Source organism: Aedes albopictus, chromosome 2 (assembly GCF_035046485.1).
Source record: "Aedes albopictus strain Foshan chromosome 2, AalbF5, whole genome shotgun sequence".
NCBI lineage: Eukaryota > Metazoa > Arthropoda > Insecta > Diptera > Culicidae > Aedes > Aedes albopictus.
The window spans coordinates 134,237,052-134,309,140 of record NC_085137.1 but is presented as its reverse complement, the minus strand read 5'-3'; the positions used below and the strand labels follow the sequence as shown (position 1 = coordinate 134,309,140).

Sequence of the window (72,089 nt, the reverse complement as noted above, 5' to 3'; positions counted from 1 at the left end):
GCAAAATGTACATATTATCTCTAAGAGTGATGGAATAAGTGAGAAAATTCGATTAAAGTTGAAAAAAAAATGTTGTTTTATCTGAATTTGGCGGAAGACTACTAATTTTTGGTGTAGTAAATTTAACCCTGATTTGGGTAATATCCAGATCGAATTTTAAAGTGTATTCCAGTTCTAACATCAAATATTAGGTGGTTTCATGTTTTCCTATTGCCAAAGTGTCAAAAAAGTGTGCTACGGTTAGCGAAATTCCACAAACGCTAGATTCGAACTTTTGCCCCAGTGGTGGGGCACACACACATACAAAAAGTGTTGTGACTCAAAATTGAATAGACATTTGGCGTAGCTTTGTTCAGCAAAATTTTAGCTCATGGATGGTAGAATCACCACACGGTATTCATTTATTTGAAGCTGCTTAGATTTTTTGATATAGGTTGAATTTTTAACTAAGGTTGAACTTTTGCCCCACTTTACTCTAATGCTACATAAATGAATGATGAGATAGTTCAAATCACTTGAGCTATTCCACGTATATTTGCAAGCAAAACGAATGTTTTGCTATGAGAGATCCCTTCTCCTGCTTGTCAAGATTACATTAGCGACGACATTTAGCAAGGTTCATCGCGCTATCATGCGTCAATCATATAGGCACACGCGAGCGAGCCAAGGCAAGACCCCTACTGCGGCCAACATCGACTTGGTTGACATTTCCCGTGGTGAATCTAGTACCTGGTAATCGCCATCATTAGCCTCGTCATCGTCGTCGTCGTCGTCGTCATCGGATGATGTTGCAGTAAAAACGGCACAAAACCGTTGTTATTTGGTTACCAGCACAACGTCCCGCCCTCACTCACGCGGTACTCGGTAGACACACAGATGTTTGCCATTTGACGGCAACTCGATACGAACCATACGGTTCACCGGCATTTGTCAAATCACCAATTCTGCTGGCTGGTCGTCGTCATCGCCGCGCCGCCCGCCGCACCGATGATGTATGATGATCGCTTCTGCTTGCATTCGGAATGACTCGCGGAGAAAGATCCTACACACATGGGCACCGCGCCTGGAACTGTGCGACACAGCACAAGATTCCTTTCTCGGGAACCGGTTTCCATAAATACCTGGTTCTTGGGCACACAGTGTCCAAGATGACGAAAAACAATGCAGCAGAACCAGCCAGCAAAAAACGAGACAAACGAGTGTCCTCATCCTCTCCCTATTGCCCAAAAGTTGACGGAGACTGTGTGCGGGAGTCAGGGGCCAGGGCCAGAGGGGAACTCCGGCCGCCTTGGGTACTTGCCCCAGCTCACGGAATGGATAAAGTGATACACCGAGAGTGCAAGAGAAAGAGGGGTATCGCGCGCGACTTAACATTATATGTTTAATTGTTGAAATTGACTCTTTACGACCGGTCCCGACTCTTCTCGGTACTTGTCGTATGTCTCTATACGTGAGCTGAGCAGTAACAGTGCTGGAAATGGCTTATTTTTTTTCCTTTCTTGAAGTGGATATTATCCGGTACAAGTAGTTTAGCCGGTACGGTCAGTCTCGGGCGGAGGCAAGGTTCCCGATGTCACTCTCTTGGAAGCAGTTCGACAGATGAACATGGAAAGTTAAGTTGGAAGCTGGCTTCGGTGGCAGATGAATGCAACCCGGACTGATATAGTGATACATATCGCAACCTGTTGTTGATGACTGCGCTGACCCGTAGGTGGTAGTTGTGGTTAACTTTTTAAATTTTATTTATATCGTAGTTTTTTATGAGAATATCTGCACCAATTTTCTGTTTTACAGAACCTAAGCGCCAACTTAAGGTTTTGTCCTCACAAAGTAGCGTTTTTTGCATTTCCTGGTTAAAAAAAATCGTTCGCTGTGAACGATGAAGTGCCAACAACAAGGAGTTTTCGTATTGCATAAAGTGAAAGATCACATATCAACGCTTCTCACCACACAGCTAGATACAGTACAATAAGTATCCGAGCACTCCACAGCACCAGCTCTGTTATCTATGCCGCCACAAACGAAATACAGTTGTTACAGGGAATTTACGAGCTTCCAACAACAAAAACCACATTCACGCACCAACACGAAACCGCATGGCTGACTGTTGTAGCAACCAACGACGTTGTTGTTGCTTTGCCCCGTGTTCCACAGGTTGCACGATAAAAATCGCTTTGCTGGTTGCTGCTGCTGCTGCTAAATTATTCATCGACACGAAATTATGCAAATTCCGTAGAATAAAAGTGTTTCAACTACGGCCGATGCCAATGTGGTTTGTTGGTTAGTCGATTGCCCGAATGCGTGCAAACGCAATGAGAGAAATGGAATTGCGCCAGTATCGGTTGGCCGGATATTATTGTCGCGCTTATCTTAGATTCTCAGCAAGCTGCGTTCGAAACGCGCAGCCTCAGAACGCGCCAGACCGCGCACGTATGAATCGTACACGGTGCACGGAGAGACGAAACTACCCAAAAGTAAGTTCTTTCCACTCAACTTCGGGGTTGCGTGCGTCAAGCCAATTTTGAGTTGATGGAATCGATGTTTTTGTTGGGTTGTTCCCGCTTGCTTCCATGTGAAAAAAAATACCTAATTTTAAGTTTTTTTCACCCAACCGAAATTTCGACTAGGTTGTATTTACTCAAATTTGAGTACTGTGCTAGAAACTCAGTTTTGGCTTGACGCACGGAACTGCAAAAGTTGGGCTGTTTCTCTCTTCACTCTCTGACAACAATAGAAAGAGCGCATGAAAAGGGAAATGAAAAAGAACTCAAAATTGAGTTTAAAAGTACCTAATTTTGAGTTTTTCAGTTTCTCCGTGTGTGTACCTTGGCTAAAACTGTTTTGCAGCCGCCGGGTGGAGCTGTCAGCCGCCGTGTACAAATCAAACGGGCGCAATCTTATGGCGGCTGACTCAGATCAGCAGGATCTGAGTGATTAAGCTAGGATGCACAATAATTACTGGGATATATGTACCGACCCACGTTCTCATGCTAGTGAACTATCAACTCCACTCTAATTGTTTTCGTCAAAAATATAAAGCTCTTCTAGTTTTGCAATGGGAAAGCTCTTTGTACAACAGCGCGAACACCTATCCATAACCGTGAGACCCGAAGTTCACAAGTCCATCAATCTATTGTGTGCCAATTTACACCCGATCGAGGGCACGTCCACGAGCAGGAATCATCCTGCTGATGGCATCCTTGCCTTGTTTCTCCCTTTAGGTTCATCAATCTCAGCCTGCACGATGGGGCTTTGTTTTTATAGACACTCAACTCTCATAAGAGTCATTCCATGTAAAATTGAAAAAAAAATGTTTAAAGCGCAGTGCTTTAGTCTATTTTAGACGCCATCACAACCAGTACTATCATTATTGCTGGCGTTTCTGGTGGTGATCTGGGATAGCGCTTTGAAGGAGACATTCAAAGCGATTATCATTTGGACTTTCTTATATTTCAAACGGGCACTTTATTTGAATGGGAAAAATTAAGTAGTCTGCATCCTGTTCGGCATTAGCTTAACTCTCCTGGGTGTTATTCAGTTTCCCAGATCCTGACCGGGACAAACAAAATATCATCCTTTTCAGCTACCCTTTTTTGTTTGGGTAGAAGGATGGCTTCCCCAACTTTCCTCAGTGTAAGAGTTGATTCACTTTCATCCTCTCATGTTTCCTCCGCTGCATCGGTCCATCGTGTCAGCACGTTTTCTTCGCTTTTGAGAGGTACTCATTGAAGTACATATCCCTTATCCCACACTTCAAACTTTCAAGAGCACAAATCTGAAGAACCAAATATCGGTTCGCGCTGAAAAGTTGATCGTTTGGTCATCACCAGTGGGTAACCTATCGATCAAGTTTTCAGCGCAAATCAACATTGGATTTTTCAGATTTGTGCTCTTGAAAATTCGAGCTGTGGCTGCGTCATATCTTCACAAAGGCTCCCGTTTTTATCTGCTGCTGATTTTTGCTCGCAGCTCGCAGCTTTTGCGAGATGCGTAGAAATTCGTGCTTCTTGGGATCGGCATAGCAGTCCCATTCCCTCACACTTGACTTCTTGCAGATGGCTTTTTTTATCTCTCGAAAGAAGCGGATCTGCAGCCATCGCTTCAGTTTATGACGTTCCACGCACTGCGATCTTCTCAAAAACCATGATGTCGTTACGATGTTGACATACCGAAGTCTTCAAGTCGTCTTTCGATCCCTTGGATCATCTTTTGGACCCCATAAGTCACAGCTTGCCGGGCCCGTGGCGCATTTGGTCACACGTTTGCTGCATAAGAAAATGGTCATGGATTCGATCCCAGCCCCGGCACTTTCGCACTGACCCTCTTCTAAGCCCATGGCTCAAATGGACCCGGATACTTGGACTTCGGCAAACGGTAACTCAAAACACAAGTAACAATTCCACCGCTGATTGGTTTTGTTTGATTTTTATTAGGGTTTAATTGCAGCAATAATTGAAACTCATAGTTTTATGACTACTTTCATGAAAACCATTGATAAAATGTTTTATAGTACATATATTTACTTGAAGATATCCATAAAGCCAGATCTTAAGAGTAAACAAAACTTTCCGATATGTAATCCTTCTGGCATTCATTACACTAGTTTACAGCATTTTTGAACTCGGTAAGCTGATGATCATTTTTAGTGTAGAACCATGCCCTGACTTCGAAAACACGAAAGAAAAAAAATACAGTAGAGCGGAAATTTTTTCGACTTTCCATACAAGGTTGATGATTTGAAATCGATTTTGTTCTATTTTTAAGCAAAGTCGCTCAATTTAAACATCTCATTCTCCGTAATTATTGCTCCGATTGAGCTGAAATTTTTACTGTAACTCGCCTACATATGATATGTCAAATAAACGTCGAGAAAGAATTTTTAAATTGTTTTTTTCTTATTGAAAAAAATACATTTCTTCAAGAATTTTGGGGAATTTTGCTAAAATTTAAGAAGGTCGTCCCTAAAACTCGTCAATATCTTGAATTTCATCAATCTGACGCAAAACCTGTATTCAGATGATCGGATGGTATTGTATTCAGCTTTTAATTTATGGAAAAAGATTTAAAATTGGTTGAACAAAACGCAGTATATTTGAATTTAAGTTAATTGCATATTTTGAAAAGTTGTAAAGCTCGATATTGAGCTAAAACTCAAAAACTGTTCTACTTAAAATTTTTTGAAGGTCGGTTTCGAAATCAGTGCTAAATTGTGCTTCAAAAATTTTGGTCGTTGCCAGAGGTTCACGACTTTCGTTTTATTTTGTAAACTTGTGTTATTACCACAATAAAACTGTCCAAACTCTCAACAGATGACGATCCGTTCGATTAGTAACGACATCTGTAGGCAGAAAAGCAGAAACTATGACACTGCTAGGTGTTTATTGCGGCCTTCATAAAAGTTAACTTGCTTTCATTTTATTTTCGCTAATTATGGTCGTCGCAATATTGAAGAATCAGATACATGAATGGAAAATAGTTAATTTTGCTCAAATTAGCAACGGATTGAAAGTTTGCCGTCATTTCCATAGTATACTCATATAAATAAATTCTCTCAGCTGGGTTTTCTATAGTTTCGAGATAAGGTACACCGGGGCAAGTTGAAACAGGTGAGGCAAAATGAAGCACGAAGTTTTGAAATAGTTTTCAATACAATTTTGAAACTTTGCTTTCGCCGAAAAATTGTTTGAATCAAAAACTACCGTAAACTGGGGTGTAGTTGATCAGTGGGGTGAACCTGATCACTCAATTATCCGGGGGTATAGACTTTCAAGGAAGCAACAATTATATTTTAACCATTCGCATGCCAATGACGTAACATTAGAATGGAATGGTAACTTCCTTGAAAGTCGATATCCGTGGGTAATAGAGTGATCTGGTTCGGCCCACTGATCAACTACACCCCAGTTTACGGTATATGTTATGGCATTCAAGCTGTTTACCATCATTAGATAACATCACGTTAACCTTCTGTTTCATCTTGCCCCATCCGTTTCAACTTGCCCCGGTGTACCTTAGTTTTACTAAAGTACCGTAAACTGGGGTGTAGTTGAGCAGTGGGGTGAACCTGATCACTCAATTACCCACGTATATCGACTTTCTCGGAAGTTACCATACCATTCTAATGTTACGCCATTGGATTACGAATGGTTAAAATATAATTATTGCATCCTTGAAAGTCGATGTCCGCGGGTAAATGTGTGATCAGGTTCACCCCACTGATCAACTACACCCCAGTTTACGGTAACAAATTGATTTATTTCGTTCCAAGATGAAAATATTCACCATTTTCGAAGCGCATTAATTTTATGTTTCTGCAACTCCAACATTCACGGTAAAATTGAATGGGCATAATCCAAGCAATAATATATATAACTACTAAATTATTACTTTGAATTGATCGCTTTTAACTTGCGAGTGATATCTCTTCCTAAACTTTACATTGTAACCACCAAACGATTACAGCGCCACTACTAGTGAAGCGGTGAAAATTGAACTAAATGCGTAAAAACATATACGGCAGAGATTCGAGCTCCCGTAGATTGGGTTTCAATCGAACTAGTTTTTTGATGGTTAGAGTCTTCGATTAGCTTCATGTCGCACACTTTTGAAATGCGTTGCACAACATCGTATGATGTTGGTATGTCCAATCCGCGCAGGACATGTTGAAACTAACTTCGGGTTTAAATAATACGAACTGGACAAGAAATGGTCCATAAAACCGATCTGATGATTACGAGATTTATTTCTGTGAGATCAGTGCAAGCGAAAAGCTCGTAGATCGTTAGTGGTGGCATATAGAAAAGAGAGTACCAAACTGAACAAATAAAATCCAACATTATAATTTTGAGAGTGTAGATATTACAAAAATCCAGTGAGTACAATTTTAAAAAATACAGCATTTACTACAAAGCAATTAAACACGATAATTCCATTTAGTTTTTGGTGAAATTATTCCGTCGAAGGATTGATTTTTTTAATCACGTGGAAGCAAACTTTGTGCAATAAAAGTGAGTCCAGCGATTGTATATAAAGTTCTAGAACTAAAATAAATCCCTTATTATAGTATGATATTGCCACACAATTAACAGTGCTAAATAAGCGGAATTAAGCCCTCTTTGGCTTACAAAAAAGTAAAATTATAGCTTGTGGAATCCAGACGTGTTCACTTGAAGTGTCTGTTCTCGCCTGAAGAACCTTCAGGCGAAAGTTTTTTTTTCCACTCTAAACAGGCATCGTGATTGGTCGACTCGTGGCCACGTAGTGCTGTGAGTAGCTCCTTGAGCCCAAGTCGTAGCTCGGCCCACGTGTGTTTCCTAGCACAAGACCATCAGCAGTGACACTAGCATCTACCGAACATCGTGATAGCATCAGGAGTGAGTAGCTGAATGAACAGGTCAGAAATCTTTGTAAAACAACGTGCACGTTTAGGGACCATGAAACGAATGGGAATAAACTACTCGCTAAAGTTTAGTTCTCGTAAGTGATTCTTTCAATCGTACCTTTTGATCAGTGAGAGATTTTCGTTTTTATCAGATCGAACGAGTTGGTTTTTTTTTTTCGTTTTGGGTTTTTGGTGTTATATTGGTAGTTCCTACCTGACCTGCCTTGAGAGGACTAGCCGGTACGGTTTATGAACATGCCCTTTCGCAGTACAACCCGTTGTACTGGCGCTTAAGCGAGGGGGTTTCAAAAGGGTAGTTCGCTGAGGAGCTGGCCGATTTTGCGGACATAGTTTGAAACCGTAGGTATTTTTACAGCTGAGTACCTACGGTTTAGGGACATTACCCGCTGTTTTTGCTATTTCCGCCTTCACAATCTACCAACTGTTACAACATGTCATTGATGAAGTTTCTCTGTTTCTTGAGCTGTCATAATTTTTGTTAAAAAAAAAACAAAAACAGTCATCATAACCTCTTTCAGAGTATGGAAAAATTTTCAACTAGGTTTTAAAACAGTTTTATTGCTACTCTTAATACGGTTTGCAAAACCTCTCCGAGAGTGGTCCACTTAGCCGGATGATGCTCTTAAAGAGGTTATCAAGAGGTTTTGATGTATAAATCAGTTTTCTAGCAAGTTTTGTTAAATTGGTTAAGGAAACTTCTTATCGAGCCGAACAAAATCTAAAATATTACTTGGAAATGGACCTCCAATCGGACTGGAAAAAGGAACAACCAACACATCAACATCCTCGTGTTCATCATTCTACCATGAAAGTGAAAGCAGTGCAACGGCAATCAGCTCGATATAGTAGAATTAGAATAGAATACATTTAGGCGCTGTACAAAGTGTAAGTACAGCTTCCAATTGGAATCGCTCACGCAAAGCCTAAGTCACAGCTGAAAAGGTGTTAGTATTCAGCGTGCTGAGTGTGACGGGTTAGATTCCCGGTCAGTCCAAGAACTTTTTGTTAAGAAAATTTCTTTGACTCTCTTGGGAATATAGTATTTTTGTGCCTACCACACGCTATACACACATGTATACTAAAAACTTATTCTCTCTTTTCCTTACCTTCGCAGTACGCCAGTTAGGGATGACATCGAGAAGGGGAGGGGACATACATGAGTACTCTCTATTGGTTAGCATTCCACCTGCTACCGTTTAAGTTATCCTCTGTCCCCTGGAAGCTTGGGTCCTAGTTAGTACCTACTATAGACTACCCGTTGGACTCAAGCTCTCGGATGGGGAGTGGGCCAACTCAACGTGTTGCTGGTCGGCCCACCATTTTCTCTTTAATTGAAGTACGATTCGGGAGACCGTGGAAGTAACGGAATTCTACTTGTCCACCCCCGTACACATCCTTTCAACAATGTTGCCCGGAGTCTGCGCAGTTTGCGCTTTCTGGACATGCTGCTCATTTACCCATGCTGCAGGAATCCCATTTCCTCTGCCACTTCAACATAGACGATATTCTGGCGATCCGTCTCGCACCTTTTATGCCACGTCACTCGAAGCACTCTTTGTGCTATGCCGCCACTAAATAGTACTATGGGCCTATGGGGGTCATGCCCGCTAAACAGTCCCTTTGAGAACATACGGTATGCGCTGACCACCCTAAGGCACATCAACCTGTGGGTACTCTTTTGTCGCTTCACTTTTGAGCTATTTGACAATATCTTTGACAGTGCCATTATCGCCATGCTTGCCCTTTTGCAGGCACATTCCACGTGGCTTCCAATTTTTGCTTATTGTAGACTATGATTCCCAATTGATTCAGTGAGCGTTTAGAGTTGATCGTGCACCAGCCTGTGGTTACCATCACCTGTTGTTCAAACTTGCGGCTGTTTACCACTACCACCACCTCCGGTTTTTAGTGCGCGAGTGTCAACTGTCTCCAGTCCTCCACTATGCTAATTGCGTAATGTCAGTTCCACTATCGACTCGCCGTATACCCCGAATATCGTCGGCAAAGCCGACAAGCTTTACGCCCGGTGGAAGTTTGAGCCTCAATACGCCATCATATGCCGCGTTCCATATTACCGGACCCAGAATGGAGCCCCGAGATACTCCGGTGATGTTGTATAGCGCCTTCCTCGGTGTCATAGATAAGCATCCTATTCTGGAAGTAGTTCTTCAGCATTCGGAATAAACCTACCGGGACTCTTAGGTGCTGTATGGCGCACTTGATGGTGGCTAAGCTGAAGCTGTTGAACGTATTCTTTACTTACGTCCAGTGTGACGACCGCGCAATAGCAGATTCCCGTTCGCTTCTTTATAGGAACGTTATCTCGGCCGTTTTGGTTATAGCCCTAAGAGCGTCCACCGTCGATCGGCCCTTCTAGAAGCCGAACTGGTTATTCGAGAGGCCAGAGTCATCGGGTTTCTCGGTATAGACCATCAGCCTCGACAGAATGATCCTTTCCAACAGTTTCCCGGCGGTGTCCAGAAGGCAGACAGGTCTGTATGCCGACGGGTAACCAGGTGGCTTCCCGGGTTTGGGTAATAGAACCAATCTTTGCCTTTTCCACCTCTCCGGAAATTTGCCTCTGTCTAGGTACATCTGCATAGCCATTCTGAACATTTCAGGACTAGCCTCGATGGCCGTCTTGATGGCCATTGTCGGGATACCGTCTGGGCCCGGAGCCTTGTTCAACTTAATCTACTTCGCTATTGCGATGAGTTCGTCGATCGTTACCGGGTGACCTCACTTCGGCCGGTTTGGCCATATGGGAAGGAGCCCATGGTCTTGAATCGTGGCGCGTGAACAAAGTTTCCACGATCTTCTGCAGCATCTCGGGGGATCGTTCTGAGGGTTTGGTTTGGCCATGACTTCTTGAGCCGCCCTGTAGCCCTCAATTCGCTCCATTTTACCCTCAACGGTGCGGTGCTTCCTCCATCTAGCTCTTAAGCAGGATGCGTGGAGTTCTGCGATTTCTGGACACCACCAGTATTCCGGTTTGCGTCCATTCCTGGATAGGGATCGCCTTGGCATTGCAGCATCACATGCACGGCTTAGGGTTCCGTCTAGATTATCGCTGGATAGATAGTCGGTGTTACCTTCTAAGCAATCGCTCCACAAATGCCGGCTCATCGAAGTGCGAGGTTAGCCATCTCCGATGGCTGTGGCCGTCTTCCTCCGTGTTCCACCTTATATCAGTTAACAACTGTGGAAGTGCTCATAGAATACAAAGCTGAGAAGCAGGCTTTGTACCAGTGGGGACGTCATCCCAAGAAACCACGCCTAGCCTAGCCACGTGTCGAGTCTATGCGCCATCTCCTCTGTAATATCGAGACGATGTGGTTGATCACAATAACAGGAAGGAGTAGTTCGCTACCCGCTTTTATCGATTCACCGTAGACCTTCAGCATAACATTTTCTGCAAAGCAGACGATGTCCACTCCCAGTGAGAGCTTCAAACTCAACACCTCGTTGTACATGAACTCCTGAGAGCAGCACTTCTGACCCACTTTTGTGTCGTATACCATTAATCGATGCGGAAAGTAGCTTCCTAGAATCTTGTGCCAAAACTCGAGTATACCCCGGCTCTAGCAATAGCTTCCCAACTGCGCTATTGAACGCACTCCTAACGTCGAGGGCCACTAGTAGTGGCCCACTACTGTGCAGCAGCAACTTTCGCCTTCTCTTACGCTCTTCTATTTGAATAGTTTTAGTAACCGTTAAGATAGCGTCTATGGTCGACCTCCCCTTCTGGAAGCCGAACTAGTTACTCGAGAGACCATCTACTTCTTTGGTGTACCTCAACAACCTGTTGAGATGACCCTCCCGAATACGTTCCCATATCAAGCAAGAATATTGGTCAATATATCGACGGGTACCGCTCCGTGACCCCGGCTTTGGCAAAAGCACCAGACTCTGCCACTTCCAAACCTCTGAGAGAAGTCTCACGTCTAGACATTTCCGCATAGCAGATCTGAACATCATGACAGGAGCCTCTCAAAGTTATTTAATATGACAAAATGCGTGTTTGTTCTGACAACGACAACATATAGCTTTAATAGTTTTTTGAGATATTTAAAAATTGATGTTAAAAATAGTCTTTTTCACGGCTTTAAGACGAAACTGGAAGCATTTCCTCATTTTTTTGGTTTTTGATTTTGTTTATAAAATAACAAAGCAATATTTTCAAAATCAGTTTTTGTAGACATGTAGAGATTGGATCAAGGTATCTCCTCATTTTTTTCCTGGTGGAAAATGTTTTTCGTTTTTGCAAAATATTTTTTTTGTGAAATTTTGTTCAAAAATGGTTTCTTCTATTTTAAAAAAATATTACTGGTTTTCGGCTACGCAGTCTTTATTTAAATAACGACGTTCTATATTTTCCCAACGTTTTGACACACACCAAGTATCGAAAAGTTGGGAAAATATAGAACGTTGATAATTAAATAAATACTGCGTAGCCGAAAACCAGTAATCAAACCATACTGCCGATCATTTATCAGTTCTAAAAAAAATATAAATAACCAAAATCCAAAAAATGAGGAAATGGATTTAGTTTCGCCTTATTTGTAACATTTACAGAGGCAAAATGGGCAAGATTTTTCAATTTAATATGAAACATGTTTACAATAGGGGTTAGTTATGTTGCAATTCATGCTGGGCACTAGTTTCCTTGACATTGAAATCAAGCTGTGAAATATGTACTAACAAATCGTACTAACAAAAATTTTCAAAAAAGTCAACGAGTAATGAAGGTACGACTTTGCTGCTTTTCAAGAAAACACGTACTTAATCATATACAATAACTCTGTAGAACATTTGAAAATACCCAAAAATATCTAGAAAAAGTTACAGAATTTTAAGGGGTAGTTTACAAATAATGGTCTGTATCTCTAGAAACTGAGCAGATATAACAAACATGACATTTTCTACAACTTTGCTTAATGCATAAACATGCTATCTTCACTTATGGAAAAATCAAATTTCTATCGCACTTCTAGGTGGATGAATCACATTAGGAAGGCGTAGCAGTTTTGACCGATTTTTTACTTTCCCTCTCCCCTCGTAGCAAATTTTTTCATACCTAATACATGGTTCGTCACACAATCCAAGACTCCCCTCCCCCTAAAAACTACGCCTTTTCAGTCAATTAGTGATACTACCAAAAGAAGGGCTCTGATATACCAAATAACTTCAAGAAAAACACTTAACCCCTAAAACAACTTTTCAGGTCGAAAAGGATTATGATCACGAGTGTGGAATGGTGTCATCGCATATATGCGAGAGGCATTGCAGTTACTCGCTATTACTATCGGCCTTCGTCCTGACAGCTCTGCCGTCACAAAGTCCAGAATCTACGAGAATTGTTGTATCGACCACCAAGGAGGCACATAACAGCTAAAGGAAACCCTGTTGTCTTTGGCGATCACGAAGTTCTCCCTGAATGTTGGCACCAATTCATAGACTGGTCCTCCTGAATTTATTCAACGTTCATATCGCCACCATTTTCCATCTATCCCCTAGTTACCGTTTCCAGCGGGTACGCGGTATGGATTCACCATGATAGCAATATACAGGCCCGGATTAAGGTTTGTGGGGGCCCGGTGACGGGCCGGCCCCCCTTAGATCCGGCCCTGGCAATATCAGTCCCCCTTAGGGTGGGGCTAATTTTGAAAAAATCTCTCCGGGGTATGATTTTTCAAGTGGAAAGGGATCCACTGGTCGAAATAAGTGAGCTGGGCAAAAATAAGCGATTTCGGTTGATATTTAGGGGTGGCGCAAAGGGTTTAAGTGGAATTTATGCTAGAGCAAAAAATGACAAAAATATTTCAAATTCAATTTTCAAACATGACTTTCCTATACTAAATTGATGATTCTAGAACTCATCGATGAGTCTAGAACCAACAAAAACTGGGCCAAATTTGACCTTAAAATTGCGATATCTCTACTGCTTTCCAAGATATTTGAAAAAAATGTGTCATATTTTAGGATATCGCAATTTTAAGGGCAAATTGGGTTCTAGAATCACCGATTTAGTCTAGAGAAGTAATGTTCGAAAATAAAATTTGAAATCTTTTTTTCCCCTTTTTTGCTCTTGTATAAACCACTTAAAATCTTTGCGCCACCCCTAAATATCAACCGAATTCGCTCATTTTTATACAGCTCACTTATTGTGACCAGAAGATCACTTTCCACTTGGGAAATCATATCCCGGAGAGATTTTTTTTTTAATTAGCCCCACCCCGCATGATGACAATTACACATAGAGATAGTATGATTACCTCTAAACATAAACATGATCCAGGTGTCTCCAGTGAGCCTCCAGTTAGTTCTCCAGTTAGCCTAGTGGTTAAGGTTATGGATCGCCAATTCGGAGACGGCGGGTTTGATTACCGTTCCGGTCGGGAAAATTTTCTCGATTCCCTGGGCATAGAGTCACCGACGAACCGACGTGACTGTGGTGTTTCAAACCTGTCTCCCCCCCCAATTTAATGGTCGACCAGCGAAGCGAGCGAACGCTTCTGTCAAATTAGGGCAGGCGCGAGCCTTCTCCTATATGAATACACGGGGGTTGTTTAGAGTCAAGCTATCAAAACAACGCGAACCGTTATAGAGGAGGCGGTAGTGTTCGGCTATTTTTCATCATGGCGTCGGGGACAACAAATTTGAATTTATTTGTTCTAGCTGTCACGTCGGTTCGTCGGTGATAGAGTATCATTGTACTTGCCCCACAATGTACAAATTCATGCAATGGCAGGCAAAGAAAGCCCTTCAATTAATAACTGTGGAAGTGCTCAAATAACACTAAGTTTGAAGCGAGGAAGGCCAAGTCCCAGTGCGGACGTAGAGCCACAAAGAAGAAGAAGAAGATACACACCAAGATCCTGTCTCAAACACATCATGCAGCACTACGATTCTGAACCCGCAGTCCTTTAGCGGATAGGCGAATGTGCGGGTGCTTCCAGTGAAGTTGAGAGATCGTCAATACAACGTACCAAGCTTTCAATCGCAAGTGTTTATTCGCTGATAGGATCGTTGCCATTAGTCTTCGATCGGTCTCAGTAGTCTGTTGTTAACTTTGCTGTTGTTGTTTTGCGACTAGCTCGTTGGTCCTGACACCAACTCTCAAATTTCCTGAAGGACCATGCTGCACAGTTGAACCTTAAGTGGCACTCGGACGTTATTCAGTATCGTGGAGAGCAGAACGTGCTATTTGTTTGATAAGACTGCGCCGCCATAATCCTCGGGGTATGCCTCTGCTGAGATGTCCTTCTGGATTCTAAATTAGCGATTGTTGTTAGATTTCGTTCCTGCCTGAGTACGGTGACCGACCCAATTCCTCTATTGTTTCCGAATTTTTGTTGCTATGGGCTTTTGATTACATCGACAGTGGAGCTACGCGTTGCAGATCCAATTATGTGGCCAACATACACGAATTACATAGGCAGCATCCATTTATTACGTAACGCTGAAATCGAGATTTTTAGACCCCCCCCCTTCCGTAACGCTTTTTTGTATGAAAGAAAACCCTTTTTTTTGTATGGACCGTAACGCTTGGCCATACTCTCACCTTCCCCTAGAGCGTTACGTTATTGGTGGACCGCCATACTGCAGGCATCTATTGATGAAAACCTGCAACCGTTTAGTGTTTTCCACTGATACACACCAAAGCTGTGTTGGTAAAATCACCAAACGTCTTTGACGAGTAGTTTTGATGAGTTGAGCTGTCAGTTTTTTGTTGCGCATGATTCATTCGAGTATTGCATGCTTAGTTGTGTTTCTTGGATGACTGATTTTGGTGGGACTTCTAATGGTTTCGGCTTGTAGTCACAGAAATAAGCGTTGGTTCTGTTATTCCATCGCCGACGTTTCGATCCTCGGGTTTGGATCTTCTTCTGCATGCTTAGTATTCTTGAATTTCATACACTGACAAATGGGAAAAACAACATCAAGATTTGGATGATTCCCGGATTCTTTCTGGTAATCCGGCTAGGAATCTTTTCGGGGGATTTTGATAGGAATTCTCTCTCGGGTTTCGGCCGCATATTTCCTTCTCGGGATTCCGCCGGGAGTTCCGGCGTCTGGGGATCCTGTCGGTAATTCCACCTAGGGATTCCGCCCGTCTATGGATCCCATCGGAAATTCCCTCTAGAGATTTTGTCAGAAATTTCTTCTAGAGATCCCGCCTAGAATTCCCTCTAGAGATTCCACTAAGAATTTTCTCGTGGATTCCCCCGGGAAATCTGTCTGGGGATTCTGTCGGTAATTCCATCTGGGGATTCCGTCCGAATCCGCCTGGTATACTTGGTACCTTGGGATTCAACCGGGAATCTCGTTTGTGGACTCCGGCCAAATCCTTCTGGGGACTCCACCGGGAATTCTGTTTGGGACTTTCGCGAGGAATTACCTCTAGAGATACAGGCAGAAATTCCGTCTGCGAATTCCGCCAACAATTCTTTTTGGAGACTCCACCAGAAATTCGCACTCGTAGTGAGTTTCTTTTGGAGATTCCGTCAGGAGTTCTTTTTGGAGTTAATCTAGGGAATCTTCTAGGAATGTTCCAGAGTTTCCTCCGGAGATTTCACCAGGGTAGACTCCAGGAATTCCTCAAGGAATTCCTGCAGGAAATCCTGCAGAGATGCCTTCAGATATTCTTTCATGGATTCCTCCAGAAATTCCTTCAGAGATTATTCCAGGAATTCCTTCAGAGATTCCCCCAGGAATCCCTTCAGGGATTCGTCCAGGTTTTCTTTAGATATTACTCCAGGAATTCATCCAGAATTCCTCTAGAAAATCTAGGAATTCCTTTAAGGGTTCAGGGATTCCTCCAGGTATTTTTTAAGGGATTGCTTCAGGAATTTCTTCAGGGAATCCTCCAGAAATTCCTTACGGGATTACTCTAGGGAATCCTCTAGGAATGCTTGGCTGCAGAGATTCCTCAAGGAATTCCTTCAGGGACGTGCCTCTGGAGCCGACCTACTGATACCTGAATCATTCAATGATTCCTGCAGGAATTCCTCCAGATTTCCTCCAGAAAATCCTCCAGGGATTTCTTTAGGAGTTCCTTCAGAGACTCTTCGAAGGATTCCGTCAGGGATTTCTTCAAGAATTCCTCCAGGTATTCCTTCAGGGATTTAGCCTGGAATTCTTTCCAATACCTCTAGAAATTTCTTCAGTGGCTCCTTCTGGAATTCCTGCAGGAAATATTTTAGAGATACTTCCAGGAACTCCGATGGGGTTACCTCCAGGAATTTATTGAGGGATTCCTCTAGGAATTCCTCCAGTAATTTCTCTAGAATTTCTCCACATGCAACACTACATATTTCATGTCTGAGTTTAAAACTCGGATTTTGATGCGTAAACTAATCAGGATTGAGGGAAAATGTTTCAACAAACAAATTGCAGCACAAGTGAACCCAAATCAGGTTGGAATTGCAACAGTGCAGTTTAGAACTGGAATCACAAAAGAAAAAGGACATGAGTAGCGGTTTTCATAGCGGAATTTGCAAGTGTTATAATTTATAGTCAAAATTTTAAGAAAAATTGACCAATGTTGCATGGATTGACCAACTTCCAACAAAATGTGGCCTGTGTTCATCCGGAGCGTTGTTTGTTTGCGCGCGATCCATAGTCTAAAAACAAAAAAAGCCAAAGAATCATGTCACGAATTTAAACTTTCCTCCTCGCTCGGTTGTGGACCGAGAAGACCCAGCCAACAGATCGTCTTTCGCTTCTTCTCCCATCTAAATCATGTTGCTTTCTTTCATCCCCCATATATCCCATCGAGCGAGCGCGCGTGTTGGTCCAAGGGACGAGACAGGCTGTCAGCGCAATTGATTGAAACATAATACCCGGCCCACGTTTTGCGCGGGGTGTTCTGCGAAATGGCCCTAACTGCACTCCCTACTCCAAGGCGGCGCGGCGGGCGAGGACCATCACCGTGCTGGAGAATGTCGAGGCCTATAAAACCTGGGATGTTGAAGGTCACGTGCGGAGTGGGTGCGGGGATCTGCCGAACGGCATAAGCTGTATGTATGGTTCCATCTTCGAAGGATCATATTTCAAACAAAAAAGTTCACTCGCATCGCGCGACCCCTTTCGATTGATGGTGTGGTATGTTTTTTTCGCGATGATTTAAGGTGAAGCATTACCGGGGGTTCTGACCCCCGGTTAGTGACTGACTGCGATGCACACGATGAATTGGCCGGGTCGCACGATGAGATGTGAGGGCTGGTATAGCATCTGGAGATGTAGTAGTCAGACTAACTCGATATTGAATATAATTTCAGCGTTTACCGTTTCAGATATCTGGACTCTCTCCTTTCTCCTTGAGTAGCGTCCCAACTGGAACAAAGCCTGCATCTACGCTGAAATATTAAAACAATTCAGAAAATGAAAAATAAACAAAGATTTAAAAAATATATATATATATATATATATATATATATATATATATATATATATATATATATATATTTAGAGTTTTGTGAATACCGGTAATTTTTTTTTAATTTACCCTGGAGGAACCCTTAACTAGGTGATTTTATAGAAAATCAAAATGTTCTACAAAAGTGCTTAAAATGTGTATATCTATCTTTTTATGGTTGAGTATCTTGACCTTCTGAACATTGTTTTTTTTTGTGGATAGCCTATGCCTCAATTGTTACTTCTCATAAGCTCATATCAATCTAATGCGCCTTTTAGCCTCGACAACAGGATTCTTTAAACTCTGTTGACACACAATAATAAATAATATCACCTCATTCAAAATCTAGCAAATGATAGCATCCAGCTTATTCAACTCATCCAGAGAGCCAGCCCGTAAATACCGGCAACAAAGTGCGACGACTCCAGCAAATGTAGGAATTTATTTAAATTTCAAAATATGTGGCTGTTTTATTGCTGACTCAAATGTAAGATCCAGTTTAGCGAAGCGTGATGTGTGGCGGCAGCCAGTCAGTCAGTGGCTGGTGTAAGGTTCAGGTGTATTTACGATGAACTACTATTAACGGGTTGTGCGGTGTTGGTCGTGCTTCGGTAGGTATGTACCTGCCTGCACCGCGCTCTCGGTAGAGTCATTCAACTATACCTACACTTAGCGTCTCCTCCCGAGGGAGACCCCAGCAGAAGAAGAGGGTGAAATTAAATTTCTGTCACTTTGGAGCCTACGCCACCGCACATCACGAAAACCACTTCACATGCTGTAGGGGAAATATGGGTGAGATGCCCCAAACATTTTACATTTTACATTTTTGGAGATCCTTAACCCGTAGGCTACGGGGCTTACAACAAAATTTCAAACCGCTGCCAAAGACGCAAACATCAATATTTTTCAATGAAATTGTGAGGTTCACTTCATTATTAGTTGTAGTTTCAATTATGCTGGGAGCTTCATAAATTGGAGTCCCGAGGACAGTTTTATTCCGGTGGAGGGTCAGGAGAGGCAAAAATTGCATAACCTTCCTTTCAGCAAGCCCCCATTAGTTGGAATTCAAATGAATTCATCTGAAAAGTTGTGAGTTCCATCCATTATTGTATATTACGTCAGACCAGGGGGTTAAAAAGTATATAAGTGGTGTAAAACTTTTCCAAGGCCTCCAAAACATATTCAAGTTTGAGTCTAATTTCTATGCGCTTGTAAAAGTTTTTAAGGCACGCAAGGAGTAGATTTTTTTGTCCTAAGCTAGGTCTTGAGCATAATGAACTCAACTATAAGTAAAACTTGATGATAACATACTGTTTTTGTATGAAAAATAATGTTTTTCACGAAAGTACGACGATTTTAGAAGAAATTGCCTATTTTTAGGCGTTTAATGCGGGTACTTTTGTGATACATTGAACGCCTAAAAATAGGCAATTTCTTCTAAAATCGTCTTACTTTCGTAAAAAAAAAACATTAGTTTTCATACAAAAACAGTATGTTATCATAGAGTTTTACTTATAATTAAGTTCAATACACTGAAACCTCCATTTAAGTCGATGCATGGCTGATCGAAAATAATTTTTACCGTACAGGCAATAACTAAACTATACAGTTTTATATTTTTTGACAAATCTCCTTTGTCATGCGAAGTGTTAAAAAATATAAAAGTCTATAGTTTTGTCATTGCCTGCATGCTAAAAATTATTTTCGATCAGCCATGCATCGACTTAAATGGAGGTTCCAGTGTATGCTTAAGACCTAGCTTAGGACAAAAAAATCTACTCCATGCGTGCCTTAAAAACTTTTACAATCGCATAGAAATTATACTCAAACTTGAAAATGTTTTTGAGGCCTTTAAAAAGTTCTACACCACTTATATACTTCTTAACTCCCTGGCCTGACGTAATATACAATAATGCATGGAACTAACCACTTTTCAAATGAATTCATTTGAATTCCAACTAATGGGGACTTGCTAAAAGGAAGGTTATGCAATTTTTACCCCTCCAGACCCAGACGTTCACCGGAATAAAACTGTCCTCGGGTCTCCAATTTTCGAGGATCCCAGCATAAAACTACAACCAATAATGAAGTGAATCTCAAAATTTCATTGAAAAATATTGATGTTTGCTTCTTTGGCAGCGGTTTGAAATTTTGTTGTAAGCCCCGAAGCCTACGGGTTGAACAGTACCATTAGGCCTCCTCCAACCTAAACACGTTTTGAAAGTACCTCAAGTTTACCCTACTTCGTTTCCCACCATTTCATTCTTTTTCGTGTATTCAGTATCACATCAAGGTCTCCAATTAGCCTAGTGGTTAAGGATATGGATCGCCAATCCGGAGACGGCGAGTTCGATTTTCGTTCCGGTCGGGAAAATTTTCTCGACTCCCGGGACATAGTGTATCATTGTACTTGCCTCACAATATACAAATTCATGCAATGGCAGACAAAGAAAGCCCTTCAATTAATAACTGTGGAAGTGCTCAAAGAACACTAAGTTGAAGCGAGACAGGCCAAGTCCCAGTGGGGACGTCGAGCCAAAAAGAATAAGAAGAATCAAATTAAAGATAAAAATAAATCAACAATATTTCTCCATCCATGATACACGGTTCGTGGCTGCCGTTCTCCATCCTCGGCCACGCTCAATGCAACCCCAAGTCACGCTCCACCTGATCCGCCCATCGTGCTCTCTGCGCTCCACTCCTTCTTGTGCCAACCGGATCAGTTGCAAACATCAGCTTTGCAGCGTTGTTGTCCGGCAATCTTGCTACATGCCCTGCCCATCGTATCCTTCTGGCATTGATCACCTTCTGGATGCTGGGTTCGCCGTAAAGTGCAGCGAGCTCGTGGTTCATCCTTCTCCGCCACACACCGTTATCCGGCACACCGCCGAAGATCGTCCTTAGCGCGTGTCGCTCGAAAACTCCGAGTGCTTGCAGGTCCTCCTCGAACATGGTCCATGTCTCGTGCCCGTAGAGGACCACCGGTCTTATTATCGTTTTGTAGATGGTGCATTTGGTGCGTGGGTGAATCTTTTTAGACCGTAGCTTCTTCTGGGGCCCGTAGTAGGCCTGACTTCCGCTGATGATGCGCCTTCGAATTTCACGACTCACGTTGTTGTCAGCCGTAAGTAAGGATCCGAGGTAGACGCATTCCTCCACCACCTTGAAGGTATCCCCGTCTATCGTAACAATACTACCTAGACGGATCCGGTCGTGTTCGGTTCCGCCTACCAGCATGTACTTTGTTTTTGAGGCACTCACCACCAGTCCGACCTTTGCTGCTTCGCGTTTCAGGCGGGTGTACAGCTCTGCCACTATTCCAAATGTTCTGGCGATAAAGTCCAAGTCGTCCGCAAAGCACACAAATTGACCGGATTTTGTGAAAATCGTTCCTCAACTGTTGAGCCCGGCTCGTCGCATCACACCTTCCAGAGCGATGTTGAAGAGTAGGCATGAGAGTCCGTCACCTTGTCGCAGTCCCCGGCGAGATTCGAATGAACTGGATAGCTCACCCGAAACCCTTACGCAGTTTTGCACACCGTCCATCGTTGCTTTAATCAGTCTAGCCAATCTTAATGAGTTCAGCTGCGATACCATCCTTATCAGCTGCTTTGTTAGTTTTGAGCTGATGAATAGCATCCGTGCCCACGTTCTCCACGCCATTCAGGTGTTACTTCCACCTTTCGATCACTTCACGTCCGTCGGTCACGAGACCTTCATCCATACCCCTGCACATTTCGGCTCGCGGCACGAAACCGTTGCGGGATGTTTCTGGTAGAACTTCCGTGTTTCTTGGGAACGGCACAGTAGCTCCCTTTCTTCGCACTCCGCTTCTTCCAGGCGGCGCTTTTTCTTCCGAAATAGGCGGATCTGCTGTTTCCGCTTCTGTTTGTAACGTTCCACGTTCTGTCGGGTTCCTTGCTGCAGCATTACCGCCCGCGCTGCGTTCTTCTCCTCCAAAACCGTTCTGCACTCTCGTCGAAGCATTCGTTCCGTCGATTCCGTTCCACGTACCCGATGGTGCTCTCGGCTGCGTCGTTGATGGCTGCTTTCACTGTAGTCCAGCAGTCCTCTAGAGGGGCCTCATCGAGCTCGCCCTCGTCTGGCAACGCGGCCTCGGGATTCTGCGCGTATGCTGAGGCGACATCCGGTTGTTTTAGAAGCTCTAGGTTGTACCGTTGCGGTCGCCGGTACCGTACATTGTTGATGACAGAATGTTCCGGGCGAAGTTTGTCCAGCAGTAAAAGGAGCTCGGCCTTTAAAAAAGCCGTAGCAAACAAATCACAGTGCAGGTAACGCAGCTGAACCTGAACCACTGTTACACAGCTCAGCATCTACTTTATCAGACAGTTTCTAAGTGGGCGACGGATATCGCCATCATAGTGGACCCATACTGATTACCCTCCGGCAACGGCAATTGGGTCGCGGAAGGGTCCACAAAAATGGCGGCGATATGGACGATAGGTAAATACCCCGTCCAGGAGTTGGTGTCTACAACCTATGTGGGCTTCGTGACCGCCAAAGTAAACGGGGTCTTCTTCTGTAGCTTTAATGTCGGATTTTCGGGCCCTTATGAAGTTGATCATCAATATTAACTTCTTTTTTCGATCAGCCTAGATAGCTGTGTAGTGTCGGTAGCGATTGTCTCAATTGCTTACCGTGCCTAGGAATGAACGGCCTAACCGCTAACGGAGCCTGTGGAGTACCAGAGCCCCCTACAAAGTATGTTGCCGTTACTGCGCTAACCGGAGCAATGGTTCAGTGGACCTTGCTTGTGTTTCTCCGAGACAATCAGATGTCCTTCTTTAGTCTCACTTGAGGCTAAATAAGGGCGGGATTATGCAGATGTTGTTAATTAGCTTAAATTTTCACCTATATGGTTTTGCATTATGCGATTTACACAGTGTATTCTGTGAATCCTCGCCTTTGGCGTTTTCCAATCGATATCGATTTGGTTTTGTTGCTGCTGTTCTTTGCTGTACTGTTGTTGCGAAGAGTTTAATCTTGCCTAGTTTCGGTAATGGCTACGGTTAGGATAGCTCAGATCAATCTTCAGCATAAAAGAACAGCAACGATCAATCTTTGCAGACTTATGCAAAATGGTACAGCCCAAGTGGCCTTGGTCCAAGAACCTTACTTCCGTAACGGGAATTTCTATCTAGGAAATCGTGTGAACCCGGTGTTTGCTACTTTCAGTAAACATGAAATGACAAACTCGCGTGTCATGCCTCGAGGCTGTGTGCTTGTTAACAACGCAATAGTTGCTACGCTCATCTATGAACTAACCACCAGAGATGTATGTGCTATCACAATTGAAGTATCTGTTGGAAACCTCAACAGGAAATACGTCTATCGTTCGGTTTATTTACCGCATGATGAACCATCCCCTACGGATGCTTTCAAACAAGTCATCGCATACTGTACTTCAAAAGGCCTTCCGCCAATTGTTGGCAGTGATGCTAATGCTCACCATATCATCTGGGGCAGCTCAGACATTAACTTGAGAGGCTCCAGTTTGATGGAGTACTTAAGTAGTACAGATCTTGCATTACTTAACATAGGCAACCGCCCAACCTTCATGGTATCTGCCAGAGAGGAAGTGTTAGACATAACGCTTTGCTCTAGTAGAATTACTCACGAGCTGACCAATTGGCATGTGTCAGATGAAGAATCTTTATCTGACCATCGCTACATCTTTTTTGAACATTTAAATGTTACTTCGCAAACATTGCGTTTCAGGAATCTCCGGTCAACAAACTGGGCTCTTTTTACTGATTTGGTTGCGGCCAAATTTCATGGATACTCACCATCCATTGACACTCCAAGTGATTTAGATCATGCCGTTGATACTACAACGACCTTCATCATGGAAGCTTTTGAAGAAGAATGCCCTCTACGGTCTGTGAAGATCACAAGAAGAACCCTTTGGTGGAACTCTGATCTGGCGAAACTCAGGAAATAATGTAGAAAGAAATGGAACTGACGACATTCGGCTGGTTCGGAGGCTTTCAGGTCGGCTCGCAAGGCCTACAGGAAAGCTCTCCGGTCTGCTGAACGATCCGGCTGGAAAAACCTTTGTACAAATGTTTCCAGCTTGAGTGAAGTCAGTCGGTTAAACAAAATCCTTGCGAAATCTAAGGATTTCCAGGTGAACGAACTTCGTTTGCCAAATGGCGATCTGACTTCCTCTGATGAGGAAGTTCTGGAATGCTTATTCAGCACGCACTTCCCTGGATGTGTGGATATTACATCTTCGGATGATCCTGATGTCTTTTCTTGTAGTTATGATTCTTTAGCTTCCGCTCGGAGTATTGTAACTATAGAATCGATTGAGTGGGCTCTTAATAGCTTTGCTCCTTTCAAATCTCCTGGGGCAGATGGGATTTATCCTATTTTGCTTCAGAAGGGATTTGATTAATTCATACATGTTTTGAAAAAAACTACTTGTTTGCAGTTTTGCTACAGGGTATATTCCCAAATCCTGGCGGGAAATTACTGTAAAGTTTATTCCGAAAGTGGGTCGTGCATCGTATGAAGAAGCAAAGAGTATTAGACCTATCAGTTTGACTTCTTTTCTTCTGAAATGCTTAGAACGCTTTGTGGATCATCACATCCGTGATGTTCATCTGGCCAACGTGCCTCTTCATGTGATCCAACATGCCTACCAATCTGGTAAGTCCACTGTGACTCTTTTACACAAGGTTGTTTACGATATCGAGAAAGCATTTGCTCAAAAGCAATCTTGTTTGGGTGTTTTCTTAAATATCGAGGGTGCCTTTGACAATGTGCCATTCGATGCCATATTGGAAGCCGCACAGAGTCATGGTATATCTCCAATGATTTCCAATTGGATTCATCAAATGCTCAAAAGCCGATATCTCTTCTCGACATTGCGTCTAGCAGGGATTAGGAAATCGAGTGTTTGTGGATGCTCCCAAGGGGGAGTCTTATCACCGCTTTTGTGGAATCTCGTAGCAGATACGCTATTGAGGCAACTCAATAATAGCGGTTTTCCTACTTACGGTTTTGCCGACGACAACCTAGCATTGTTAGTTGGCATGTGTATCTCCACCCTTGTCGACCTGATGCAAAACGTTTTTCAGGTAGTTGAGGGTTGGTGTCGCCAATATGGCCTTTCGGTTAATCCGAGTAAAACATCTATTCAGTAACAAATTTTGAAAACGACGTATAATCAATGGTGTAGCATTGATTATACGTCGTTTTCAAAATTTGTTACTGTATTGTTCTTTTTACGGAAAGGCGAAACCGTAATGGCGTTCGACCTCTGCGTCTCTTTGATTCTGAAATCGATGTGACTGAACAGGTGAAGTACGTTGGAGTCATTCTTGATTCCAAGCTTTCCTGGACACCTCACATTGAGTTCAGAATCCAGAAAGCTTGTATGGCCTTCGGGCAATGTCGGCAAACCTTTGGTACAACTTGGGGTCTTCAACCCAAGTATATCAAATGGATCTACACAACTGTTGTTCGGCCAATATTGGCCTATGGATGTCTTGTGTGGTGGCAAAAGGGCGAAATGAGAACGATCCAATCAAAATTAGGCCATCTGCAAAGGATGTGCTTAATGACGATGTCTGGAGCGTTCTCTTCAACTTCCACGGCAGCACTCAAAGTTCTCGTTGACGTTGCTCCACTCAGAGAGTAAAAAATTCGAAGATTGAAAGTGAAGATAGACATTCTCATTTTTTCATTCGTGTTTGGCCACATTCATTGTCAGCTGAATGCCTCTCTTTTTTCATTCAATTCTCTGTCACGAATATTTTTTCGCACGTCGTAAAATGTCCAATTTCTGTAAACAGACGCACAGTCCGACTTAATGGACAAATAGAGCAGTTAATTAGAATTCTAATTAACTACTATACACAAGTTTTGAGGTGACTGGAAGAATAATCCGGAGTTACGGTCCAGTTATATTTCTCAGTGAAAAATGTCAGTGACAAAAAAATGAATGAATAGGCGAAAAAATTCATTCACCAAAATGAATTTTATTTTGATCCCTCAGTTAAGAATTTTAATAATTCACGTTGAATTTCACTCATTGAAAATGAAAATTTTAAACTCTGGCTCCACTACACATTCATCTCAAACAAGAAGCACTTTCTTGCACTTACCGTCTACTAGAGGAAACTCCTGTGAACCGCACATCAACATACACCTCGTTGTTTCCACTTTTGGTGAATTGGGACAAAATTGTCCTTGCTTCAAGTGATCTTACAATTGCTTGTAATTTTCCATATAGGACATTTTCCACGGAATTCCCTTCCCAGGAAGAGTGGACATCTGGATATCTGGAAAGAAGGTTTTCAGACGGCATCGTATGTTGCACTGATGGCACCCTTCTCGAAGGTAGAGCAGGTGCTGGTGTTTGTTCTCGTGAGCTAAGGCTGTATCAGTCTTACTCACTGGTAGACACTGCACCGTTTTTCAGGCCGAAATCAGTACTTCAGCAGCAATGGGCAAAATAATATACTTATGTTCAGATAGCCAGGCTGCTATTAAAGCACTTGGTTCGGCCAACTCTAGGTCGAAGGCTAGGTCGAAGGTAGTTATCGCTTGTCGAACTCAAATCGAGGAGCTGAATTCAGAAAACGCTGTTCACCTTGTATGGGTGCCTGGCCATTCTTCCATCGCTGGAAATGAATTGGCTGATGAGTTAGCTTGCACTGGAGCATCACATGACTTAATTGGCCCTGAGCCAGCTATTCCGATATCGAAGTGTTGGGTAAAGCTTCAGATTCACACCTGGGCTGCTACTCAACACAGACAATACTGGAATAGTTTTGAGTCATGTCGTCAAACCAAATTGTATTGAACTGAGCCATCTCCAAGGGTGGCGAAGTATCCTATAACTGACATTCAGGATATTCTGTTGTCCTTAACCCGCTGTGGTAAAAAGCTATAGGCTCTCTTTCGCTTTATGCGTTATTAAATGTCCCAAATGGAGGATAACATACCACTGGAGCCGGCCTTCTGATACCTGATATGTAGGCTTCGTGACCGCCAAAGTAAACGGGGTCTTTATCTGTAGCTTTTATGTGCCTTCGCGGTGGCCGATCGAACAGTTCACGCAGATGCTGGACTGTATGACGAGTTGTTGTATTCCTCTAGGTGTCAAGTCATATGATTTTAGAGGAACTATCATGGTCCGTTTACACTGATTTCCCCACAGAAAACGGCAGCAAGCAACCCTTCGATTAAACTTCCCCGCTGACAGCACAAACCAACCATTGTGCTGTCAGTGCGGTTCGATTCGATTCGATAAGGATCTGGAAACTGTATCTGCGTGGAGCAATTGATTCATTCGCCGTAGGTAGACACCTCCACTGCAACAACGGTACCCACAAACCTATTTCACTTTCCTTGGAAACCCCTTCCTCGGTGAAAGATGGACTGGACATGTGGCCCCATGCGGAACACGCTTAATGGCGTTTGACCGACCACAGACGGACGGGGATGGCCAGAGACCATCACAATTACTTTTCGGGAGGTAATTAAAACGTCAAAATTAATTTGGAAAGCGTTTTTTCCTCTTCTTCGAGAGGTACGGGTCTACCTACATGCACTGGACACACGTAATCGACAGACGGAAATCTCTCTCCGCATGTGATCCTCCGGAGCTGGGAGATTGGCTTTATGTAGGTACATAGCCTGAATCGGGCGGGCGCAGGTCGAAAGCCCGGGCAAGCCTTTCAATTAGAAATGCTGAAAGCTTTACAATCATTTTTATTGGCCCCAATTAAATCAGCTGCTTATCAGAGCATGCTGGCTGTCGCGATCGTTACCGTTCGATTGGCTCGATGCCAGGCGATCGACTTGGATGACTCTTGGAGTGGTGATCGAGTTCAATATTGTGGGCTTTAATGAAGATTTGATTGTACACTTTTTGATTGTACCTACTTAATCAATAATAATGCTGTTGTTGGAATTTTTCGGAACCCAATCCAATAAAGCAAATGAAGCTAGCCGGGCATCCATGCATTGGTATCAGACAATGGGGCTGTCCATAAACCACGTGGTCATGAGGGGGGGGGGGGGGGGGGGGGGGGGGTTCGGCCAATGACCATTTTGTATGGACGAATAAAAAATTTTGTATGGACTAATGACCACGCGGGGGGGGGGGGGGGGGGGTTGAAAAGTCCCAAAAAAATGACCACGTGGTTTAAGGACAGCCCCAATCAGTAGATCGGTTCCAGAGGCCCGTTTTCCTTCAATTCAGCCTATTCAGCCTACGCTGCATCTTCCTCGCGAAAACGATCTCGCTGTAATCCGATCTAGTCGCGCTGCTTGTAACCGGCACCATCAGTCGCTAAAAACGATCAACGGAAACACTCACTGGACGCTTTATTTCACACCTTATGCCTTATACCATGAGCTTGGTTGACTCATTTACACACGCTGCGCTGGTCATCGCATCGCCTCTGTCCTATGCCTATCCCAATCAGCTGGTGGAGCTTAAGCCACTAGTAGTGGGGTACTATCGGGATCACTGATACCTAAGGTGGAAAAGGCGATACATTCAGCGCTTCGTGGACGACGGTCGAAGGCATGGGGAAATTGGAAGAAATATTATGCTAATTTGGTTAACATAAACCCTCGAGGCGCCTATAGGAGTCGTAGTCGTTTGTTTTTATGTTTTTCAAATGCCACCACAACTTCCATGTGTTCAGAGCAGAGTGTAGTTCGAGTTCGAGTTGACAACGTGGGGCGGGAGAAATGTCAGCCAAATGGGATGAGACACACCTCGAGGGACCCGATGCCACTCAACGGGTGAATTATTTGATCTTCGGTCAAGGTGAGGATCTCCCAATCAGCTGGTCGTGGGTGGCAGTAGTTTGGTTTGACGCTAGTCGTGTTGGTGCTATTGTAAGATTATGTCTAAATGCTTTCTCGGTAATTCTAAGCTAGGATAAGGTAAGACAGCTTGTTAGCAAAAAAAAGTCAACCTTTGACATTGGTCAAAGGCCAATGACACTGTCAGTGCTTAGAAACAAGACAGAAAGCCAAGCAATTAGATCAACGAGTTGTAGGTGTTACATTCTCCATTTAACTATTTAAATGTAATCGAACCATTAAAATGAATGATTAGGTCATGATGGAAGGATAGAAAATAAAATATAGAAGACAAAAGATTGAAGGTCAATAGGTAAAGATATAGAGAGATAAACACAAGAAAGATAGATATACTAGACAGAACAATTTTATGTATAAATGATAGAAGATAAATGGTTGATGAGAAATATGATTAAAAAACAACCGTTGACTCCGATGCGAGCTCTTCATGTGCCCCCTCGAAGAAATTCCAACAAATCTCAATAAAATCGTTCACCTCAACCGATATACATACTTTCTTGACATCTTCAATCTGAACGACATCGCTTCTAGCTATGTCAGGAAAGTTTCCAAAACTGTTCCGGATCTCGTGAAGAAAATCACGTATCCAAACACGCAAAGACCGATATGGAACGAGCAATTTCCGGACCAATGCGCATACGGACACGCCAACAAAGAACACATTCCCATCTCACTTTTTCCGTCGTCGTGCAGCCTAGGGCCGCAGGGAAATACAGTGATCACCTCATCATACGCGCATCGCATCTACGTGGAACCCCTTAATCTAGAACACAATATTGAAATCAAAAAGTTAAGTTAATGAATAGTCTAACCTCGCACATTGATCAAGATTTCGTATACCCCATCAGCAACGCCACACGCACACGGGAAACTTTTCCTAGATGGCAGATCGGGGCTCTGTCAATGCGAATTATGTATTCATTCCATAAGCGTATCTAGGCTTTTTTCCTTGTAGGCGCCAGATTCAGTAGCTTCCAGTTTGTTTTTTACCTTTCTCGTACACCAAAATGTACTGAAAGGCTATATGTTTGCTCAAAAACGAATTTTCGATAGAAGGCTCGAAGAGTCGTTTTTGAGCACAGACATACACACATACACTGTCTGTGTGTGTATGTGTCTGTGCGCAAAAAAGTTCACTCCCTTTTAAGGTACTTCCCATTGGCGGAATTCACGCATAACAGCTCAAAACGAACCGAAATTATACCGCGTTGTTTGCTATTGAAAATGGTGCGGATCGGTCAAGGCGCTCTGGAGTTATGGCCATTTTTGTGATCCAGAGCAGCACCGGTGAACTGATCATATATAGAACCGAACCATTTTCTATCATACGACAAATCAAATTGCGCTGAATTTTGTAAATTTTGTAAAGGTTGCCAAAATTTATGCGGATATCATCAATGGACACCACAAAACCATGATATCGATCAAAAATTCAAGATAGCAACCTAAAATCCAAGATGGCGGCGCCAAATAGAAGAGGCGGTTGTTTTAAGAAGTTTAAAGCTGTAAAACCATGCAATATGGGTACATTTGGTATGAGAAAGATGTGCCGAGTCCAAAAATGGGAACCAGCATATTCGAAATGGTGGTCAAAATTCATGTTGGCGGCCCAAAATCCAAGGTGAAGGTTGTTTTAAGGAGTTTTAGGCTCTCAGCTATGTACTATGGGAATATTTGGAATAGAAAAGCTGTCCGCAGTCCGAAAATGGCAACCAGAATATGCAAGATGGCGACCCAAAACCCAAGATGACTGCCCAAAATCTAAGATGGCAGCTCAAAATTCAAGACGGCAGCTGTTTTAAGAAGTTAAGTTCTAAAACCATGCAATATGAGTGTATTTGGCATAGAGAAGATGTTCGGAGTCCAAAAATGGCGACCAGAATATTCAAGATGGCGGTTCAAAACTAATAATGGCGTCCCATAATTCGAAATGGAAGCTGGCTTCCGTAATTTTAGGTTCTAAAACCATGGGGACCAAATTATCCAAGAAGGTGGCCCAATATTCGAAATGACAGCAGATTAAAGAAGTTTTGGGCTCTGAAACCACGCAACACACGCCCATAATATCCAATATGGCAGCCCTAAATTCAAGATGGCGACTGTTTCAAGAAGTTTTAGGCTCTGAAATAGTGTAATAAGGGTTCTTTGTTTAAGTCTAGGGAACAAAGGTGGACTGTATAAAATACCTAAACGGCTGCAAATCGAATAAACAGAAAAAAAAACATGCGATATAATAACTGACTAAAGCCATCATGAGAGTGATCTAAGCAAGAAATGTCCAATGCCTCGTTCAGCTTATAAGACGTAACGGACTCTGTTAAGTTCACTGAGAAAGTAATTGAATTGGATCTTGCAAATATACAGAAGCAGCATTAGCTTAATATTTTACTGTACCAATCGATGAAAAGGAAGAAAACTTATGATTCCGCGCGTCGTTTTATATGGATAAATTTTAGGTGCTTGTGATAATGTTAAAGAATATCAACGATAACAGAAACCAGTTATCCGACAGGATTGTTTGTGCCATGAACATGATTTTTGTCAAATGGATACAATTACGATATTCATTAACATGTAACTTGAGTTTGTTTGAGATGGTTTTTCGAAGGCACGAGGCCTCAAAAATCTAAATGAAGTGAGGGTGAGATGTTCAGCTCCAGTAAACACTTGTAGTTTAAAGGATTTGAGATAAGTTTACAAGTATATATTTTATCAGTCTACAGAACAATATTTGGGTATTGTCTTACACATTCTAGAAATACAAAAAAAAAAACAAATTATACAATATCTTTGAAGACATAGTGGCAATTTCATGCTTCGGCAGGACTTAAGAAAATATTTTAAAATGAAAAAGCTATAACAATAACAATGATATTTTGAAATGAAAAATCCGGTTAATATATTGTCGATATTGCTCGCTGGATCTCAAATCCCATAGAAAATCCTTTCCGAAAGTCTTCCACGGGTTAAGCCCAGTTTCGTGTTGAAAAGGAATCGCTCAAGACAATTCTTGACCGATTCCTGGCAGAAACTTTCTACAGTGACTGCCATTTGAATTGTCATTTCTTCGAAACTACGTACTGCGATCGAAGAAAAGCGGTTTCTTGGCCGATTCAGGCAAGGAATTTCCCATCTATCAAGATAGGCCGAGAAAATCCTTCTGAACTGCAAACAGCCCATTAATTTAAAAAAATCTTCAACATTGTTTGAGGTAATACCTGGCCCCTGTCGAGGATGGTAGGGTGAGTCTAAAAGCAACCGTTCTGAGAGCGAATATTTAGGTTTATTTATTACTTCAACTGTAATAAATTTCATTGTCAATTCTCATAACATAAGCATTTAGAGGGCTGACTTACAATTTGGTGGCCTCTCCGTGTTGACGCACCCTATTGTTTCTCTCGACTGTGATCTTTTTCTCGCTATCTAGAGAAACTACGATGTCTAGCATGATTTTGATGCTGTTGAAAATGCTTTGACATCCATGTGCACAACAGAACATGTGCTCGATGAACAAATTGAGATTTGAAATTATGAAAAGAAATCCACGTACTCCGGTGAGACTCGAACTCACGACTCCCAATTCGCTAGACGGGCGCTTCTATTCCTTCAAGCTACGGAGTTACTCGACTATCTCCGTCGCCAGCAGGCCTAGAACTGAACTCGATTCCACAATCGCACATGGTTATCTTCTTTTCACAATCCAAACCCCCTTCGGATGGGATTAGATGAACATCTAACACATCGTCTGTTGTGCACATGTATGTCAAAGCGGGAGAGGAAGTTATTTTTAAATTGTCGAGAGCTTCGGGCACTGCCTTCCAATCACTTATTGGTATGGCAATTAGTGTGCAGTCGGACTCTCGACGGGTGCGATTGTGGAATCGAGTTCAGTTCTAGGCCTGCTGGCGACGGAGATAGTTGAGTGACTCCGTAGCTTGAAGGAATAGAAGCGCCCGTCTAGCGAATTGGGAGTCGTGAGTTCGAGTCTCACCGGAGTACGTGGATTTCTTTTCATAATTTCAAATCTCAATTTGTTCATCGAGCACATGTTCTGTTGTGCACATGGATGTCAAAGCATTTTCAACAGTGTAATTTCCCACATGGCTTGGTCAGCCAAAGCAAAAATCAAGAAATTGACATGATTTTGATATTAACACTAAATTCAGGCCAAACATTTCAATAGGTCCTATCTGCATTTGAGAGACTCTCTTTTGTTCACTTTCTCTTTCAATTATAGCAATGTAATGGTACACTTTTCAACTATTTTTGCAGTACAAATCAAAAGACGATTGTTTTGACCATCGTTCAATGCAAGGAGCAATCATAATACTAATAAACAGCTGAGATATTAACGAAAGAGAGGGAAACCAAAGAGAGCCTCTCTTTTGCAGATAGGACCTTTAGACATGTTTGGCCTGAATTGTTTCTTACTTTGTTTTACTCGATAGACTGACCGTACGGTACTTTTATCACCTTACTGACTGCGGCAAGGGTTTTCACGTTGCGGACAACGAATATCATTGATCAGATGAATTATCAAAATGTGAACATTTCTTACCAACCTCACTTTCCAACTGCGGATCGACAACTACATTTTCCACATATTCCACTTGTGTCTAACTTTAAACCTGATCATGGAGTCGAAAACATATGTAGAATAATCCCATCCGTATCTTATTTACAATTTGCCTACAATTCACACTAGAATTATATTTTCCTTCACCGTCCGATTTTCACTTCACTTCAGTATGACAAAAATGTGGAAAAGTTAACCGGAAACAAGTATTTGACAGCTCGCTCACTGATAGTGACAGCTGTCACTTGTATCGCCGCGATGCCTTGATTGTGGAAAGCGACGCTCCTAAATCGATTGGTGGCAGGGTCGCCAGCTAGCCATCTTCTGCGTCGACAGCGCCCCTTCGCTTTTTACTGAAAATGCGCAAAACCCCTTTTTTCGCCTTTTTTGTACACGTGTCTGCATGGATTCATTCAAAAATTACTTCAGGAATTGGGTCCTTAAATCTTTCAAGATTTCTTAGAAATCTCTGACTTTTTTTTCAAAAATACTCCCAGAGATTCTTCAAAATATTGTTCAGGGCTTTCTTCAGATATTCTTTTGCCAAGAATCATATGGGTTACTTATGAAACTCCACAGGAATTACTTTGAAAATTCTTATAAGAATTCATTTGTAAAAAAAAATCACCGGAAATTTCCCCTGGGATACCTAAAGATTTTTCAACAAAGACTTCTTTACAAATTCTTTCAAAGATTTTTCAATAAATTATTTCATTGATTTCTTCAGAACATTTTCAGATATTCTTTCAGAAATTCGTTTAGGTATTTCTTCAGGAATTTTACCAGAGATTTATCTAGGAATTGTTTTAACGATTCCATTGAAATTCCCACATGAATGTGTCCAAAAATTTCTTCAGACATTCATCCAGAAAATCTTGTAAAAATCCTCGAGAGATTCTTGCATTATTACTTTCAGTGATTCAGGCAGGGATTCCTCCTCGTTCAGGATATCCTCCAAATATTCCTCTACGTTTCACCTCAGAAATTTATCCGGCATTTCTTTCAATAACACAAGTTTACAAAATAAAACGAAAGTCGTGAACTTATGTCAACGACCAAAATTTCTGAAGCATAATTTAGCGCTGATTTCGAAACCGTGCTTCAAAAAATTTAAAGTAGAACAGTTTTTGAGTTTTAGCTCAATATCGAGTTTTACAACTTTTTAAAATATGGAATTTATTAAAATTCAAATATATTGCGTTTTGTTTAACCAATTTTAAATCTTTTTCCATAAATTAAAAGCTGAATATAATACCATTCGATCATCTGAATGCAAGTTTTGCGTCAGATTGATGAAATTCAAGATATTGACGAGTTTTGGGGACGATCTCCTTAAATTTTAGCCAATTTTTCAAAAATATATGAAGAAATGTATTTTTTTCAATAAGAAAAAAATAATTTAAAAATTCTTTCTCAACGTTCATTTGACATATCTTATGTAGGCGAGTTCCAGTAAAAAAATCAGCTCAATCGGAGCATCGATTACCGAGAATGAGATATGTGAAGTGAGTGACTTTGCTTAAAAATAGAACAAAAATCGATTTCAAATCATCAACCTTGTATGGAAAGTCGAAAAAATTTCCGCTCTACTGTAATTTTTTTCCTTCGCGTTTTCGAACTCAGGGCATGATTCTACACCAAAAACGATCATCAGCTTACCGAGTTCAAAAATGCTGTAAACTAGTGAAATAGAACAAAAATCGATTTCAAATCATCAACCTTGTATGGAAAGTCGAAAAAATTTCCGCTCTACTGTATTTTTTTCTTTCGCGATTTCGAACTCAGGGCATGATTCTACACCAAAAATGATCATCAGCTAACCGAGTTCCAAAATGCTGTAAACTAGTGTAATTTTAAGAAATTTATTCAAAAATATTTCCAAGGATTATTTACGGGAATTCCTTTAGAACTATTTCAAGAGCTTTTTCTATGGATCTTTGCAGACGCTTATCTACGCATTTTTTCAGGTATTCAGCATTTTTTCCGATATTTGTACACAAATTTCTCCTAGAATTCGATCAGAAAATCCTCTAAGAGTTTTATTAATGGATTGCTAGTGGAGTTTCCCTGTACATTCCTCAATATAATTTCTAGGAATTTCTCCAAGAATTTGTCGAGAATTACTTCTTAAGATTTCTTCAGGGATTTTATTGAAGATTTCTTTACTACCAAACATCCTTACTCCAGAAAAGCTTCATTGAAATGTCGAAAAAACGATCAACGATCAATTCTGACTATACATGTCAATGGTTGCTCCTCCGTGATTGATCTGAACTGGTACCAGTTGCACTGAGATCCAACTGAATAAGGGGCTGGGACATTCCACTTATTCTCAAAGTGCAATTTTAGCAGCTCATGCATATTTGATCAACAACGGCGCCGGCCAAGTCCTTATAGTCAGCTGGGAAGGGAAAGGAATGTTAGAGTGTACTGGTTGTTGCTACTAGAGACCGAGAGCACTCTGCGTCCCCACAACCCGCACGGACTGGGGTATTTGTTAGACGGAAAGGATGGGAGATCTAGGAGTCACCGTTGGGTCGGTGATGCGATCCATGGATAGGTTTATTTATAGTGTTCGTGATAGATTGTGTGGTGAATAAGTTGAAGAAGGTCAAGCGGCACAGCACGCTTTGGTTGCATAACTTATAGGCGTTATATATACATGAGTTGTATATGTAGAGAAGAGAGAGCGAGAGAAAGTGGATAGAAAGATACAAAGTAGGATGAAAAGGACGGGCCAGGGATTGAACCCATGACCTTCTGCATACGAATCAGAAGCGGTAGCCACTAGACCACCAAGCCCGTCATTCCAGAAAAGCTTCATTGAAATGTCATAGAATAAGGTATTCCCTGCTGGGATTCATTTAGACATTCTTTTGATAAGATATTTTTATCTCCAGAGACTTCTTCAGAATTTCAGAGATTTTCGTCAGATATCCCTGGATTTTCCAGAAATTCTTACGGCACAAGAAAATATTAAACTATTTCTAGACTAGAATTCCTTGAGGATTGTTTCAAGGAATCATTTAAAATAAACTCCTGAAGATACTTTTGGAAATTCGTAGAAGAAACTCTTGAAATTTTTGGATGAATTTGTGGACAAAAAATATTGAAGCAATTCCAGAAGTTCTCTTGTTAGGAGTTCCTGGAAAAATGGCTAAGATAAGTATCTATGATAACACCTTAAAAATCCTTTAATCTCAGAAAAAAAAACATTAGAAACGCATGGAGAAGCTTTGCAAGTAAGTTTCAGCAAAAAATGTTTGAGAAACCTCTGAAATGTCTGCAGAAATCGCATGCAAATGTATAGATAGAATGCTGGAAGAAATCCTTCAATAAATTTCTGAGGGATCCCCGAAGGATATTCTGAAGAAATCCTTGGAAGTAATTCTCAGAAAAATTTCTGGAGAAATCTTTGAAATAATACCTGGATGAACTGGAGAATCCTATTTATATGAAAACTGCATAAAAATGCTAATGAAAAGATTTTGGAGTAATTTTTGCAGGAATTGTTGATAGATTATTTGTAAAAAAAATCGGAAAGAATCCCTGAAAGTCTGAATAAATCCAAAGCAATACAATGCCTGGATGAATACCTGAATGACCTTTTAGAGAAACCTTTGGAAGGCCTTCCAGAAAAATCTCTTGAGAATTCCCTAAAGGAATTTCCAAATAAATGCCCGAGAAAGGACCTGAACAAATAGAGAAATACCTGAAAAATCCTTTGGAGAAATTCAAGTCATGATTTCGGAAAAGTTTCTGGAATAACATCTGAATTTCTAAAGAAAAGCCCTAAGGAAATTTCTGAAAGCATCTCAAAATCTTTGTGGAAAAAGTTCTCCTGGTATTGCATTTATTTAAGAAACGTTTGGAAGAATTCCTGGAGAAACCCCTGGAGAAATTGCTAGTAAAATTTCTTGAAGAATTTTCGGAGATATCCCAAAGAAAAAGTCCGGAAAAAAATCAAACAAAATTTTTGGAAGAATTCCTTTAGAAATGTGGTTTTTTAATGACCCATCAACTTTTTCCACAAAAAAAGCTCAGTTTAGCCTCCTGGTAGTGGACACTTCAATAATGTTAATACACACCACTAGTAGAAGAATTTTAATATTCATTAAGACCCGAGTTGACCTGTTGAAAAAATAACAAAAAATCTGAAGGAATTTCGGAAAATAATTCCGAATTTCCGTGGGCAAGTCAAATGATTAATCTTTTGAGAAATTTCTTAAGAAACTTCTGAAGAAGTTCCAAGGAAAATTCCTGCGGAAATTCTTGAAAGAATATCTGAAGGAATCCCTGGCTAAATTTTCAAAGAAATGCATGGACAGTAGGCCGTCCCTTATATTGCAAAAATTGGAAATGTTACAAGTTCATTAGCGGAAAATGATCGTTTTAGCTAAGAAATGATCGTGGTAAAATTTGAAGTCCATATCTTAAGGCTAAGTGGTCCCTCAAGGGGTTTAAAGTTGTCAAAAATGGTAACTAACTAACTAACTTCACTACTGTACAAATGTGCAAAACTTGCTGCCGACAGAAAATCGATTCAAGTCAGTCTTTATCTGCTGTTCAATCAATCGCAACTGTAGTACAGTGGTAGAGCGTAGGGTTCTCACACAGCGACTATCGGTTCGAATCCGATAGGCAGCTATTTTTTTTTTGCTCATGCCTAATATTCATTGATTTGATACATTCATATTTTTCTTTTATTCGTGTATGCTTAAATAATTGTTTTCTGTAAAAGAAATAAATTTTATCTTCATTAAAACACAATGCTACTGAACTGAACTTCTATGAACTTGAAAGTTCCGACAAAGTTCCGAGTAGCATCTTAAGCAGCTTTAAAGTTCCGCGAAGTTCAGATAAAGTTCCGAATGGAACTTTCTGGTTGCTTAAGAGGTTAACAATGAGCCTTGCCGGAACTTACGACCGAAGTTCCAGCAAGGCTCATTGTTAGCCTCTTAAGCAGCTAGAAAGTTCCATGTGGAACTTTATCTGAACTTCGTGGAACTTGAAAGTGCATTTTGTCATGGGAAGCGGAACTTTTGGTTACTTGGGAAGCTTTCAACATTGGCACTGCTATGCTGAAGGCTTTGTTATCTTCTGTCCGATTAGATACCCTTATGGGCTCAATAAAATAAAAAGACGCTGTCCATAATACTTATTTTTGGCCATCTTAGACCCACCGTTGATTAAAAGGTGGAACCAGCACTTCAATGAACACCAGGATGGTTTGGTGAATGTAGGCACAGGAGACAAAAGCAACAAAGGAAACGTGTAGCAGAGGATGGAAATGATCCAACTCCCACGATGAGGGAAGTTTAAATAGTATGCCATTTAAATGCTCAAATCCAACACAGCAGCTGGTGAGGATAATATCGCAGCTGATCAAGATGGGCCCAAAAAAGTTGACCACCTACATGCACTGATTGATATTCAGGGACTAGGAAACCACACAGCAATCGAAAGAAGTGGATGAAAGGAGTAGGTATCTGTCACAAGAAAGGCGACATAATGAGAGAACTTCAGAGCGATCACCATTTTGAATGCCGCCTGCAAAGTGTTATCCCAGATCAGCTTCCATCGTATGTCACCTGAAACGATTGAGTTCGCAAGAGATTATCAAACCGGCTTCATCAACGAACCAGACCGCTAAGCTTTGAAAACCCAAGAACGCAAACGGCTTTCCTGGAAAGCTGACCAGAATGATCAAAGCAACGATGAACGGTGTGCGTAACTATGGAATGATTTTGTGTGAACTATCCAGTTTATTCGGATCTCTCTAAGGACTTTGTTAAGGTGACAGTTTCTTCATGTCTACTCCTGAGCTGTCATGGTAACATCAGAGTTGGTTACTCAAGGTATCCAAATTTCAGCGCCCCTGGTACGCTCCCACGGAAATGAGTTCACTATTGCGCCTAAGTTAAGAATTATTCAGGGACAAAGCCTTCCATTATTTCACGATTATATTCTGTAATTATCGCGGAAGGGACATTCTTGCTGAATTTTTTCTTAAAATTTCTGGATGTTGAGTTTCGGGTTTGAGAACAGGAATAACTTGGGTAGACTTGAATAAGTAACGAAAGCTTAATTGATAAAACGACTATCTTGTAGGAGTTCTTGTTAGGGACCAAATTTTTCATAGTACCAAACAAACTGGTTACCTAGGGTCACTAGGTACTGTTACTAGGTGTGTATCGCAGTCGATTGCTACTACGACAACACGCCAGAAATTACTTTGGAGATTCTTTGAGGATTCATCAAACAATTTATGGAATGTTTACAGAAAGAAGATTGTCACAGGATGCCTTGAGACTTATTGGTGATTTTAGAAAGAATGAAAGTATCTCTTCAAAATGCATCCCTGTCCATTAGGCCGTCCCTTATTTTGCAAAAATTAGAAATGTTATAAGTTCGTTAGTGGAAAATGATCGTTGTAGCTTGAAAATAATCGTGGTAAAATTTGAAGTCCGTATCTCAAGGCAAAGTGGTCCCTCAAGGGGCTTAAAGTTGTCAAAAATGGTATGAGGCCAAAAAACATGAAATTTTTTTCGACTAAAAAAGTATGCTATTCTACTAAAACCGGTGATTTTAGGACCTTAAGGTGCTTAAAGTTGTCAAAAATGGTATGGGGCCAAAAAACATGAATTTTTTTCGACTAAAAAAGTATGCTATTCTACTAAAACCGGTGATTTTGGTATCCTAAAGACCCAAAAATGTGCTTAGAATTGCGGTATCTCTACTCGTTTTTGAGTTATTGAACAAAATAGGGTGGGTTTCCTTGGAATCTAAAAAAAATGGTCAAAAATGCTGATTTTTCGGTTGTTTTTTTTTTCAATAACTCGAAAACGAGTAGAGATATCGCAACTTTAAGCACATTTTTGGCAACTTTAAGCACTTTAAGGTCCTAAAATCACCGGTTTTAGAAGAATAGCATACTTTTTTAGTCGAAAAAAATTTCATGTTTTTTGGCCTCATACCATTTTTGACAACTTTAAGCCCCTTGAGGGACCACTTTGCCTTGAGATACGGACTTCAAATTTTACCACGATTATTTTCAAGCTACAACGATCATTTTCCACTAACGAACTTATAACATTTCTAATTTTTGCAAAATAAGGGACGGCCTAATGGACAGGGATGCATTTTGAAGAGATACTTTCATTCTTTCTAAAATCACCAATAAGTCTCAAGGCATCCTGTGACAATCTTCTTTCTGTAAACATTCCATAAATTGTTTGATGAATCCTCAAAGAATCTCCAAAGTAATTTCTGGCGTGTTGTCGTAGTAGCAATCGACTGCGATACACACCTAGTAACAGTACCTAGTGACCCTAGGTAACCAGTTTGTTTGGTACTATGAAAAATTTGGTCCCTAACAAGAACTCCTACAAGATAGTCGTTTTATCAATTAAGCTTTCGTTACTTATTCAAGTCTACCCAAGTTATTCCTGTTCTCAAACCCGAAACTCAACATCCAGAAATTTTAAGAAAAAATTCAGCAAGAATGTCCCTTCCGCGATAATTACAGAATATAATCGTGAAATAATGGAAGGCTTTGTCCCTGAATAATTCTTAACTTAGGCGCAATAGTGAACTCATTTCCGTGGGAGCGTACCAGGGGCGCTGAAATTTGGATACCTTGAGTAACCAACTCTGATGTTACCATGACAGCTCAGGAGCAGGCTTGGAAATCGTCAGCGTCAACACGGGTCGTCACGCGAATTTTACAGAAGTGCCTCTCTCAATGTCATCGAATTGGGAGCCAATGACCAAGAGAGGCTAACAATATTCGCTCATTTTCCGGTCATGACGGAGCGTGACATGGTTGTACACAGGGCAACTACTACAACATTTATGGATTTTGTCATTATTTAATTCCTTCAAAGCATAAATGTATATCCTCTCTATCTGTTAAATACAACGGCTATCCTAAATTTGCTTGGACTAGGTGAAAATTTTAATTTCAAAACTATATGAAAATTTCCGTCATGACGCTTGATCGTTGCAAAATGACATGACAAAGTACGTGAATGCTCGTTTTATCTTGTGACGATGAAAGGGCCTACTTGTTCATCGTCATGGGAAGCTCACGACCAATAACAGCGCTGCTCAGGAGTAGACATGAAGAAACTGTCACCTTAACAAAGTCCTTAGAGAGATCCGAATAAACTGGATAGTTCACACAAAATCATTCCATAGTTACGCACACCGTTCATCGTTGCTTTGATCATTCTGGTCAGCTTTCCAGGAAAGCCGTTTGCGTTCTTGGGTTTTCAAAGCTTAGCGGTCTGGTTCGTTGATGAAGCCGGTTTGATAATCTCTTGCGAACTCAATCGTTTCAGGTGACATACGATGGAAGCTGATCTGGGATAACACTTTGCAGGCGGCATTCAAAATGGTAATCGCTCTGAAGTTCTCTCATTATGTCGCCTTTCTTGTGACAGATACCTACTCCTTTCATCCACTTCTTTCGATTGCTGTGTGGTTTCCTAGTCCCTGAATATCAATCAGTGCATGTAGGTGGTCAACTTTTTTGGGCCCATCTTGATCAGCTGCGATATTATCCTCACCAGCTGCTGTGTTGGATTTGAGCATTTAAATGGCATACTATTTAAACTTCCCTCATCGTGGGAGTTGGATCATTTCCATCCTCTGCTACACGTTTCCTTTGTTGCTTTTGTCTCCTGTGCCTACATTCACCAAACCATCCTGGTGTTCATTGAAGTGCTGGTTCCACCTTTTAATCAACGGTGGGTCTAAGATGGCCAAAAATAAGTATTATGGACAGCGTCTTTTTATTTTATTGAGCCCATAAGGGTATCTAATCGGACAGAAGATAACAAAGCCTTCAGCATAGCAGTGCCAATGTTGAAAGCTTCCCAAGTAACCAAAAGTTCCGCTTCCCATGACAAAATGCACTTTCAAGTTCCACGAAGTTCAGATAAAGTTCCACATGGAACTTTCTGGCTGCTTAAGAGGCTAACAATGAGCCTTGCTGGAACTTCGGTCGCAAGTTCCGGCAAGGCTCATTGTTAACCTCTTAAGCAACCAGAAAGTTCCATTCGGAACTTTATCTGAACTTCGCGGAACTTTAAAGCTGCTTAAGATGCTACTCGGAACTTTGTCGGAACTTTCAAGTTCATAGAAGTTCAGTTCAGTAGCATTGTGTTTTAATGAAGATAAAATTTATTTCTTTTACAGAAAACAATTATTTAAGCATACACGAATAAAAGAAAAATATGAATGTATCAAATCAATGAATATTAGGCATGAGCAAAAAAAAAATAGCTGCCTATCGGATTCGAACCGATAGTCGCTGTGTGAGAACCCTACGCTCTACCACTGTACTACAGTTGCGATTGATTGAACAGCAGATAAAGACTGACTTGAATCGATTTTCTGTCGGCAGCAAGTTTTGCACATTTGTACAGTAGTGAAGTTAGCTTGACTTTGACAAGTGTCTTCAGCAGCGCAGCGATAAGACGGCAGGCTATCATGCAGGAGGATCCAGTTCAAATCTACATAGCAGCGACATATGTGAAAATATAATTATCAGAAGCAATTTCCAGACATGAATCACAAATCTACCAACAGAGTTGTGATTCTGAAAAACACATTTTTGTTTCTGCATGATTTTTGTCAAAGTTCTGTCAGAAGCTGCTTAGAAGGCTATCCAGCGTGCTTATGTGAACTTTCAAGTTCCAAAATTACTTAAAAATGAAGCTGCTTAGAAGGCTAATGAGCAACCTCGAACAAGCTGCTTAGCTTATAAAGTACCCTTTTATCTGAACTTTTGGTTACTTGGGTTGGTTCCCTTGATCCTTCCCAAGACCAATTTTGCCCCCGTTTGTCTGTTTTGACAGACTCGTGGAAGTAAGACGCTCGAACTTGTGATGATCAGAGTCAGCCTGGCTCTCCGCGATACTAACTAATGGCCTACAATGAAACATTACTGTACCTAGTTTCGCGCGGAGACGATCCCATCAAGAAAAATACTAAAGTTCGCGATCGTGTCGGATAGAAACAAAAACTATAAGTTGCGGCCGGCGATCGAACGAAGCCCAATCTGCTGCTGATGGGGAATAGGCCCTTTATTGTATTTCAAGGCACAGCGACGACGCCGACGATGCGACGTAGGGTCAAGTGGGGTAAAATGCCATTTTTCAAACTTTCATCGTTTTCAATGATAATTAGCCTCATTTTTTAGGCTTTCCAAGTGGTAACAGCAACTAGACAATATTTGCTCGATACTTCAGCAAAACTATTCACTAAACTATTGCATTTTCATTGATTTTTAGCGATTTTAAAAACTGATTTGTAAAATGGAAGTGGTGCAAAACGACCATCTGCCATGGAGTAAGATGCCACTTCATGAAAACATTCAAAAATTACGTCCATAAGTTTTCGGGCATTTACGACTCCTTTTCCTCCCTCTGTCCAGCTTTTGTCGTAAACTCAATAAATGGAGTGTTACCCCCCTCCCCGCAAAACGAAATCAAAAGATTTTTGGTGGGTTTAGTGGCCTAGCTTCTAGAATAATGTTCGATGCAAACATATCTTGACACCATTCACCTATAGTAATGATCAAGTCCAATACAGGAATGATTTCATGAGTTGGGCCATTTTACCCCATCTTGGCATTTTGGGTTCTGTTCCCCTACCAAATCCTAGGCAGGCCAGTCAGACAGGCGCGCAGGCGCGATCGTGACGTGAGCCTGCTCCAGGGTAATTACCATCGAAAGGAAAATAACCCTGAAGGGAAACGTCTTCTTTTTCTCCCCATCCATAGTCAGTCAGTGGGGAGGGAGAACCACTCTTGAAAACAAGAGCGATGCAACAGTCATTGATTGGGTGGTTGTTGGAGGGGGGTGGTGGTACGGATATGGAATCACGAATATCTGGCGCGCAGATTCGACCGGACGCGACGACGACTGAGGAAATGATGCACGAAGTGCGCGCAGAGTTTCCTCCCTAGCATAAACTGCTCCACAACTACGGCGCGGTGCGACAGGGCCCCAGCCAGCCAGCAGCGCAAGAGTGCGCAAATAAACAAAGAATCTAGTTTATGTTGGCGGCAATTGAATAAGAAAATAAATATATAATTTTATTTTATCGAGTGAAATGTAAATAATTCGATTAGACTTTCGAATGGGAATTGCGAGGAGCAGCAGCAAACGGACCCTCTGTTGGGCTTTGCTGTTTGCATGAGTTGTTAACCTCATTCTTGGTTGAACAGAAAAAAGTTGAACCTTGTCGGCTAGATGGTTCGATTGACCTTTTCGAAACGGTGGACCAATGGTGTCGTATTATTTTCTTGTTACTTATTATAGAAAAATATGTGAAATATTGTTCAAACATTTTAGCGGAGATCTTTCATAAATTATGTCTTTCAAATGTTCGTTGGCGGAGGAAGTTTTCAGTTAACATGCGTGGAAGTGTTCATAGAAGATAAGGCTGAGAACCAGGGTTTTGTCAAAGTTTGGACGTTACCTCAACTAGAAGAATGTATCTTGTTCATTAGAAACTTTCTCAAGTTTTGTTGGAAATGTAATGTCCATTTAGAATTGTTCAAAACTGAAAACAGAACAAAGATCAGCAAATAACTTCCATTTTGATGTGACCATAACGCTAGGGCGGGAACAACAAAACCATGATTCATTTACGATAACAATTATTGCAATAGCAATAATCAGGAATTGGGAACAAGCTCTAACTGTTCAATGGAGCATCGAGGAAGAAACGTAGACTGTGAAACCATTCTTGATAAGGTTTTCATCTATACTTCAACATTGGTTTGTATATATCAGTCAAGTATCTGTTTATGATATGGAGTCACTCAGAAAGAAGCATGGCAAGAGATATCCAACCTTTTTTATTACATCAGCAAACAAACTGTTATTCGTTGACATTGATGTAATGCAACAAAAGCCTGAGTGTCTCTAGATTTTTAGTAATCGGCCATTTCTTCACTATCTTATCTACTTTTCCAAAAAATCGCAATCTTGGCTTCAACGCTGCTTAAAACCATGATTATCGAATCCATATAAGTCAGTTGGAGCATTCAGCTCCCCTGTAGCACAAGTAATCCCAAGTGTTATTTTGAACACAACCCACAAGTTTAATGGTTTCTATAAATATGTTATCATTCCTATTAATAGCGATTTGCAGCTCGCTAGTTTTTGCCAGGTACAAATAAAATTTTAACTGCTTTGCAGATTCCCAAATGCAAGTGCCGTTCCCACGCTTTCAAATGGCAATCTCGGATTCACCGTGTTCAGTGATAGTGTCTATCTGACTGGAGTTTACAATGGACGAGGATCGCAAAGCCAACGTGCCCGTATCCCAAACTATGCCAACATTCAACTGGAAGTATGCAGCTATCCGGAAACTAATCCACCATACTGTTCCTATCAGTTGGACATAAAATTTGGTCGATTCCGCACGGTGTACGATGATCCGAATAGACTTTTTCGCTTCACCCATAGTGTTTACCCACATCGTTACCTCAATCACGTTGTTGTAAATAATATCCGAGTGCAACGGCTGAACGGTCTCGGTACACTGTATGCAAATATTAGACGGATTGAGGGACTGCCGTCGGCTGATTTTTCCTTTGATCCTGTCCAGTATGTGCAAATTCGTAATCAGACATTCATGTATCGATGTGGTCTTACTAATGAAGTTGAAGATCCGACGGTTGACCCTAAAGGAAAAACAGTGTGCATATACTACAGTGAAATACCGACAACTCTTGTGGTATTGGAAGATCGCACCGCTGAAGACTTCAGTTTCTATACCGTGTTTGCGCGGAGTAAAACAAATGCTGAAGACGAACTTGAACTGTTAGGGGCTGTCCATAAACCACGTGGTCATAAGGGGGGGGGGGGGTTCGGCCAATGACCATTTTGTATGGACGAATAAAAAATTTTGTATGGACTAATGACCACGCGGGGGGGGTTGAGAAGTCCCAAAAAAATGACCACGTGGTTTATGGACAGCCCCTTAACGTTGAGCACTGCATCGAACATAGATCGTATACAGGAAAACTATATGAATGAACTGTGGAATCAGTATGGCATTACTGTTGACGGGAACGATGAACTAGACCAAGCGATCAAGACCAGTGCTTTTCATCTGTTGAGCAATGTTAAGACGATGTACACTCCTAATTTTGTACAACCATTTGGGATATCGCCATCCGGTATCGGACGAAATGATTTCCAAGGACACGTCATGTGGGATTACGATATGTGGATGTTCCCAATAGTGCTGGTGATAAATCCTATTGTTGCCCAAGATATGTTGACTTATCGGACGAGAGTAATGCGAAGTGCGGTCGAACGCAATGCCGCGTTGAATAACATTAAGGGATGGCAATACCCCTGGGCTTCTGCTTACACTGGTAAGGAGGTTACATCAAATCCAGGAGCAGCAGAACTACAACTTCATGTTACAGCAGACATTGCCTTTTCTATAAGACTATTTATGCACGCTACGAACAATATGCCCTGGATGAGAACAGAGGGATGTGACTTGGCTTACAATACTGCTCGATTTTGGAAAAACCGAGCAATATATAACTCCGCTACGGATAAGTACGATATTCGCGATGTTACTGGGCCAGATACTATGAACACAAACGTCACCAACAACGTATTCACCAACGTTGTTGCTGCTAACAACCTGTTTCTCGGTGAATACGCTGGATGCATATGCAAATCTCTTTTGGGTATCAAAGACGAAGATTTGGATGAAATGGTTCGTACTGCAAGAAGCTTACATTTGATGTACGATTCAGATAACGACTTCAATCCTGAATTCGAGGGATACACTGTAGGACAGCCAATCGGTGAAGCTGATGCCGTACTGCTAGCGTACCCTCTCGATCTTCTAATGGAGAGGTAAGTCTTCATTCGGTAACTCGCATAATCAACCGTCAACTGCTTATTAACTTCCATTCCCAACAGCTCGACGAAGAGAAATAATCTGAACACCTATGGTCCCGTCACTGCGGCAAGTAGTTCAGCAATGACCTGGTCGATGCACACCATCGGATGGCTCGAGCTGGATGAACCGAGCTTAGCCGAGGAAAATCTTCGTCGAAGCTATAAACCACATCTTCGTCCGCCGTTCAACGTCTGGAATCAAGGTTCCACCGATTTTCCCGGAGCGTCAAATTACGTTTCCGGCGCCGCCAGCTTTTTGCACGCGATGATAAACGGCTACGGTGGAATCCGACTGCGGAATGATGAAATGGTTATCAACAAACCACGGTTACCACCTGGAACAACGCGCCTACTCATTCCGGAAATCAACTTCAACCGGTTCAGGTTTTCGCTGGAGATATATCAAAATGGAACATTTACGATCATGCAAAAAGCAACATCCACTGCACCTAGCATACTCTTAACCATCGATGGTCTAATGAGCAGAGCTTGTGGCATCAATACAGCCTGCACCTGTAAGCAGCTTACCGGAGGAATTTTTGAAATACCGGAATCCATTGCCTTTTTTTCTATCTTCAGTTCATGGAATTTCCACGGCTTACCTGGCCTTTACCGAATCCGATACAAGATGTACACTGAATCCGACTAAGATGAACATGAAACTTGCCGACCAAAACCGCGGAGTGATAGCTAGACTGAGCCCAATGATTCTCATTACGGTTGTGATTACATCGATATTGAATAAATTATTATAGTTGTTTTTTTTTTGTGAAGTCGACGGGCATCACTTGCTTTGGTATCTATATTCTCCATCATTGCTGATCTGCATTCATATTTTTGTAAACAAGTCAGAATCAAAAGCTCCCGTAGCGTATATATTTTCATCCACTCGTTTGCAGAGCATCCACTGCACAATTATTACTTCCTCAACGTGACAATTTCCAACACAGTTGGTACCGAACACTCCGTACACACGAAGTATATCTCCGTATGTTAGCTAACGAGTAACTTCTTCCATGTTATACTCAGAAAAATGACCTCTATAGAAAACTAGCAACATTTAATTTACTAAACAACCCAATTGAGAAGAACCCTATCGTTTCGCACGTCGTTTCTGAAGGAAAAATTGGTGCCTGGAATGAAGTTATAAAATAGACAGCAGTCAGTCAACATGTCACTTGAGTATTTTTGAAGACACGAGAAAGGTACTATCAGCGCTGGGTGGATTAATTTCGTTTTGCCTTTCTCGTACACTAAGTGTACTGGAAAGGCTATATGTTCACTCCAAAAACGACTTTTTGATAGAAAGCTCGGAGGGTCGAATCACATATACCAATCGACTCAGCTCGACGAATTGAGGTGATGTCTGTGTGTGTGTATGTGTGTGTGTGTGTATGTGTGTATGTGTGTGCGTATGTGTGTGTGTGGACAAAAAAACTCACATTTTTGGCAGTAAACCTCAACCGATTTTAATGATCGACGGTTCATTCGACGCGGAATCTGGTCCCATTGTTTCCTATTGAAAATGGTTCGGATCGGTCCAGCCGTTCCGGAGATATGGCCATTTAGGTGTTCCGGAACGGTACCCCAGGAAGGGCCCAGATATGAAAACGCTACAAACCCATCCATGCGACACATCAAACTATGGCATTTTCGATAACTTGATGAACAGTAAGCAGAAAAATAGTCTAGGCCATATCTGAACCGGTAGTGTCCCGGAACCGGTTCCGGGTGTCTAGCCGGAAGTGGCCAAACATAAAAGTGGACTAAACCCATGCATGCGACATATCAAACTGCGGCTTTTTCGATAACCTGATGAACAGTAAACAGGAAAACATTCTCAGACCATATTGGAACCGTTAGTGTTCCGGAACCGGTTGCAGATGTCCCGCCGGAGGTGGCCAAGAATAAAAGTTAACCAAACCCATGCATGCGACATATCAAATAGTGACTTTTTTGATATCCTGATGAACAGTAAGAAGGAAAATATTCTCATACCATATCTGAACTGGTTGTGTTTCGGAACCGGTTCCAGGTGTCCGCCGGAAGCGGCCAAATATAAAATTAAATCAAAATAATGCATGCGACATATCAAACCGCGGCTTTTCAGATAATCTGTTGAACAGTGAACAGGAAAGCATTTTAAAACCATATCGGAACCGGTAGTGCTCCGGAATCGGTTCCAGATGTCCCTTCGGAAGTGGCCAAGTATAAAAATTAACCAAACCCATGCATGCGACATATCAAATAGTGGCATTTTTGTTATTTTGATGAACAGAAGCAGGAAAATATTCTCAAAACATATCTGAACCGGTAGTGTCCGGAACCGGTTCTGGATGCCCCGCTTGACATGGAACTTTGGGAGATGGCTCAGCAGTCTTGGAGGAAATTGAAAACTAGTTGTTTCAATCTTTCCCGAACCCTTGAAAAAGATCCCAAACGGATCGAAACGTCGGGAAAGATTTAAACAACTAGTTTTCAATTTCCTCCAAGACTGCTAAGCCATCTCCCAAAGTTCTATATCAAAACAGTCGAAACCCGATAAGCAGAAAACCGCTTGACATGGCCAAATATAAAAGTGAACCTAACCCATGCATGCAACATATCAAATCGCGGATTTTTAGGAATCTCGATTTGTCAAAAAATAAAAAGTTTCCGGCCATATTTGGGACAACCGATAGTGCTCCGCTACCGATTGCCGGAATCCGGAACCAGTTTCGAGTGTCTCGCGAAATGCGCAAATGAACCACACCCATGCATGCAGTATATCAATTCACGACTTTTTAGGAAAACTGACTAACAATTTGCATGAAACTAGTCTTTGACCACATCAGGGACAATCGGTAAGTGGTAAAATGTGAACCGAAAGCGGTAAAATGTGAAATTAAATCAAACCCATGCGTGTGGTACCATAAAACCACGCTAATTCGACAATGATTGTTGTCAAATCACCTAGGTAAAATTTTAATTCGATAAACTAACTATATTTTAGCTTTTGGTTAGATTGTAGGATTTGTTGATTGACCGGCCGCAGTTGCTACTCCAGCATCGCCAGATCAACTACACTCATACAAGGAACCTTGGGAGATAGCTGCTTGGGACTAACAGGCATCTTCAGTGTGTGAGCGTTGGTGGTCTTGTATTTTTAGGCCACAATGGCGCCTGCTGCGTCAGGTTGCAGGTCAATGGGGAAGGTGAGGGAAGTGATGATTGCAATCGCTTGCCCACATCAGGCCGTTGAATCCTCTGCGCCTGCACAAGGTCATGCGGATGTTGGTGTGTTGGTGGGAACAGTGCTGCAATTTTTCGACAGGCCTTTATGATAGCGATATTTTGCTTTTTTCATTTTCTCCGTTTTGGTTTTCCTGTCAAAGTTACTTTCCGATCAGCAACACGGGAGCGAAATGAAATAGGTACTCACACTCGCACGCAGCGTGCTGAAAGCGAGAGCTGACAGGCCTAAATTTCCATTCAATTTTCTGTAGTTGAGTGTTTTCACCCGTGCTAACGTATAGGGCACTCACTCTCACAAGCCACCGCTTGAGACGAATGGCCTTTCAGCATGAGTAGTGTGTGGATGATTGGGAATTGATCGTGTTGGGTCGCTCACGAATGGAGCTCTCGGACTCTGTCAGTTCTCACATCGAGGAACTGAAAACGACCGCCGCAGTCATTCATTTTCGGCTGAAAAACAGGCACTGAGACAGATATTTTGCAGGACTGGGTGGGAAATGTTTATTTTTGGCACATGGATCATGCATTTGTGCAAGGATGCCAGGCGTAAAGCGATAGCTGAAGATTACTGTGAAGCGGCACAGTCCGCTTGGTTGCATAACTTGTAGGCGTTATATGATAGATTGACACTGTGCTGTGATGAAAGTTGGAAGGAAGGGAAACGGCTTTTTTTCAATCCGTTTCTGGTTCTAGCGATCGCTACGAACATAAGAATATACATGAGATGTATATGTAGGAGAGAGAGAGTGAGAGAGACAGTAGATAGAGAGATACGAAGTAGGAGGAAAGGGACGAGCCAGAGATTGAACCCAGGACCTTCTGCATATGAATCAGAAGCGGTAGCCACAAGACCACCAAACTCGTCAATTTGACGTAATTCTAACATTATGCTGGAATAACGTCAAATAAACTTCTATACAATTAAAACTTGCGCTGTCGTAACTTTTATATAACATATGTGTTGCTTGAGTTACTACCTATCATTCTTGTTTTCAACGGTCAATAAAATATAGCCTAAAATGCGCAGAAAAAACTTTGTCGAAGACCGCAAAGTGATCTGTGATTGTGTAAAAAGTTATATCTTAGCTTGTTAGTATCGTCTTGATATTGATCAGCCTCCAGTGTTGGTAAAGGTGCTCAAGCAGTCAACTGAGAAGTCTGATATTACTCAGCTCGCTTATACGTTAAACATAACGCCGGACTATGTGCCATCAATAAGTTTTAAGTCAATTCAATGAAGGCTTTGGTAAAATGCTAGCTTTTCTTAAAAAAATATCAGGATTCAGGAACACTTTGACTTACGTCGACGGAAAGATCGTGAGAACATATTCGACGAGAAAGGCACTATCACCACTAGGTGGATTAATTTGGGTTTTTTCATCTATTTTTATTTGTGGATTTCTACTTAACCCTCCTTTGGCATTAGGGTCATTTTTGACCCAAACCATACACTACGTCAGCGAGCTGCTGCCAATGTAATGCAAAAGGAAGGTTAAGGTGAAAGTTCCTACCTCATGCTTCCACGGGTCAAACGATGACAAAGACCGCCAGCTACGAGTTGTGGGCTTAGCTGGTAGAGCAGCCTGGCCACTGTTGTCCTTCTGACTTCAACTAGATTGAGGCTGTGCGATCCGCGCGTCTGTTTACTAAGGAGGTGCGGTTCAAACAGCGTCTGTTCTGGCATCCAGCGGCTGAATAAGAAACGCTGCACCACGCCCAGCTAGATCCAAGGTGGTAGCCCCATCGGCGTGGTCGTCCTAGTGTTGGTTGGGACGTTAAACAGAACTGGTACGATGGTCCTCCGGCGAGACAGGAGTGTTGGCGTAGGCCCAATAAGCCACCCGTAAAAATCCCCATTGCAAATAACATAGGAGAAAATACGACTCGATACAATCGGCAAAGACCCACGCGACGAAATAAGGACTACGATTGGAGACTTGGAACATGGAATTGCAAATCACTAGGTTTCGCAGGATGTGACAGGATAATCTACGACGAACTACATCACCGCAACTTCGACATCGTGTCGTTGCAAGAACTTTGTTGAACTGGACAGATTGTGGAAAAGCGGGCATCGAGCGGCCACCTTCTACCAAAGCTGTGGCACCACCAATGAACTGGGAACAGGATTTATAGTGTTGGGCAAGATGTGACAACGTGTGATCGGGTGGCAGCCGATTAACGCAAGAATGTGCATGTTGAGAGTTAAGGGCCGTTTCTTCGTTGATGATGCTGTACATCAACGTCCACTGCCCACACGAAGGGAGACCCGATGACGAGAAAGAAGCGTTCTACGCGCAATTAGATCAAACATACGATGGTTGCTCGCCGCGTGACGTGAAAATCGTTGTCGGCGACATGAACGCGCAGGTAGGAAGGAAGGAAATGTACAGACCGGTGATCGGGCGAAACAGCCTGCACGCCGTATCGAATGATAACGGCCAGTGATGCGTAAACTTCGCAGCCTCCCGTGGTATGGTAGTCCGAAGCACCTTCTTCCCCCGCAAAGATATCCACAAAGCCACCTGGAGATCACCCGACCATCAAACAGAAAACCAAATCGACCACGTTCAAATCGACGGTAAATTCTTCTCGGGTATAACCATTGTCCGCACATACCGCAGTGCGAATATAGATTCGGATCACTACTTAGTCGCTGTATGCATGCGCTCAAAACTTCGACAGTTATCACCACGCGTCGAAGTCGAACGCCGCGACTCAACATCGAGCAGCTCAAGACTACGCGCAGCAGTTAGCAGTGGCTCTACCAACGGAAGAGCAGCTTGGCGCAGCTACCCTTGAAGATGGCTGGAGGAAGGGACATCCGATCCGCCATAGGTACAGCACTAGGCTTTGCGACTCCGAAACGACTGGTACGACGACGAATGTGAACAGTTGAAAAACGAGAAGAATGCAGCATGGGAGGGACCCGAGCAGAAGGGTATACCTTACAAATACCATGCAAAGGGCAACATGTGGTCTAATACCTAAAATTGATATTGCTGCGTTATTCTACGAAATGTTATGAGAACATCACAATAACAGTTGAAGGTATTTGAGCAGAGTTTGGTATTGATGTAGTATTTGTTGGTTTAGCAGTGAAAATAACCGAAGAACAAGATTTGCTATTACATCATGAAGTCATCAAACAAATGAAAAATTTAATAACAAGAAATGTTATTAGTTTGTTATTCAATAACTTTGGAATAACAAAAACAGTTCTTAATCTGTGTGAAGAATTAGCATTAAGTTAAAATTCACAAAAAAAAAAAATTAAAAATAAAAAAAAAAAAAAAACGGTTCTTGAAATTTTTGGTATGCATTAGGTGTTATTTATACAAAATTTTGGTATTCATTTTTGTTATTTTGCCTCTTATTACCACCTAATGAAGGGCATATCAAGGTATGGTAGTATTTAAGATAAATACCTTGATATGTTATTTACTTGTTATTTTCTTCTGCTCGGGGAGTGCTGCAACACCGTACGAGAGCGAATGAGGCACGTTACAAACAGGCGCGGAACAGGCAGAACTCAGTCTTCCGGATGAAGAAGCGCCAGCAGGAAGAAAGGGAGCTCGCGTAGAGGCTTTATGCCACAAGCCAACATGTGCCGAGACAATCACGGGAATCTTCTCACGAGCGAGCGTGACGTGGTCGAGAGAAGGCGGCAGCATTATGATGAGCACCTCAATGGCGACGTTGCAAGCTCCGAAAATGGCGTGGTATCAGATCTAAGAGTACGTGTGCAGGACGAAAGATTTCCAGCCCCTCACCCCTAAGAGTTTAAAGAGGAGGTTAGCCGGTTTAAAAACAACAAAACCGCTGGAGCAGATCAACTACGAAGCAAGTTACTAAAACAAGGGGGAGAAGCACTGATGAGAGCACTACACTGGGTCATTACCAAGATTTGGGAGGAGGAAGTATTACCGGAGGAATGGATGGAAGGTGTCGTGTGTCCCATCTACAAAAAGGGCGACAAGTTGGTTTGCTTGAACTACCGCGCAATCACACTACTAAGCTCTGGCTGCAAGATACTCTCTTAAATTTTATGCCGCCGTCTATCACCGATTGCAAGAGAGTTCATGGGTCAATATCAGGCTGAATTCATGGGTGAACGCGCTACAACGGACCAGATGTTCGCCATCCGCCTGGTGTTGCAGAAATGCCGCGAATACAACGTGCCCACACATCACTTGTTCATCGATTTCAAGTCGGCGAGTCAATCGAGAACAGCTATGACAGATTATGCACGAATACGGATTCTCGGATAAACTGATACGATTGATCAAGGCAACGATGGATCGAGTGATGTGCGTGGTTCGAGTATCAGGGACACTCTCGAGTTCCTTCGAATCTCGCAGAGGGTTACGTACGGCAAGGTGATGGTCTTTCGTGCTTGCTGTTCAACATTGCGTTAGATGGTGTAATAAGGAGAACGGGGATAAACACGAGTGGAACGATTTTCACGAAGTCCGTTCAGCTGCTTGGTTTCGCTGATGATATTGATATTATTGCTCGTAAATTTGAGACGACGGCGGAAACGTACATCCGACTAAAGAGTGAAGCCAGGCGAATCGGATTAGTCATTAATGTGTCGAAGACAAAGTACATGATGGCAAAGGGCTCCAGGGAGGAATCAACGCGCCCGCCACCCCGAATTTATATCAACGGTGGTGAAATCGAGGAGGTTGAAGAATTCGTGTACTTGGGCTCACTGGTGACCGCCGACAACGACATCAGCAGAGAAATTCAGAGGCGCATTGTGGCAGGAAATCGAGCTTACCTTGAACTCCGCAGAACTCTACGATCAAATAAAGTTCGCCGTAACACGAAGCTAACTATCTACAAAACGCTGATTAGTCCGGTCGTCCTCTATGGGCACGAATCATGGACCCTACGTGCAGAGGACCAACGCGCCCTTGAAGTTTTCGAACGGAAGGTGTTGCGTACCATCTACGGCGGAGTGCAAATGGAAGACGGGACTTGGAGAAGGCGAATGAATCTCGAGCTGCATCAGCTGGTGAGAGACCCAACCGCGATGGTTCGTTGCATCGTCCATACCGCGAAAATCGGGAGGCTACGGTGGGCGGGTCACGTCATCAGGATGTCGGATAGCAACCCGACTAAAATGGTTCTCGAGAGTCATCCGACCGGTATAAGAAGACGTGAAGCGCAGCGAGCTAGGTGAGTCGACCAAGTGTAGGACGATCTGCGGACCCTACGCAGAGTGCGGAACTGGAGACAAACAGCCATGGACCGAGTGGAATGGAGAAGGCTACTATGTACAGCAGAGGCCACCCCGGCCGTAGCCGATCAGGTAAGGTAAGTAAGCAAAGGTTTAATAAGTTTATTATTACCTAAGAAAAATGTGGCAGATTGACTCCTCTACTGTTTAAACATCATCGATTGATTCAAAGACTGATTGTATCCAAATGTGTTTGTCGAGGGGGCGGGGTGCGAAGAAAAAGCGTTCCGTTTTGACAGCGAACTATGTATTATGTAAGCTTCAACTAAAAATTAAACAAAATGGTAAGTACACTTAATCCCAAATACAAATGAATATCTTGTAATGGCTTACAATTCGGTGGGCCTTAGCTCGCTCACCCCACGTGTCGATTCCCAGCACCGAAAACTGCAGAATACTGTTAAATATTATTCGTTATACTGTTAAACTTTTAATTAATTTTAATTTACTTTTCTTTTCAGGTTTCTTTTCAGGTATCTTCTCTTTTCAGCTACTTCGACAACGGACGGATTGGGCCACTTCACTGGGACGCGAGCTACGGATTTAATCGGGTTTTACAACTATTAACTGGCCAAACCTAACCTTCACCAACCTCAATTTCTGGAACTAAGAACTGCAATTCAGCTACTGGATGTATAACTTTCCCCAACTACACTCTACGAATTCACAAATTATTAGAAATGGACATTAAAATGATAATTTTTCACTACCTTTTGAGTATTAACTTTGTCACAAATTCAATAGATTTTACTTCGATATCGGTATCTTCAGTGTGCACTTATGGTCTACCTTTCACAATGGTTCGATAAGAATGAGCAACGTGTTCAGCGGAAATGATCTTCTACTATGACAGACGTCAACGTAGACATCTGACCCCATTGACGTCCGTTGCCCCTTCATCGGTGTATAGGGTTACCAGGTCGTCCTTTCCTGCATCGACAGTCTCCCCCGGGTGTAGTCCGGGAATGTCCGGAGCTTCACTGCTACTTCTCAGGTCGAGGAGGGCTAACCGTGACACCGGTCTCAGCAGAGTTTTCCTCCCTATCTGCACAAACGCTCGTCGATGTCGGCCGTCCGGACTTGGGACAGTACGGACGACCCGTCCACGCTCCCATCCATTTCGCTTTGTCGGCTCAGCTACCATGACCAAGTCTCCTGCTCGTAGCATTCGAGTTTCCTCGAACCACTTTGGATGCCGACGAATTACCGGCAGGTATTCAACCAACCAGCGCTTCCAGAATACATCCAGCTGGCGTTGAATCAGCTCCCATGTTCTTCCAAGTATTTCCCGACGGACCAACTCGGGATAGTGTCCGTGTTCTGAAGCATCGTTTTCCCCACTATGAGGTTTCAATCCGTTAGAGCTAAGCAGCAAAAAGTGATTGGGCGTGATCGCCTCTGATTCCTCAGCTTCTAGTGGCAAATACGTCAGAGGCCTTGAGTTAACCAATCTTTCAGCCTCCACGACCAGCGTCTGCAGCCCCTCGTCGTTGAGCTTTCCCTCCGAATATGCTTCTTGCATGGCTGCCTTCACCGACTGAACTAAGCGCTCCCACGCTCCGCCCATGTGGGGTGCTCCTGGCGGAATAAAGTTCCATTTGGTGTTGGTACCGGTGAACGTTGTAGACAGTCCCTGACTAATTTGATGTCGCAGCACTCGATCCGCCCCTTGGAAATTTGTCCCGTTGTCGCTGAAGAACTCGGCGGGCGGTCCTCGGCGGCCAACGAATCGGCGAACGCAGGATATGCAGGACTCGGTTGATAATGTATACGCTACTTCCAAGTGAACAGCACGTACTGTTAGGCAAGTGAATAATGCAATCCACCGCTTCACATTGGATCTTCCCAGCTTGACTACCAGCGGGCCGAAATAATCCACACCGGTGTAGGTAAACGCTCGTTCATGGTGGGCAAGTCGCGCCGCAGGAAGTGGCGCCATCGGTGGAATAGCTGGCCTGGCTCGGCGAACTTTACACAGTGCGCAGTCCCGACAAATTTTCTTTACCACCGATCGCAGTCTTGGGATGTTGTAGAATTGGCGTATCTCATTCACCACTGTCTCAGAATTCCCATGCTGGCAACGTTGGTGATAATCTAACACCAGCAGCTCGGTAGCTCGGTGGTTCCTAGGAAGGATAATCGGATGGCGTACATTAAACGGTATATCTTCAGCAGACCCGATCCGTCCACGCTCGCGCAGCAGACCGCCGTTGTCCAGCATCGGCAACAGCTGGAAGATCGAGCTATGTTTTCCTATGACCTCCTGCCCGCTCTCGTTCGGTGCCTTGTTGCATAACGCCGTGATCTCGTCAGGGTATGTTTCACGCTGCACCGCTTTGAAGAGTGTTACTTCCGCTAAATGGAGTTCTGTTTGGGATAGCTGCCCAGTGCGCAATGATCGCTTCTTATTCGAGTTGTTCAGGAATCTCAAGACGTATGCTATCGCTCGCAGCATTCGATTCCACGATGAAAATCTGTCGAAATCTATCGGGGGTTCGAAGGAACAGTGGTACAGAATCGATGCACGCATTTCTTCGCTGGTAGTAGACACTTGATCGCTCGAACGAGGCCATTCGTTCTCCGGAAGTCGCAGAAAATGTGGTCCTTGAAACCACTTGCTATTTCTATCGAAATACGGGCCGCTTCCCCACTTGGTAGCCTCATCCGCCGGATTGGCCTTCGACGGTACCCACCGCCAATCGTTCGAAGTTGTATGCTCCAGAATCTCTCCTACTCTGAACGAGACGAATTGTCGATAATTCCTTGGGTCGGATTTGATCCAGGCCAAAGCCGTTCTGGAATCTGACCAGAACACCATCTTAGATATGGGAATATTGAGTTCTGACTTGACGAATTTCGACCATCGTACTCCCAAGACACAGCTTTGCAGCTCGAGTCTCGGAATTGACCAGGGCTTCAGCGGGGCGACTTTCGATTTAGCGGCGATTAGACAACATTGTGAGTCACCACCCTCACTTTGAGTGCGTAGATAAATCGCGCAAGAGTACGCAACCTCGCTTGCGTCGACAAAAACGTGGAGCTCTGAGTTTTGGTACGTGTACTGGTCGGCGTTTCGGAAGTAGCACCGCGGAATTCGTATATCCGCGATGTAACCGATCATCTGCACCCATCTGTGCCACTTCGCGTAGATTTCTTCGTTGACTTGCTCATCCCACAAAGTGCCTGCTCGCCATAGGTCCTGGATCAAGACCTTTCCGTGAATGATGAATGGCGAGAGCAATCCTAAAGGGTCGAATAGGGTCATCACGCAACGCAACACTTGCCTTTTCGTCGGTCTCGTGACTGTATTGATCAGGGATTGGACTTCTTCACTCATCTGGGTAGAGAAGCTCAGTTCGTCGCTCGATGGACTCCACAGCATTCCGAGAACTCTTTCGGTTTTCACGCCGTCAGCCAAACTTATCTGCTTGACCGACGCAAGAGGTGCCTCTCCCAGCGCTTCTAGAACCGAGGCACTATTAGACCGCCAGTTGTGCAAGTTGAATCCGCCGTTGCCATGCACGAGCCGCAGATCGCACGCCACCTTTGCTGCCTGTTCCCATGAACTAAAACTCGCCAAATAATCGTCGACGTAGTGGTCGTCGACAATCGCTTTTGCCGCCTCTGGATAGAGCTCGCTGTGTAGTTCCGCATTCCGGTTCTTGATAAATTGCGCTGACGCCGGTGAGCAAGTGCTTCCAAATGTAGCTACGTCCATCACGTAGACCGTGGGAGCATCGGTCGGCTTGGCACGCCATAGGAAACGTTGAGAGTCCCTGTCTTCTTTACGAATTCGGATTTGATGGAACATCTCTTGGATATCCGAAGTAACGGCCACCCCATACAGCCGAAAGCGAAAAAGTATTGCCGGAAGAGACGTCAGTTGATCCGGGCCTTTGAGGAGCTTGCTGTTTAACGATACGCCGTTCACCTTGGCCGCAGCGTCCCAGATGACTCGGACTTTCCCCGGTTTCTTGGGATTCATAACCGCTCCGACTGGGAGATACCAGATTCGCTTCGGATCTGCTGCTTCCATCTCCTTAGTTGTGAGCTTGTGCGCATAGCCTTTCTTCTGGTATTCACCGATTTGCCGGTGAAGATTCTCTTTCAGTCCAGGGTCGCGGTCCATCCTTCGTTCGAGGCACTCCAGTCGGCGCACTGCCATAAAATAGCTGTCCGGAAACTCTACTTCATCTTCTCGCCAAATAAGCCCGGTCACAAACCGGTCACCCACTCTCTGGGTCGTAGCTTCCATGATAGCTAGCGCTCTCTCATCCTCCTTTGCCAGAGAGGTTTGCGCTGGCGTTGAACCCGCTTCTTCGACAGCGTAGAATTTCTTCACCGCTTCGTGGAGTTCTTCATCGCAGGAACATTCGCACACGTGGAAGCTATACGATTCCTGTCTGCTGGTTCCTCGCGGGCCGTAGACGCACCACCCCAGCCTGGTTTTCACTGCCACTGGCGCTGTTCCGTCACCTTCTCGTACTTTCAGCGGTAATGCTAGTCGCAAATTGTCCACCCCGATCAGAATTTTGGGTACCGCATTTTGATAACTGGTAATAGGAATTCCCTTCAGGTGTCTGTGCTGTTGTGCAGTCTCATCCACTTGGAAACTTTGACCGGGTAGGCCAAGGTTGGTCACGGTTCTCGCATTAAGCAGTTTATGCCGTTTTTCCTGCCCGAGACCAGTGATTTCGATCGTTATCTGCTGCGAATTCTTCTCCACTCTTGAAGTGTTCCCGGTCCAACGGAGACATAATGGTAGTTGCGTCCCCTTTATTCCTAGCGAGGCCACCAGATCATTCTCCACCAAGGTTAGATCCGAACCTTCGTCGAGGAAAGCGAACGTATCGATTGACTTGCTCATGCCGTGCAACGTTACCGGAATAATTCGGAATAGGGTTCCGGAAGTAAGGTGACGATGGGTGTGATTCTCTGCCACCTGAACTAACGCATCAGAAGATCGTTGAGGACCCTTGGAGGAATGCAGGAGCGGATGGTGGCGAAATTGGCAGCCGTCAATGTCACAGGTTTTCCGTCCTCGGCACCCACGTCTTCCGTGGTTATAAAGACAATTCTGGCATAGGCCGAGTGACCGTACTTGCTTCCAGCGATCGTCGACGTGTAGGTACCTGAATGCATGGCATTCGCGAGCCCGATGACCTTCTCTTTTGCAATATGCACAGTTGAACTGCTTCGACTCGTCTTTCGGCTCGTGGGATGATTTCACGGGTTCCGATGGTTCCTTCGCATGAGAGTTGACGAATCCCTTGTTCTTCGGACGGTCGCGGGCGCCGCTGCGTTTCACGTCCGGTTCGAAGGTCACCACACTTGTGGCATCCTGCACCACCGCCGCCATGTAATCGCCGAAGGTTTTGAGGTCCACTTGCTGAAATCCCCGTCTATATCCGGCCCACATCATTCGTTGATCCGCGGGAAGCTTTGCCACCAATTCCTGAAGCAGCGATGGGTTGGAAAGATGGGCACGTTCGTTGGCAGCCTCAATGTGGTCGCACAACGCTTGCACTGCCATGCCGAAGTCGATTAGTCCTTCCAGTTTGTCGGACCTTGGAGCCGGAATCTCGCGAACCTTCCGGAGTAGAGCATTAATTAGCAACTCCGGTCTGCCGAATCGCATTCGGAGGGTTTCGATGACTTGGGGTACAGCTGCAGGTAACACTAATCGGCTGCGTACTGTTTCGAGCGCCGGTCCCGATAAACATCGCTGAAGACGGAGCATATTCTCCCCATCTGAGAATCCGCAAGCTTCGGTGGTGTAGCGGTAGCTGGAGATAAATATCGGCCACTCCGCGGGATCGCCAGAAAATCGGGGGAGTTCCTTAGCCAGGGACTGCCTAGCTGCTAGCTGCTGCTGCGTTGGACGTACTAGTTCGTGGTTGGGAATTGTTGGGTTGTGTTGAACACTATCTGATTGACGAGGGGTCTGAGACGATTCAACCGCGCGCGTGGGAGGTTCCCTTAAAGGCAGGCTGGTTGAATTTAGTTCGCGTACGAAATTGTACGAATCGTTGTTGGAGGGCGCGAATGAGTCTCGCAGCTGCTCTCGGGGATAAATAGGAGTCTGTCTTTCTTCCGGGCGCGCGTCGTTTCGCAGCTGCACACGGGAAGTTGGAATGTTGGTCGTGGGGCAATAGCTAATGTCATGTTGGTTCGTATTTTCTAGGAATTTACTCAAGGCTTGACGCTTACCTGGATTCTCCATCGGGCGCAACGGAGCATTTGGTTGACTTACCGAAAAGGAACCCGTTTGGCTTACCGGGACCTTAAGTGGCCAGACATGATCCGGCCGAAATGCTCCACCAACTGCTCCGGACTCATCCGGAATCGTTGGTAATGTCCGGCTCGCTTTCGGAATGGTGCCGGTAGGTTTCTGCACACCCGATATTTCCGCCGCTGGATTCGGCTGAGATGGCTCCGCTTGTTGACCCCGCTCAGCGGGTTGCTTGTTGGCCTGGAAACGTTCCAGAAGCTTTCGGCACATTTCCAATTGGGCTTGGAGATCGGCAAGTTGTTCAGGAGTAGGATTGGCGCGCTGCTCGCACTGCTCAACCCGTTTCTTGAGCTCCTTCATAGCCACTTGGGGATCTTTCTTGCGCTTCAAAGATTCTACGGTACCTGGTTCGAGCACCGAGAGAGGAATAGAAACCACAACCGGTGCGGTTGTCCTCGGTGTCTCAGTCGGTGGCAATGACCGGCGGGGTTTCGGTACTAGAGGAGCGCCAGGAGGAGGTGGCGTTTTGAGTCGCTTGTTGGACGACGGCGAAGTTAACGCATTGGTCTCTTCGCATGGGAAACCATCATCGCGATTTCCCTTCGCATCGGCTCCGTCGAGCACCTTGTCGATAAGCTGTTGCTGCTCATCCAAATGACGGCGCTGTAGCTCTATCTCCATACGGGTGCGTTCGAGCTGTTGTCGTTCCACCATCTGACTCAAACAAACGGAGAACACCGACGACGTACTACGGTGACTGGACGCACTATGTACGGTGATAGCATCGTCGCTTTGCCGGCCAGTGCAGTGGCCGCAAACCCAAGAGTGGTTGGCGATGTTCTCGTCCACCCCCGCGCAAGTGTAATGGCTCCACACGTCGCAATGGTCGCACTGGACCATGTCTTCCACCTCATCCGGTCGCTGACAGCCAATGCAGCCCCCCGTAGGGCGGTCGTCGTGTTGTCCTGCCATTGCACACGAATTTTGAAGGTTTGTCGAGGGGGCGGGGTGCGAAGAAAAAGCGTTCCGTTTTGACAGCGAACTATGTATTATGTAAGCTTCAACTAAAAATTAAACAAAATGGTAAGTACACTTAATCCCAAATACAAATGAATATCTTGTAATGGCTTACAATTCGGTGGGCCTTAGCTCGCTCACCCCACGTGTCGATTCCCAGCACCGAAAACTGCAGAATACTGTTAAATATTATTCGTTATACTGTTAAACTTTTAATTAATTTTAATTTACTTTTCTTTTCAGGTTTCTTTTCAGGTATCTTCTCTTTTCAGCTACTTCGACAACGGACGGATTGGGCCACTTCACTGGGACGCGAGCTACGGATTTAATCGGGTTTTACAACTATTAACTGGCCAAACCTAACCTTCACCAACCTCAATTTCTGGAACTAAGAACTGCAATTCAGCTACTGGATGTATAACTTTCCCCAACTACACTCTACGAATTCACAAATTATTAGAAATGGACATTAAAATGATAATTTTTCACTACCTTTTGAGTATTAACTTTGTCACAAATTCAATAGATTTTACTTCGATATCGGTATCTTCAGTGTGCACTTATGGTCTACCTTTCACAATGGTTCGATAAGAATGAGCAACGTGTTCAGCGGAAATGATCTTCTACTATGACAGACGTCAACGTAGACATCTGACCCCATTGACGTCCGTTGCCCCTTCATCGGTGTATAGGGTTACCAGGTCGTCCTTTCCTGCATCGACAGTGTTAGATTACTCGTAGTAATCCATCACCATCATCACCACAGACTGTATAGTACTAGTCGTTGATTCGCCAACAATTCCCGTTGTCCTTGAAATAGCGCGTATAATTGAGCGAACGTCGCCGTAGCTGTCGTTTTTTCGTCATCACTTGCGTTGTCGACCGATTAAATGACAACCTCACTGTATGTTCGTTGAAAGAACCCACCACCAGGCTAGTGCTACTAGATGCGTGAACGATTCAGCCTTTTGGACATTACCAAACGGCCAGGCGACGACGCGTGACGATTACACCACCAACGAATAAAAAAGAGCAATAAAATAGCTCTTCAAGAAGCAACTCGGTGCGTACACATAACTCTCTGTACTTAAACGTCCCCATCCCATCGCACCACCCACCCCACACCACCGTCTACCCGGTGGACGGACCTGAACCGAGACCGGACGACAGACGGTCGGGGTTCGGAACCGGTTTCGTTTGGTACAATTTTTTGCTGCTGATGGTGTTGTTGTTACTGTGTTGTGTGTGGTGAGCTTCGCCCTCTTGAACCACATCCGTCAGAGAATCTCCCGTGTGTGTGAACTTGGTCGTCGCTCGATTTTTTTTTGTTTTCTTGAAGAAACAAGTCAGTACCCACCAGCCAGCCAGCAACAGCAAAAAGCAAAGACACAACACTCATACCGTGGACTACCCGTCGCCCGTTGGTTGGTACCTGAGTTGCTCGGTGCTCGAGTTGAACCATCCATCCGATCGGCGAACCCGGGCAGGAATAAATAACTGCCACATAACTGGAGCATACCAAAATCAGGTATCATACCAAGGCAAGGTATTGGTCGGCTATCCAGGTATTGAAAATAACTTATTTTGGTATTTGGTGGGTATTGATACAATACCTCAACGAGTTATTGGTTTGGTGTTGGGGATGGTTTGAGGTATTATTCAATTATGGAAAAATCCCTATTTGTATGAAAAAATAGCCGATTATTATTAAGGTATTGCCATACCTGATGTCATTATTCACGAGTTATGCACAGAATACACACCAGTTATTATTTTAGGTATTTTACCTCTTATGCAGGGCTACTTAATACCTCATTCAGGTTGTAGGTATTCGGTTTTCCATACCTGATTTAGTTATTCTTCAGGTATTTTCTCCTGCTCGGGAACAAGTCAACTGAACTGTAGCAACAAGTCTGGCTCTCGAGCTAATTTGTGATGGACTGCCGAAGAGCTTTCCGTTTCGCGTCTTCCTCGTCAGGTCATGCGCATGCCAGTGAGATAGAGAGAGAGTCTCTAAATTATTTCGGCCCGATGGATGGATGGTGCAGTTGAAAGCCATGAAAAACTACAGGAAATGGTACATTATGAATCGATTTCTGATTCGGTAAGGTGATCTTCACTCAATCGATTCTTGACCGATCCGATGAGCGGGATATGAATGGGAATGGAGTTCAATGTAGCTTAAGGTCAAACATTTGGGAGGGGTGTATTCGTTGTAAAGTTTTGACGTCCATGTACACACAGAACACGTGTTAGATGGTCAAATTTATATGTGCTTTGCTAAAAGGAATCCACGTGCTCTGATGGGAATCGATCCCACGACTCCTTATCCGATAGACGAGTGCTCCTTTCTCCTCCTAGCAGGTTTTATATGTTTCCAACGGTTCCGTCGATGTGTGCGAAGCAGCTCTATAAAAACACTAGTTTAAATACCTTGATACCTTGTTGGCTACAAAGTAACTTTACTCCAACGCCGAGCGTATAGTAGAGAACCATCTTCGTCGGTCTTGGGCGATTTTCCTCCAGTTTCCCCGAACGTGTAGGGATCGTAGATCTTCTTCAACCGCGTGCAGCCAGCGAGTTCGCGGCCGCCCACGAAGTCGCCCATCTCTACCGAGTTCTCTGCTGAATATTGTTTTCGCTATTCTTTCTTCCGACATTCGCACTACGTGTCCAGCCCACTGTATTCTGCCGTATTTTATACGTTTCACAATATTCGCTTCTTCGTGCACTTGGTACAACTCGTGATTCATGCGTCTGCGCCACACTCCATTTTCTTGTTTCCCACCGAGAATTGACCGCAGCAGTTTGCGCTCAAAAACTCCAAAAGCGGTCTACCTCCTTTAACGTCCACGCTTCGTGATCGTAGAGGGCAACCGGAAGAATCAGCGTCTTATACAGAGCGAATTTTGTTTGCGTTTGTAAGTTACGGAACCTAAGCTGGCTACGCAATCCGTAAAAGGTCCTATTCGCAGCTGCAATACGCCTTTTCACTTCACGGGAAACGTCATTATCACATGTCGCAAGTGTTCCAAGATCAACAAATTCTTCAACAACTTCAAACACATCCCCATCAATCACTACCTCAGCACTAACACCACTAGGCCTGCTTCTGTTTCTACCCGCTATCATGTACTTCGTCTTGGTAGAGTTAATCGTCAAGCCTATCCTCGCTGTCTCTCTCTTCAGAGGATCATATGCTTCCTCCACTGCCTTACGATCGATGCCGATGAGATCAATATCGTCCGAAAAAACCGAGGAGCATGTGCGACCGTGTGATGATAGAGCCATTCCTCTGCACGCCTGACCTCCTAATCGCTCCTTCGAGTGCAATGAAAATTTGAAAGAGCATCCCCCTGCTTCAACCCATCCAAGGTCACAAACGACGTAGACACTTCGTCCGCGATCCGAATACTTGATTTTGATCCATCCAGCGTTGCGCGTATCAGCCTAATTAGTTTTGCCGGAACATCATGTTCTGACATTATCTGCCAAAGCTCATTTCTTTTCACTGAATCGTACGCTGCTTTAAGGAGAAACTTCCGAGAATACAAACTCACGTTTTCAAGAGCACCAATCTTGAAAATTTGTAAACAAATAAACTCGATTTGTAAAAGCTGCCTCTTTTTGAAAGTGAGCAAAGTCAGGAAAAACAAGTGCGGCTTGGTTTGATGCTTTGTTCGTCAGATATGATCCGTCGTTTATCGGCCCTCACGAAAACCAGCCTGGTATTCGCCGACGAAGGACTTCTCAAGAGGTCGCAGTCTGTTGAACAGGACACGCGACAGTATCTTATACGCCGAATCTAAAAGGGTAATCCCTCTGTAATTGGCACACTCCAGCCTATGCCCTTTCTTGTAGATTGGGCATATGAGGCCATTCAACCAGCTGGTGGGCAATTCTTCATTCTCCCAAATCTTTATAATTATCTGGTGGATTGATTGATGTAGCTGCTCGCTTCCGTGCTTAAGAACTTCGACCGGGATCTCGTCCTTCCCAGCAGCCTTGCTGTTTTCCAGTTCCTTAAGGGCCTATTTAACCTCATCCAGTGTTGGTGGTTCCACTGCTTGACCGTCATCTATTATGCTAATCCTGTTCCTGGGTGCTCCTTCGCTGCTACCATTCAACAAATCTTCGAAGTGCTCCATTCACCTGGCTGCCACCATTGTTTTGTCTGTCAGCAAATTTCCTTCCCGGTTATTGCACATGGCGGGCACTGGCGCAGTCTTGTGCCGCGCGCCATTGACAGTTGCATAAAACCACCGCATATCGTTCCTGTCCATACTATCCTGCGCATCAGTAATAATACTCTCTTCGTGTTGCCGTTTTTTTTTCTGCGGTGGATTCGTTTCTCTTCTGCTCTTGCCACCCTGTACCGCTCCCTGTTCTGCCGGGTACCGGCCAAACATGGGTAAAACACCAAACCGTGCCGCACCGGTGGCGTGTTTGCCCGTAAACACACCATCGTGTGTGTTCATATCACCACCTTCGTCCAACTTCTACAGATACGCAGTGCGACTGGCAAAACACTCGTGTAGGTGTTATAACTCGAGCCTCAGTTTCGGCTCCGTGTTTCAGTTTTGGTTGGGCACGGAGGCCAAGTGTTTCCGATTGTATGAAACACCAAAGCAGTGAGCTCGGCCACAGTGCGTGGTAGCTTGGCTGCATCAGACTCTCTAAAATAAAAACTCTCATTTTTGAGTAACACCCATGCTGCACAGGGACTGTGTTGGAAACACACATTTTTTTAAATTGCTCGTACGCTCACAATTTTGCAAAATATCAATATTTTTCGGTATTTGAAGGTGGTTTATAAACCCAGTGAGGTTGCCATGTCGAAATTATTGCAAAATACATGCTCATGTGAGCGTACGAGCAATTTTAAAAAATGTGTATTTCCAACACAGTCATGTGCGGCATGGATGTTTACTAAAAATGTGCAGGCCGAACACATTTTTGAGCGTAGCCGTTTTTGCGTGGAGCCACTGAGTCAGAAGGGATGAGAAAGACACAAAAGGAGCCGCCAAGTACTTCACTCTCGTCGTCGACCAACAACATTTGCAACTGGTGCCGGAGAATGAACGGCACCGAGCGCTTGAACTCGCACGAGTGTTTTGCATTATCGGAAACACTCGGCTCCGTGTTACCCGAAGCGTCAAACACCGTGCCCAGTGCCTGAGCACCGCCACCGACACCGGTGTTGAGCCAGACACGGTGTGTGTTTGTTGTGAAACACGGAGAGATAGGTGGTGGTTTGGCACCCACCGTTGTGTGTTTGAGCATCGACTCCTCGTGCAGTGCAGTATTTGAACATGTCTACCGGCCGGTAGGGTAAAAGCACTAGACTTCGCCACTGCTCTAGTCTTCGCCCCCCTCCATACAAATTCCATTTTTTATATATGAAGTAGCGAAGATAAGAGCAGAATTTTTAGGGGGGGGGGGGGGGGGGAATGAAGTCTAGTGTTTTTACCCTACTACCGGCCACTAGCATTCGACTTCTGGCGGCATTCTTTTCGTTCGTCACTCGTTGGCAGTCCTCGTCAAACCAACCGTTACGAAGGCATCGCTGAGCGGTACCTATCACCTCTTGCGCTGTTGTTGTTACTGCGTCGTGGATAACTCCCCATAATCTCCAGATCCATTGGTCTCTCCTATCCTCTCGTCTAGCTTCTGATGGTACTGTGCAGCAACTCCTTCGGCTCACAAGCGCTGGATATTGAAACGCATCGTCGTGTTGTTTCTTGAACTCGTGAGGCTGGGTAATCGCGCCCGAATTCTTGCGGCTTCATGATAATGATCCGAGTCAATGTTCGGGCCTTTGTAGGACCTCACATCTATGACGTCCGAAAAATGTCGCCCGTCGACCAGCACGTCTATCTGGGTCTTTTTTTTTTTTCCTTCTAAACCATAGGGGGATAAATCTGCTCATCAGACACCCTAACAGGAAGGTTAGGGTAGTGTGGGGATGAGGCCGTCTTCTACAATGCCGGTAGAAGCCAGGACTACTCTCTCCTCGACCCACTAAAACACATTCCTATGGTCGCCAAACCCTACGTCTCTCCGGAACCACCAAGAAGGTATTGCTTCAGAGAGGGGCTAGTGCATATCGCACCCTCAAGGTTAGCTGCCGTAGCCTAGCAGCAACGAACATCGATGACTCGCTCTGGAGAGTCCATCACGATAGCATGCTGGCACTTAGCCAGTTTCCCGAGTGGTCCTCGCCACTCCCTTTGTCCTCGGAAGGCGGGCAGGGTCAACCCCGCCCGCGCCCTACTGCTGAGCGGGCATCAAGAACTGATGCCCACGTGCAACCCGATCTGACCTGCCTTCAAAGGAAGGGTATCACTACCCTTCAGGCCCTATCAGATGCACCCGTAGGTTGCAGACAGCAGGGTCTCACCTACCCCGACCCTTGCCGGGGACCCCTTTCCAACCGCGGGCTCAGATCCAACCCAGTAGACCGACGCCACGACAGCACCGCTACCGGGACTTCCTCTCCGCGGCCACTTAATCGCTGTAAGGGTCGATCTCGACCGCAGGGCACCGGTATGACCTACGAAGCCGACTTCGAACCCCTGGACCACCTCTTGTACTGCATCTGGACTAGCCATTCTCCGAGTCCACGCACCACCTCCTCTGTAGCTCCCAGACGATATGGGTGATAGCCGTTGAAACGGCATTCCAGCTAATCTCATCCCTACACATTCTCTGGACCAAGTTGTCCGGAGTTGTGTCCTCCCCGCATGTGGCAAGCATGCGGTCACGCATTGTGCGAAAACGCGGGCACACGAACAACACGTGTTCCGCCGTTTCCTCTAAACCATTGCACACTGGGCATTCGGGAGAATCCGCATGCCCGAAACGGTGTAGATACTGTCGGAAGCAACCATGACCTGTAAGGACCTGTGTCAGGTGGAATGAAACTTCCCCATGGCGCCTATTAATCCAACTATCTACCCTCGGTATCAACCTATGGGTCCACCTTCCTTTGGTGGAACTGTCCCACGCGCGCTGCCATTTGACCATAGAGGCCATCCTGACAGTCTTGCGTATGCCTCTTGTGCCGCGCATTTCGAAGCACTCCATGTCCTCACTGATAAGAATGCTGATAGGCACCATACCAGTAATGACACAGAGAGCGTCGTGTGACACGGTACGGTACGCGCTTGCAACCCTCAGACACATAAGCCTGTAAGTACTTTCCAGCTTCCGTCGGTAGCATTCAGTACTTAGCGCGGTACCCCACGCCGGGCCGCCATACCTAAGTATGGACGTAGCAACACTAGCCAGAAGCTTGCGCTTACTGGCGTACACCGCTGAGCTATTGGACATCATCCGGGACAGTGCCGCAATAGCTGTGGAGGCTCTTTTACAGGCATAATCGACGTGGCTACCGAAGGTAAGCTTATCGTCGATCATCACGCCCAAGTGCTTGACAGAGCGCTTCGACAGGATAGTGCATTCTCCTACACTGATCTCCGTCTGCTGCGCCGACTGCATGTTGTTAACAACCGTCACCTCTGTCTTGTGGTGAGCCAGCTCCAGTTTTCTGGACCGCATCCACGCCTCCACAACCTTGATCGAGTGGTCGGTAGTCAACTTCACCTCCTCGATCGTTTCACCGTAGACTTCGAGCGTAATATCGTCGGCAAATCCGACAATCACCACTCCCACTGGGTACTCTAACCTCAACACCTCGTCGTACATGACATTCCATAACACCGGACCCAGGATGGAACCTTGCGGGACTCCTGATGTTATGTGAAAGCACTTCCGACCCACCTCCGTGTCGTATACTAGTACGCGATTCTGGAAGTAACTTCCGAGAATCTTGTACAAGTACTCCGGTATCCCCAGACGCAAGAGCGCATCGGCAATAGCAGCCCAACTGGCGCTATTAAATGCATTCCTTACATCCAGAGTCACTACCCCGCAGAAGCGAATTCCCCTCCTCTTTGGCTCGAGTGCTTTCTCGGCGGTTTTTGTAACCGACAAGATAGCGTCTACGGTGGACCTCCCCTTCCGGAAGCCATACTGGTTGCTCGAGAGACCATTTACGCCCTCAGTGAACTTCAACATTCTATTGAGGATGATCTTTTCGAGCACCTTCCCCGCCGTGTCAATCAAGCATATTGGTCTATATGCCGACGGGTCTCCGGGTGGTTTCCCCGCCTTTGGCAATAGTACCAGGCTCTGCCTCTTCCAAGCTTCTGGGAAAACTCCCTCGTCCAGGCATTTCTGCATAGCAGACCTGAACATCTCGGGAGCTTCTGCAATAGCTACTTTTAAGGCCAGGTTCGGAACTCCGTCCGGACCTGGGGCCTTACCTACGCTAAGGGACTTAGCTATCCCCGCAAGTTCCACATCGGTGACCCTTTCCTCATCGCCAGCCCCAGTCCCCGGCTGTCCTACGAAAGGAGGCCAAGGACTAGGATCATGACGCGGAAAAAGTCCTCCAATGATCCCCTCCAACATCTCTGGAGATTGCTCTGTAGGAGCCATCACACCTCTCGTCTTGGCCATAACGATCCTGTAGGCATCACCCCACGGGTTCGTATTGGCACTCTGACAGAGACCCTCAAAGCAGGCCTTTTTGCTTGCTCTTATCTCGGTCTTGAGCGCGGCTTTTGCAGCGGCGAACACCACCCGCCGTTCGTTTCGCTCTTCCTCTGATCGTGCTCGCTGCATCCGCCGCCTAGCCCGTAGGCAGGCGCGGCGCAGGTCCGCAATCGCGTCGGTCCACCAGTAAGCCGGTGGCCTCCCATTTCTAGGGTGGACTCTCCTAGGCATGGTCGCATCACACGCACGTGAGAGCACCGCTACCAGCTCGTCGCCGTCTAAACCGAGTAAGTTTCGCTCACGGCGGAGCGCTTCCCTAAATACCTCTTCGTCGAAGTATGATGTCTTCCACCTACGAGGGCTTGGCCTTGGCCTAGCCGCCTCTTCTTCTATCCGCTGTCTGCTGTTGTTGTAGTCGATACTGTAGCGAACCGCCAGGTGGTCGCTGTGAGTGTAGCCATCCAGTTCGAACTACTTGTTAGGCCAGGACTACAAAAGGTCACGTCAATACTTGACTCCGCTCCGTTTCGACTATAGGTACTCTTGGTACCGACGTTAGCCAAGTCGACATCTAAGATGGCCAGTG

At 43.9% G+C, this 72,089-nt stretch overlaps 2 protein-coding genes across 11 annotated transcripts; one reads left to right on the top strand and one right to left on the bottom strand.

Moving 5' to 3' along the window:
- Nucleotides 1-45,242: 45,242 nt before the first annotated feature.
- LOC115254932 (protein-glucosylgalactosylhydroxylysine glucosidase-like) lies at nucleotides 45,243-47,973 on the top strand. Its single transcript, XM_062855070.1, is given in 5 exon segments — nucleotides 45,243-45,478; nucleotides 45,481-46,112; nucleotides 46,269-47,171; nucleotides 47,238-47,731; nucleotides 47,796-47,973. Coding segments are annotated over 5 exon segments (2,292 nt in total). The 5' UTR covers nucleotides 45,243-45,391; the 3' UTR covers nucleotides 47,972-47,973.
- A 7,922-nt stretch (nucleotides 47,974-55,895) lies between these two features.
- On the bottom strand, nucleotides 55,896-63,661 carry LOC134287734 (uncharacterized). Of its 10 annotated transcripts, none has more exons than XR_009997496.1 (3): nucleotides 56,288-63,661; nucleotides 56,145-56,230; nucleotides 55,896-56,092 (listed from the first exon to the last, which is right to left on the bottom strand). XR_009997496.1 is itself a non-coding variant. In XM_062850476.1 (3 exons), exon 3 carries the CDS (start codon nucleotides 62,897-62,899, stop codon nucleotides 56,552-56,554), a length of 6,348 nt encoding a protein of 2,115 aa, XP_062706460.1. In that variant the 5' UTR covers nucleotides 62,900-63,123; nucleotides 63,176-63,261; nucleotides 63,319-63,661; the 3' UTR covers nucleotides 55,896-56,551. The 10 variants fall into 10 exon arrangements, 5 of the variants coding, with proteins under 5 accessions (XP_062706460.1, XP_062706461.1, XP_062706457.1 ...); XR_009997497.1 differs by having other exon boundaries at nucleotides 55,896-56,230; nucleotides 56,288-56,351; nucleotides 56,406-63,661; XM_062850476.1 differs by having other exon boundaries at nucleotides 55,896-63,123; nucleotides 63,176-63,261; nucleotides 63,319-63,661.
- Nucleotides 63,662-72,089: the final 8,428 nt, after the last annotated feature.

Bases quoted from the DNA above. Each gene is read 5' to 3' on its own strand.
- LOC134287734 (XM_062850473.1), bottom strand. From the start codon at position 62,899: ATGGCAGGACAACACGACGACCGCCCTACGGGGGGCTGCATTGGCTGT.